Source organism: Neopelma chrysocephalum, unplaced genomic scaffold (assembly GCF_003984885.1).
Source record: "Neopelma chrysocephalum unplaced genomic scaffold, ASM398488v2 Primary Assembly neopelma1_24, whole genome shotgun sequence".
NCBI lineage: Eukaryota > Metazoa > Chordata > Aves > Passeriformes > Pipridae > Neopelma > Neopelma chrysocephalum.
In genome coordinates this window covers 31,987,135-32,059,223 of record NW_020897693.1, presented here as the reverse complement: position 1 = coordinate 32,059,223, position 72,089 = coordinate 31,987,135, and the positions used below count along the sequence as shown (strand labels likewise).

Genomic DNA, 72,089 nt, shown 5'->3' with positions numbered 1-72,089 from the left:
AAAGCAAGACTCCTTCATGCAGAGTCAGCAGCTCAGGTTTGAAAGTAGTCTGTTTGTGCTAGTACAACACAGTGATGCAGAGAAGCCAAAACCCATAATTTAATATTACCACAGAAGCCAAATCCTGCAAACTCAGCCTAGAGGTTTTTGCATCATGATAGTGGAAAAAGCACATGATATAAGTCTGTTTTAGACCCGTGCTGCTCCTTCCTTGAAGGGTGACATTATCCTTCCTGTATTCTAGGTGGGCAAGCAAAAGTCAGGGAAAGTGTATCCCATGGGTACAGCCTGATTGTCCAGAAAAGAGAATGTGGCAATGACTCTGCTTACTGAAGTTGCCTTTTGCACCAGATTTATGGGTTTATTTTGAATGAAACAATTTTAGGGAAAAGGGATTGATGCACACCCCTTCTTCATGCCCTTCTGCAAAGAGTTCTCCAGTAAAAAAACACTTTGAAATTCCACAATGCATATTTAGGCACTGCCATTAAAGCCCGAATTGATAGTGACAAGTAAATATGTGTATCTGATTTGAAGGAACAAGGACCTAATTTCATTGTATATTAACTTTTCAAGGCACTTCATTTTCACAGTCGAATTTCCAAGGGCTCTAAGATGCAGAGGTCAGAGCTTGGTACAACAGTGAAGCACAAACGTGATATTTGAAAAAGTGACAAAATAAAAATAGTGTCCTTCTGTGAAAATTATCAATTTCTTAGCATCACACAAGAACTCCATGGCAGAATTTGGGATAAGAAGCAATTCATTAGGACAACATTTCATTGCCTTAGTCATCAGGGCTCTAAGTTCCTTCCTACAACTCCCTTTCTCATTGAGGGCATGTGTTCTCAGGTTCCAGCAATAATGAGATAGAGTTACTGAGGCATATCCTAAAGCATATAATATGAATTTATCCTCAGAGTAGCCCCTATGTACAGTGAGTGAATTGAGATTAAAGTTTCTCATGCTGGGAAAGCTTACAAAAGCACTGAATTAAAGAGTATATTACTATACTCTGAATAATAAAGGCATTCTTAATTAATGTAATCCTTAATTTGAGTGTTTGATTATATGACTTTTATACAACTCTTTATATGTATATTTTTTTTTTTTAAATAATTTTCCAGGTTATAAAATCTTAGACTTTGGAAAAACAAGCTTTTCATGGTTTGTCATCACACGACCCCACAGGGGTTCTTTAGCTGGACTGAAATATTTAGGGTCACAGAACCTTTTGAAGCTGATTGAAAGGTGGATCAAAAGATCATCTGAAGTTCTGGTCCCTCAGGGTCCCATGTCATGCAGACAGCTTCTTCCATTGCTCTTTCTCATGTCCCCAAAGTCTTCCTCTTTTTGCTGTCCTCACTGTCTCATTTACACTGTTTGACCACCACTACTCCCATCCTTCCATCTCCAGTTTCTGTCCTGCTCCTAATTTTTTTCTGTCCTCCAGTTCCTCTCCCTTTACTCATCCTACTTCATTCTTCGCATCATACCTGCTCTGCAACATGCTGTTCCATCCCTGGGGTTTCCGGCCTTCACTGAAATGCCAACCATTGCAACAGACACCTCTCCCAGTCTCCACCAGCTCTGTCCCAGATTTACTGCAGAGAACATCTAGATCAGTACATCTTATAAAGGCTCCAAAAGTCACAGAGCACTATCACTATGAGGTAGAAGGTTACAGAAGTCCTAAGGCCAGATGCTCAACTCCATCTTTCAAAGTATAGAAGATTACTGTCAAAGGGTTGGTGTTCTAGACCCTGGGCATTTCTACTGGAGCCAGGACTCCAAGATCTCACCAGACAAGCCCTATTTCATTGGTTAGAGACACTGCAGAAGGGTTCCTTCTCCAGAAGAGAGCCTGGAAAACTGACACAGTTTGTCAAAATTGCTAAATGAATGCATAAAAGAAAAAAAAATCCCAACAAATTTGATTGCCTAAGATGCCTTCAGCTTTGTCTTCTGAACTATTTCATTTCCATGTACTCTGCCCCAGTCATATCATCATGGTGAGACCCACAGACTGCATCCCCACAAAGGATGAAAGACTGATGCAGAAACCAGGGTGCTATGAAACCATTCCAGTGGGAGCATTTCAGTGTGGTTATGGAAGAGCAGGAGATCAGGCCCGTTGTCTCAAGTATCATTAACTGGCTTTTCTTGAGGAGTGATTGTAGTCTGGAGTGAGTATCCATTTAGCTTGTCACTGACTTTTGTCTCCCCATATCTGTTTCTTTTCTTATTCCAAATGACTTATGGAAGAATCTATTTGGAGACAAGAGGTTCAGATAGGAAGGCATAAAACCCTTCAAAAATCACTTTCTCAACTGCTTGCCCCCTTCTTGGCTTTTTCAATAGATTTTTTTTCTCTTCTGCTCAATGAAGTAGTAGAGGATGAGGAATTATATTCATATTGGTTATTGGCATGTGTTTACCAACTGCTAGCATTCATTGAAAGGATTTCAGGCCCAATGACATGACTTTTACAATTATGTTATCTAGACATATTCCTGTTACAAATGTTGTAGCAACATGATTCACGCAGGATAAATCCTTACATGAGAAAACGGTTGCAGACTTTAGAGTGATTTGCTGAACTTTCACTTTTCATCCCACTAAAAATCACTATAAAGTCATAAGAATTTCCTTTAGGTATTGATTTATTTATTTATATTATCAAGTTTTATCCGTTTCCTGATTTTTGTATCTAATGCAAACTATTACATAAAGCAACACAATTATGCAACTTCTTTTCCTTATGAATAAAAGGGCTAAAAAGGCAAAGTTACTTTTTTCTCATATGCTAAGACTTCCTGGTAATTACTTTCTTGAATTGAGCTTACTCAATTATTATAAATAAACCCCCCAGAACTCCCACATAATAAACAGCAAGAGCAACAACAACAAAACTTTGCCATGAAAAGTGATGTTTTTCAGATATTTTAGGCAGCCTATTAGCGCTATAGATTTGCACAATACGCACAAGGTATTCCCAGCAGTGTGCATTGTACCAAAGTTGTGATTTCTATACTTGCATGCTTCACAATCAGTTGTTTTCCTTCTCTTTTGGAGACCACATAAACTGGATGATATGCTCTGCTCTGGTTCTCTTTACTCCTTACCCTATGACTCAGCAAAAAATCCTTCAGAATTGCTCAAATTTTCCTTTTGACATGAAACAAAAGTTGTGTCCGTTATTAATGCTGTGCATCCCACCCTCTTCTTCAGTAAAGACTACAGCAGAAGAAAACAATAGCTGCAATGGAGAATGCAAGCATGGCCTTCTGCTATTCATATCCTCCTTGACACAGCACCAAATAACGATCCTTCATTACTAGTGAAATTAGGACTACTAGAAAGCAAAGGGCAAATTCAGGACGAAGAACTGTCTTCATCTTCAGCATGGTGAGGAAGTCTTTGTTTCCTAGAAGAGGTTCAGTAACTGATTTGAAGCCACATTCCTTTCAACTTTTCTGCAAATACAGTGGAAGAGTTCAAGCTGAAATGCAAATTTCACTGTTATTTGGATTTTGTACTGACAAGTTCAGAAAAGACCAAAAAGTCAAACTTAGAATAATTTATTGTAAAGCCTGTGTTATGAGTTTAATTTTATAAAATAAAAATAGCGACCTCAAAAATCTGGAAGCATTTTTGATGAAAAAGCTTTTTCCTTCTGCACTTTTAGCCAGACTCTTTTTCTAATTTCTGCTCAGATTTAATACTGTATGTACTTAATTTCTTTCTCCATCTAAGATTAGTTTTAGAGTAATTTCTCTTCTGTATATGGCTTGATACTTTCTACTTTGGCAAATTTTGTAGCAATTTAATTGCATTAATATTAGTAGAATAACTCCTGCCTAGTGCTTGTCTCAGTAAAGAAGGTTCTGTCTTTATATTCCAGGACTTTTGTAAGTGACAACTTCTTGTGCTGTTTGCTTGAAACTCTAGCATGAATGATACAGAAGGAAAATTATGCTTTTACAGCCCTATATTAGAAAACAATGGCCTCTGTGAGTGGAATAAAGTTGCTCAGTAACTTCCACCTAGTGGCTTTCCAGAAAACTGCCACAATAGTGAATTTCTTGAGAAACTCAAATTTTTGTTTTTACATAACTTGGGGGTAATTCTGCCACCACAACCCATATTCAGTTTTCAGTGAACTCAAATACGTTACCTACACACATGGAGTGCTTAGTATGTAGTTAGCTCACAGTAATTTTAGCATCACCATGTTTGTGGATTATCATGTTATCATCAGTCTGCAAAACTTTGGTCTAAAACTTCATATGATTTCTCATGGCAAACTGATTTTATTACAGTTTTTCTATTTGATATTGATAACATATTTATACACCAACTATACTAATATCCCCGTATCCACTTCAGGAAAAGCTCTGTCTATTATCTCTGTACTGAACTACCAGCTCATCAAAATTGTATACATAACCATTTGGGTAGTGTGGCTTAGCAGAATATAAATGACTCACAAATCTGGTAAGATAAGAATCCACAGTTTAATTTAAAAAGGAATTATTCAAGAGTTTAGTAATATACATCTATCAGAGCTGAATAAGGAAAAACTCCTGGAAACAAAAACTCAATACATTTTTTTCTCATGCCATTGAAACAATAACTATTCTGAATCAGTGATTTTAATATTAATTTACATGAGCTGAAAATCTGCCATTAGACTACTCTGAACATTTTTCTTTCCCTCTGGAATACAAGTATTAAGAAATTATTTTTAAATTTAGGCAGACAGGTGAGTTTCTGTACTATGCAATTACTGTTATATAACATTCATGTTGAGTACCAAGGATATGTGTATTGGTTGAAAAAGAACTCTGATGAATGGCATTGCCTGATAAATAATTTTAATTCAACTCAATAAATTTCTAGCTTTGGGCTAAATTCCAAAACATAATCCAAACTTGTGATTTTGTAACAGTAAATTTTTCCAAACAAAATATTAAGTAGAAATAGTTAAAATAGCAAATGTATTTGCTAAAATCTAACTGAACAGAGAAGCTTATAATAAGTTGCAGTGAAATTAATATTATGATTCTTAAATGTCTAAACTGAGATAAATACAAAAACTAAACAAGCAGAGAAAAATCATAACAATTACAATTAATTTCATATTTTTTCCTTTCCAGTAATCTAAATTGGACTTAAATTAGTATTTAGTGATATAAACAAGGGAAGTAACCATTTTCCTGCTGCTGTTTTGTCCTTTATATAGCTTTGTGCATTTTATATCTTCACATATCTTTTTGTAAAATTATTAGAAGGTGAATGTGGCATATTATTTGCATACATATGGAAAATTATGCAAGATGTAGAAAAATGAGATTGTGGTTTCTAATTTAACAGCAGTTCTCTAAACTACTAATACTCATATTCAACCATAGTTGTCCTGACAAGTAAACACAGAAATGTTAATCCCTTAATATTATCAATATGGGCAATTATATTTGCAACATTATCTTTAGCTAACTGGTCACCCTTTATATATCTACTGTAAACTCTGATTACATACACTGTACCTTGGGGTTTGCCAAAAGAAGAAAGAAGGAGCAGAGGCAGAGCAGTCAAATTCAGTTAAAATTTTTCAACTGCCATATTAGATGTCCTATTGTATTCTGTGCTCACAATTATTATCCTAGATAGAAAAGTTAAGTTTACATTTGGTTTTGTGTGAAATGGTTAAAAAAAGAGTTCAGAATCAACCAGCTGTGTACAAACTTTGATTAACTAATCCAGTCTGTTGCTTGGGAGTCAGGGGGACAGAAATATTTTAAACCAGTAAATTATGCTACATGAACATTATTTTGAATCAGATGATTAGTATATTGCAATTTTCATTAGTATGGGACTTACCAATGGAGTTTTTAGTAATTTTCCTTGCATCATCCCTCATGATGTATAATATCTACCCTTATCTGTCAAGCTGTGCACAATGTGAACTAAGACAATTCTGTTACATGAAGTATAACAGTATGATGTGATGAGAAGAAGGCTTTCAGTGTATGATGGAAGATCCACAAAGCCAGGCACCTTCCTGAATCCTGACAGTGGCCTCTTAGAAGCTCAGTGACCTCTAAATGTAGTAGAAATTCTTCTTACTTTAAAGGATGGTGAGATCCTATTACTCTCTTTCAAACCAGCAAGAAACAGGAGGTTGTCCCAGTAGATCCAGGAGTCCTGGCAGAAGAGACGCAGGCCTCTAAATCAGTGTCCTTCTTGCCTTCTGGGTGTAAGCCTATGCAATAATACTTTCAAAATCTTCCTTTTTTGTGCTAATGTTGTGTAGTAGGTGTCGGGAACAATTTGAGGATTGCACTGCATCACTTTTTTGTCTAAGTTTTCATTATAGCTCAGAAGTAGAATGTCAGTACTTATTTACTATAATGGTTACATATTTATTCAGGCTAGCGAGTTGTAATTAATCTTGTTTATGAAAGGTAAAATTAAACAATTAAGCAATCAAACATACTGTACAAATTAATCAGAAAACATTACAAGAAAAAAAGGCGTATGACTCCTTGATTTTGTTCCCAAGACTTATATTTCTATTTTGGAATAAGGGAAATCCAAACAACCAGAGCACATAAAAGTTTTTAGACAAATAATTTTATAATTTCAGGAGATTTTTAACATCACAAGACAGAATTAAATATCTTTTATTTATAAGCAATTTTCAGTACTGTGAACTGACAGATTACACATCCCAATTCTGGAGGACTTCAGTGAAAATAAAACCTGCACCTTCCCACATCCTCCAAACTAGAGAAATAAAACACTATAATCCACAAAAGCTCTACTAAAGCTGCCAAAAAATGCATCTGAAAACATCTGGCTATAAAGCAGGAAATGACGAAGGTTGAATACAAACAATATCAGCAGTGAGAGAAATACAGAACTGTGACAGAGTCTGACATCCAGGTGAGTCCTGCTGCAAAGCACTAATTACTAATTCTTAGCCAAGTCCTGCATCTGGTCCAGGAAGACAGGCGATATATAAAGAGCCAGGAGGAGAATATTTTTAGATATTTCTCTGAGGGTTATTTGCACAATAGATATTTAAGGAAGATGATTTTTGCTCGCATGGGAAAAGTGCTGGAACTTAAAAGGTTTCTGTTGCTCTAAAAATGAATATATTTTGATAAGTTTTTGCATTTTATCAAGATCCAGATGCATCCATCACCTTTATTTCCTCTTTTCTGACAATAACATTTTTTGAGTTTGGGTAAAAAGAAATAATTTTATTACCAACTGCCTAAAAAGAATATTAAGAATTTTATTTCTTAAAATAAAAATCACTGCTACTAATATTTTTCAAAAAGGCTACATTCTGACAACAAGGAACCTGAAAAATAATTTCAATTGAAAAAAGTTGGTATGAGAACTGAAAATGCTTTTTTTACAACTTTTCCTATGATGTAAATAAATATCAACATCTCTGCCCACCCAAAGTCTGAACTTCGCTGGTCCAGTTTCTGAGTGTTTACTGGTGTAAAGGAGAAGGAAAAGAAGGTGACCACCTCAAAGGAGGGGGGGATGTGTGTGCATGTGTGGTGCATGAATGTGTGTATGTGTACATGTGCATGTGTGTGTGTGCATGTGCACGTGTGTGGTGGGACTGATCCATGCATATAGGGGTGAATAGAAAGGTTTTACAGTATATTTTACAAAGAGGAGATGAAGATGTTTACTAATTTATTACCAAAAATATTTAACAACCACTACAGCACTCCACTATGTTGCATCACCAGCCAGACTATAGGATGGATTTATAAATCCATTGGAGAAAGAACACCAATGGAGACAGATGGCCTTCAAGAACCATGTAATAGGAACGTCAACCATAATGTTTGCTCTTTTCTTCAAAACCTAGTTTCTCATGTTGTCACCAGTCAGGTTGAAGTACTTTGTATTTACAGCTTAAAGCTCTAAAATAGTTTATTTTATCACAGCATAATATCATGACACTGGGATATGAAGGCTAGAAGATTTATTCACTTTGATGCAAGTAAGGAAAGCTTTTATTTTCAAATTTCTATCACTCAGTGCAGTGCATCAAACAATCAGTTTTAATCTTTAGGGTTAAGTGCACTCTTGTAATTTAGAATTAAATTATTTTTATTAAGCACTTTTGCTGAATATCTACAAGCTTTACAGCTCTACTGATTAAGGATCTGGCAGTGACTGGTAAAGCAGCCACCTCCATGAATTAGGGAAGCATTAGAGAATGCATTCTCTCTATGTTCCTTAGCGCTTAGGGAGTATTTCAAAATAAGTGCCATTTCTGTAAAATGTAGCCATAAAACTGCAAGTGAACCAGTGCGTGTGAAACATACTGCTTGCATTGCACAGTGACATCTTTTAAGAGATTAAAGGCTTTTTTTTTCCTAGATTGAGGACAGACAAAATACCCCAGGAGTGAAACTTCAAGTACAGAGTTTCTGAAATATTCCCCTGTGACACTGAAACATCTAAATAAAAATCTAGCTGTGAATATCCAAGGTCTAATGGCCGGCGTGCCAGTGACAACCCAGATTTGCAGGAAGCCTGGCCCGATAGCTTGGGTCTGGGACCAAGGAATGCCCACTGCATTCTGATAGTAACCTCCTCTGCAAGCTTGCACAAGCTCCTTTATTTTCAGAGATGTTGTTCTCTCTGCACTCTCATTAACTTCAATGGGAACCAAGAATGTACAGCACCTTTGAAAAATCAAGCGGCTAAACTCACAGCTTCATTTTCCCCATCTATAAAATGAGGCTAAACCTTTCTTACTAGTCTCATAGAGCTCCTGTGAAGATTAATTAGATAATGACTGCAAAGCCTTTTGAACATGAAAAGTGCTAAGAATTGTTGTTACCAAATGATGGCAAAGATTGGGCTATTCTTCATTGCTGTCAAATAATAATAAAGAGACACGCTAGTCTAAGGAAAGGAGAGGTGGGAAATAAAGGGCAATAATGGCTGCTGTTGTTTGCGCATATGGTACTGAATAATCTTTGCAAGAAGAAGCCAATCTTGTGAAAAGCTATCTACTGTAATGGTGCTAGGGTTATTGACAGGTCTGGCTATAAGTGCAGGTTCCATTAGATACATCAGCCACAATGTATTCGCGGCAAATCTCACTGATGATTGCCCTCCTGCAGAGGGAGAGATAAGACAAACTATGATTGAAGTAAAAATGTAAACAGTTAAAAAAAGAAATAGAAGTCAACCACCGCTCTCCCACAGGGGCAAGGACCAAGAATTGTTGCACCTGTGAAGCAGTAATAACATCAAATGTTAATGTGATATATGATTGTAGCACAGATACTGCTTCAAGCTCTAGCTGAAGAATGTATGTTGTTTAGTATTTTTATATGTATATTAAGTGAAGTGCACTTTTCTAGTCTGGGGCAGTGCAGGGCACAATACTGGCAAACTGAAGGGGTTTCACATGAGTCAAGTTAACAAGAGCATTCTTCGGCAGCACAAGTTGTAGCTTGTGCTTTTTGCAGGTCTCCAGCTAAAGGCTCTGAACTAGTACTGACCCTCTTAATCTCAGGGTTGCATTATTAAGTAGATGTGCTATGTTTTTCTTTTTTTGTATTTGAAGATGATATTAGACCCATTACTGTAAAAATATATGATTAATTCATATCAATGCATGATATAAATTCTTCTCTTTGGCAACTGGAAAGAAATAGTGTGTAATACCTCAATGCTAAAAAAATACCTCCTATTTTCCCAATGATAGGGAATGTTTACAGTAAACACTGACATTAAATAATTTTCAGATCTGAAGAATGGCATAGTATGAACTCCAGAGTTTTAAAGCAATCGGCCAAAGAGGCACTCTAAGCTTGATTTATATATGCACTTAAGAAATAATGCAGTTTATGTGGCTGCCCCTTCAGCTGGCCAACAGTTTTCTTTTCCTTCCCCGTGTTTTTCCCCACCCCCAAATAATTTGTACCCTTTGGGTTAGTTGCTGTCACATTCAGTAGAGGCACAGAAGTAGCAAAGAGAATTAATTTCCTCTATATTTAATTAAAAAAATACTGTCTGGGTAAAAGAGAAAGCCTATTCATGGCACAGAGGAGAATTCATTGTCTGTTACACTTAGGAGCAGCCAGCTTATTCAGTGATCAGACATGTACTGGCCAGCCAGCCAGCCAGTCAGCCAGCATGTCTGTGCCAGATGTGCTGGCTTTTCCCCAGCTGGCAGGACAAAATACAGAGGTAGAGAACATGGAAAGAAGAATATAAAGAGCATGGAGTACATGGAGCTTTTTATAAGGACAACTGTATCAGAGATCAAAGACACAGGAAGGAGCACACAGCAGTGGTGTAGGATGTAGGGAGCTAGGTGATGTGATGGAGGATAGCTAGAAACGTGGAGGGGATGACATAGCAGAACTGTTGGGAAGGATTTAGAGGATGTGGAGACAGCTGGGATGACCACAGTGAGTGGTGGAAGATATAACTCCAAAGAAAATAAGGTTAAGTCTTTCTACTCCTTATGGAACAATCTTCTAAAAATACTGTAATGCTGTCAAAGTTTCAGTGGACTGGGAAACATCTAACACAGTAGCATTTTTTAAAAATGCCTACACAACATTACCAAAGTAAGTAAAAATCCAGCAACCTTTTTTCATTCCAGACAAAAATACTGAGATATAGAATAGAATGGGATCTAATCAGTAAATTTATAAAGACAGTAGCATAATCCATTTCAGTGAATGAGTTTTCATGGAAGATTAGTGATAGAACTGATTACATCTTTTGATGAAATGAAAAGGTTCTGTTGCTAAAGAAAGTTGCTCAATATAACTGAGCTATTTTACCTTGTAATCTGACCTTCTGCTTAAATGTGACACAACATAAAATCTGTGTAGCAAATTTTAACTCATGTGAAAAGGCTGATACAGCTAAAAAGTAATTGCACAGAGGGCATCATTATATAATGGGGTTCCACATAGATCTATTCTTAGTTCAGTGCTATTCAATATCTTTATCAATGAGATGGAAGAAAATAGAAACTTGTTGTTGGTAAAGGCTGCAGATGCCATATTCATATATAAGAAGTTAGTACGTGACCTGATTTTTAGAGGCACTAAACATATTTAGGCAATAAACAAGGAGGGTTTGGCTTAGAAGCTAAACCCACAAAATATGTGGCTATTGCAGTGTCAAGCTTTTAAACATACTTTGGGCTAAACTCATCTCAAAATGGGCTTTATAACGGAATGGTAAGAGAGAGAGGCCCAAACTAGCCGGTACAGAATGACTCTGTTTTTCAAAGCTTACCCACCTATTTCTGATCTGTCAGATCAGAAGAAAACTGCTTTATCTTAAGACCCTTACACAGAATGAAGCACTTAATTGCTATTTCATACAAACAAGCTGTTTAGCAGCGAGAGTGCTCACTGTGTCACGGGAGTAACCAGGGCTGAACATCTCCCTTTGATGTCAGCGAGTTGACAGATGCACTTCTCAAGTTCTGGGAAGTTGTCTTCGCCTACAAGTTAATTTGGATGGGGGCACTTTCCAAACCTTCTGTTTAAGCTTGGGCATTATATAGAAGTGCTGGAAAAATACCACATATGCTCAGACAAGCATTAGATAATGTAATAGCTACTGCCTCTTCTGCCCTTACCAGTTGATGATGAGAAACAGATGATTACAGTCTTAAAATCATCACACTTGTTTTTGAGAAAAAATCAGGTGCAAGAGCAAAAACATGAATAGATAAGCAGGTGCTGGAAGGTTCTATCTTTCTATGCATGTATAAATACAAAAAAATTAAAAGTATCAGGATTCCATACCCTTGTGGTCTGCGTAGGAACCTGACCAGAGTAAGCTACCAGCACTGTTGCTTTTCACATTAAGGTTCGTTTTCCATGGAGACCAACATAAAGCACAGGACAGAGATGTCATGTCTCCACCTCAGACACATCCCATACCTGGATCAGAAGATGAGAAGTATCCCCAGATCTTGCAGTTAAAACCTAGCCTCAGGGAACAGAAGTTCCTCCTCAACCTTCACTGCCTCTCACTGCTCTCACTATCTTATATATCTGTCCCCTTTTATATTTTCTCTCTCAGGTAATGAACCCCAGACTTTTCTATCTCGCTTCATAAAACTTTCTCTAAGTCTAGAAGTAAAGCAAAGGTCTGGCATAGCCATTGTTGCAGACAACAGATACAAATGTACTGGAGGAAGAGAGTTAAAAAAAAATCCTAGAGCATTTTTATTAATTCTGGTAATTAAGTTGGTGATCACAGAAAAGGACAAGATCCCCTTTGTCCAAACTACAGGTAGCTAGGGACAAAGGCTGTGCAGACCTTGAACCACAGATTTCTTATAGTGACTCTAGGCAGCTTGCTCTCCAGACACACTCCTTTTTCACACTGCTGGAAATACTAACAAGAGTGCCATATGTAGGTGTAGTTTCTATGAAGTAGACCATTAGCAGCAAAAAGTAAAGCAAAACTATCAATTCACTCAATGTTGAATACCCGTGAGCATTCCGATGCTGCCACTTCCGGGCATTGATGGCTACATTTGAGTATATGCAGATGCTTATGACCTGCATTCCAGGTTGTGACTACCTGAATAGCTGGACACCAAAGAGCTGGATGAGCTCCTCTGAGAGAGGTTGCTGCAGTGCAGAACAGGGTCCCACTGTGCTCTTAGAGTGAGCCACCCAAGAGCTGCATCTTATCTTGTCCCAAGGTGGCTTGTGTAGAAGTTTTGGGGTATCTAAAGTGATTTTGGCTGTTGTTTTCAGAACCATTTTACAGTCCTGTTGTACTGCAAGAGCAAAAAGACCCTGTCCATGTTCAGAGTATGTTCCTTTATTTATACTTGTCTTTATTTTTATTAACTTCTAAGCCCAACTGTCTTAATGTCCTTCTGCCAAAAGGCAGGAAATCTCAAAATAACTGTTTAGTTAAAATGTGCCTTTGCATTGGAGCTGCTCTATGCTGTGTCTGGGCTGCAGCACAGGGCGAGATACCCGAACTGGCCTTAAACGACTTAACTGCAGTCTAGCCATTCCAGCACAGCTGTCAGCTTGGATCAATTTTCCCTTCCAAAAAAATGCTGCCATCAGTTGCAATGCTTTATGGCTGAGCTATCTTGATCCCCTATTACATTTGCAGCAGGATTCTAGCCTATTTATGTTTTTCAGCAAACAGCGAGGAAAGCGTGCTCCTGAACTGGGAAGTAGTGTGCACTGCATTCCTGTTGTACCTCTAATGTCAGAAGGAGTCAGGTAGTCATCTGAAAAAGTTCCTCAGCTAGATGACTGGGGTGGATGTACTGTGGCAAATATCTATAGTCTGGTGACCTGTACAGCTCCAACAAATGTCAGATATTTTATTAGAAATTGTGGAGTTTGAAATAAAATTTAAAAAATTTTACCTAACCTGATTTTCTGCCAATTTATGTATTTAAATATTTCTTCAGCCTGGAGTTCTCCTCAGCAAAGATAATTAGTAGCTATCAGCAGTACAAAAATGTTTTTCTCATTTTTCTCCTACAAAGAGAGCACCACTGTGAATCGTATTAACACTGTCTGATAGCAACAGATGACAGCTATAAAAAATTCAACAAGAAAATATACGATAATGCTTAAAAAATCATCACTAAGGACCTGAACGTGCTAATTGACGTTTAAGATGAGTCATCCAATTAGTTCTTTGAAATAGGACTGGCTGCTGTTCTTACATTATTGAGATTGCCATGTTGTAGACCTGTGACAGTATCAAGCAGTCAATAAATGCAAATTAATGACTACTGACACACAGATGCAGAAACAATTAAATCTATGTTATCTTGCATCAGCATCCCAGGGAGTGTCCTTACTGTCTACACTGCCTAGTCACTATCCACCGCTGAGGGTGCACATTGAGCTTGTCAACAGATAGCAAGTGGGGAACCTCAGAACACTCAACCTTCAGAGTATTATAGATACCTGGATGGTCTAAAGAAGCTTAACTTTGCCCTGTCCTCACACTCTACCCCAGATGTCCTGTGCCAATACACAAAACAACACAGCAAAGTTTAATCTTAATAGTGTCAAATGGCTGAGATAGGGACAGGTAACTTCTCATCCCAGTAGGAGGCCCATATGCTTCTTTTCAAATGGAAAATGGATGGAAGAGACTATTCACTTGAAAACTGCCACATCAATGCAGACATCATTGCCTGTTCTGGCAAGGCAGTGTGCAGGTGAGCCAGGGAAAAAATGCTGAGACATGCTTCAAGAAAGGTTAAAGATGGACAGTTTGTAATTACGTACAAGAAGAAAGTACAGTGTTGCCCACTGACGAAAGAGAAAAGCATCAAAGACTGAACACAGGCATACTCTCAAAATGGCTTCAAATGAAATTCAACCTATTCAGCCAGTGCAGGCTTCATTACAAACGGACCCACAGAAAGAGTCACCACACAGCTACAGTAAGGCATGCCAGGGACAGAGTGTAAGACCACTGCCAGCAAGAGGTAACTATCCAGCACTGGACAGCCACAGGCCAAGAGCCTCTCTGTGCCTGAAAAAAGAGGGAAGAAGAATGTTGAGCAGGGCCACGAGACCAAATTTAGGGGAGAAAGATGGGACTAGACAGGAAACTAGAAATTGTTTTCTAGAGAGGTTCTGGAAGCTGGCAGGTGTGGGGGGCAGGTATGCTTCTGTACGTATTTTCGTTGTGCTCATGTGAAGTGAATGACTGTTGCTTTAAATCCTATTTGCTGTCTGTCTTCAAAAAAAGAATTGAGAAGAAATGTGTATAATTATACACAGAATATTAATCTTCTTCCTGGTGATCTACAACTCTAGCATATTCATCACACTGGAAATTATTAAAACTGCTGATTCATCGATGCATGTAATCCTTTGTTGATCGTATGTATATAAATGTCTCTTAAAAATTTTCACATCAATTATTACTCATTTTTCATTGTTATGTGATTTTTCTTAAACACTGAGTGTAATGCTGAACTTCTATGTTTTGATTGAGCTTGTTGGAGAAGTAAAGTGCAGTGACCTGGGCTACAGATGGAAGAAGCTAGAAAACCTAACATCTGATTTTAGCTCTGGTTCCAAATCCATTTTGTAGCTATGGATAATTTACTCATGCCTGTACTGGGATCAATTTTACAGTCACCTTCAATCTTGAACCCACAATTTTTCAGGAATTGTGAACATGTAAATATGATCACCAGCCGTCTACTACAGTACTGCAAACTCTGCCACACTTCAGCATACGAAGCTCACTCTGACAATACTCACTATGCCATGCCTTCCTACATTTCCTCAGAAATTCACATCAGAAGATACTTGTACACTCTCACCATGAATGTGTCCATTCTTTGCTTTTGACTCTTTCTGTACTTCCTTGCTTTCTTTACTATTTATAAATGGCAGCTTGCCTAGAAGAAAAAACAAGGCTGCCAAATGATTCACAGCACTGTCCCACAAGGAGACTTGGGGTAAATCTTACGTCTATGCTCATGAAATAAAAATGAATGCAAACAAGTTTGGTTTACACCAAACAGCCCATAGATATACGATGCAAACAAGAAATAATGGCTCATGGGACTCAAAATATTTGAGAATAACTATCACTATAGACATACCCTTAGGGTGTATAATTGTGACAGTCTCAACACCACTCTTGTCAAACTCTTCTAAGCTGGAACTCAGTTCCAAAGGCCAGAGATATTACCAGTTAAAATTCTCACTAGCTCAGTATTTCTTTCCATATGTGTTTGCAAATGCTCAGCAGCAGAACACCCACCTCATGCACACTTTCCCTTGTTCATAGCGAGAAACTGGGTGCGTCCCACCCATGCCTTTTGAGAATCCTGAAAGAGTAGCTGTGCTCAGAGCATGTGACGTGTGTATCTAGGACACTGCTTTGGTGTGAAACTCAGTGTCAGATATTTATTTTATTTAAAGTAAAGGCATGTACTGACCTGCTTTTTGTACCATACTCTGGTGATCACAGTATTTCTCCCAGGTTCAGTTTACTCCTCAGGATGAGAGAAAAAGCAAGGTCAAAACCAAAAGCAAGGTCAAAACCACAGCTCTCAACGGCTTCATTGTTAAGCTGAAATCTCTTCTTGGGACACAAATTCTACATTGGTTGTTGGAGCTGTTAAATAGCAGTCCTAAAATTTGCCTGGTCTTGTGAGGAAATAGATCATACAATCCCCAGTTCTCTCAATCTCCTTTTTCTTCAGAAATGACTTAAGCAGTTCATGCCGGAAAAGAATGCGGAGTTCTTCAGCCCACATGGAGGGAAGTTTGTAAAGGGTTATTTATACAGCTGGAATTGTGAGAATCTGGAAATCAGTCTTTCTTTTGTGTTAGTTTAGGCAGCTTCTTGCTCACCTGCTGTAAACATTCTGAGTTAATGAACTCCTCCCATATCTTGATCTTGAGTAGTTAAAAACTTGTAATGCTCAGTAATATGGTATCCAAGATTCTTTATGAATTTAGCTACTAGGACAAAAGTTTCCATTCTGAATATGCAAATGTCTTCAGTGCCTCTGAAAATTAGATCATGTCTCTATCTAGTCAGTGCCTAATTTTACAGTTGATGTTCTGAAATGTTTGCCCAACCTCTGTATTTTCTGGGTTTTGTTTGTAAAAATGGAACATTAATACTTAATTGCTTCTCAAAACTTTCTGGGAATTAATGCTTCTAAAGCATTTCAAGAATGAAAAGGACCACATAAACTGACAACTACTGTAATTAAGTATGAATTATTTAAAATGAAAAATTTGTATTGCAAATGAAGTGCTGGAGGAACGTATTGAACAAACCACCAAAAACTTCACAAAAATTACTAATCAAAACACAAGGCTTAAACAACTTGCAGTTCCACCTCTTACCAAAGTGCTGAGCATCAATTGAGCTGTAGCAATTGACCATATATGCACATAGCCTTATTTTGATGAAAAGCAGTTTTCACATAACATATTTTACCTTGCACTTGGTTCACACAGGAGGATGTATATGGTCAATCAGTTAGCACTGACTTAATGAGGAGCCCTCAAAAGTAGTTCCATAGCAACTGCTAGTGACTGACAACAGTGATTAACTCTTGTCTTGTGTCCTCTTTTTGCAATAACCAGATTTTTTTCCCTTCCGATATTTCAAATGTAGGTTCTGTGGGGCAGTAACCATTGTTTTGTTATATGGACATAGAACAGTTTGGCTTAAACTTCTGCACGATGACCATTCAGGGCCTGTGTTAGCAAGCTATTGGCTTTTGCCCTGTGTACATAGAGCATACAGGCCGTGACATCTACAAGTGTACTAGAAGCATTTCTAATATCCACCTTTTTAAGCAGTATTGTTGTACATGTCCTACATCTAATTTTTCTCCTGTTTATTTTGTATCTTAGTTTTGAAGTACTTAAAATGAAATTAATATATATTAAATAGCAAGGATATCTCTAACTTTCTGCTAGTTTTCCTTTCAAATCTGTTCCATGAACACTGTCTTTCAGTTTAAAAGACAATGCTTTAAACAAAGTGATTTAGCTCTTTTGCATTATTGTTAATTTTCTTGTTGGATTTTTTATAGCTCTTCTGCTATTTATAAAACAATACCTCATTTTAAGGACATGTACTACAGGCAAATTAAATACCTCAAATGAGTATTTTCTAGATTAAATGGTTTTGGGAAAGAAAAACAAATAATTCATCTATAATATGTTATAATAATATATTGACATTTAATAACAGCATTCCACTAATAAACAGCTAACAATATTTAATATTTCTTTTTAAAGAAGGCAAAAAAAGCAGAGGTGTTATTATTTCAAGTTTTGCAGACATTTTACAAAGTTGTTCTATTCAGAAAAAGACCTGATGGCTGGAAAATGGCCAACATAATGTCATTATTGAAGATGGACTCCAGGAACACTTCAGGAAATTACAGACCATTTAGTTTTGATGCTTTTTGGGAGGAGGGAATCTTAAAAAGCATTTTTGGACATTAAATGGGTACCATTTAGAAAAGCACAGCTTGATGAAGGATAGACAATATTGCCTCAGGAATGAAAGGTCATGCTTCACTACATTCTGAATTTCTTTCAGGTTATACATAATCAGGGAACAAATAGCATATATTTGGGTTTCATTTTCAGAAAGTATTCAGGAATACTTTAAATCAAGGACTAATATAATGTACTATGATGCTGGTAAGGGAATAAAATAAATGATTTTTCAAAGAGGAAAACTTTATTATTCTGAAACAAATAGGAGTAGAGCAACACAGATATTATTGATAGGGTTTTGTACTTTCACTTTATGTATATTTAGTGACACCAGAAATAACAATATTGGGCTATCCAAACCCACATCACTTAATTCCCAACAGAGTACTTAAGCATGTATATAAATCTAAGCAGATGCTGAAAAAGTATTGTTAATGTAAGTGGAATTACTCACGTGCTTCAATGATTTAGAGAGGTTCAGCCCTTCTAACATAAGCTCACAGAATCCAGATTTTTTGAAAAAAATAATTATATGCAAAAATAAAGTAATTTCTGCAACATATTCACCAGGAAGGTAATCTGATAATTACAGAACACAGTTTTTTAGCCTTTACCCTCTCAACACTTCCAAAATACTGAGAATTCACTTACAAGTTTCTGATCTATCCAGCTTCATGATGCCACTCTCTACAATTTGTTGTACGTCAGCTCAGAAAATTTTGTGTGCTTTAAAATATGAACATGTGGTATCATCAAGATTTTTCAAAAACAAGCGAAAATTTTGGGTGTCTCTCTGCTTGAACACCAGAAAAAGAAACTTTTGAAATATGTGTCCTACAGAAACCAGGTGAGTACTTCCACTTCTGAAAATCAATCCCATTTTAAAGAAGTCCCAAAATTAACACGAAAAAAACGGGACACACCCAGCACTGCAAGAAGTAACCCTTCTTGAAATTCTTAACTAAGATAAACTGTAGTCAAAGTATCTAAGATTAATTGTGCAACACACTTGATAGAAATATATTTTATTATGTGAAATTATGGAATTTAGACAGGGATATACAGATATCAATCAAATTCAGAGTACTGTAATATCTGTTCAGTAAAGTTCATTATCGTGTCAATTTGCATTAAACATATCAATACCACAAGATTCAAGTACATAATATAATCCAGAATAGATTTAGTGAAAAAATTCTCTGCTATTTCTTCTTCTAATCCTTTTCTGTTTCCTCTCCAATATCAGTAGCAGTTTGAGATTTCAATTTGAATGTCAAGCTTCATGTTGAAAATTTATAGCTGACTACAGTTCTGGAAATATTACGACAAAACAAAGAATTAGTTTGCACAGAACCATTTTGCTTTTTATTTCTTCCAAGACCTATGCAGACGTTTGTTTGAGGCCCAAATGCTATAGTTAATAGATTATAAATGTGTTAACACCACATTACCTTTCAATCTCTTACTTTTTTTTTTGAGTGTCAGATAAGAGAAATCCTAATCAGGATAAACATGGGGAAGACTGATGGGATTAAAAGAATGTCAATATGTAGGAACATTTTAAACAATTACTCTTGATATAGCCTTAATCTGAGAATTCAAACATTCTCCAAATCATGAAAATAAAGCAGCCAGGGTCAGCCCACTACAATCAGTTGCCCTTATCAGCTCTGCTCTTTAGCAACAGAATACAGATTTTCAATGTGGGACCATGAGCTCTGCTTATCTTGCATTCAGTCACAAGCCTGTCAGTGGTTCTACAGGCCAAATCCATAACTAGGCTACTAATTCTGTGTAACATGTCCCAGGAGACAAAATAATAGCAAGATTCCCTTGACATTCTGCTGTACCTGTATAGTGGTTTGAACCAGGTTTTCCCCCTGAAACTAGGAAAGTGGTAACCCCCAGGGGGTGGTGACCCTTGGGGTTTGACCCAATCAGTGCTCCTGCAAAATATAAACATATCTCTCTGGACCGGAAAAGAAGCAGTGGTACTTGTTGTTGAAGAAGAAGTGGTCATGTTGTAGAAGCCACAAGGAAGGGGCTCAGGGCCCCTTGGGGCCTCTGGCCCCCCCCAGCCCCAGTTGGGGGGCTGCAGGGACTCGGAACAGTGTTAGACTGGGCTGAGTGCCTGTGGCCAGGAGCTGGGGGAGTTTTCTCCCCGGTAGGCAGCAGTGGGAGACACTGGGAGCAGCAGCGGAGACAGCAGCATCCGAAGAGCAGTGGCAAAGAGCCAACAGATAAGGACTGAAAGAGCAGCAGAAGCCGGCATGCAGCCGAGGCAGGCACAGAGTTGTTTGAAGAAAGGAAAAGTTGCAGCAGGAAGAGAACCGAGACCACTGCAGAGACAGAGTTTCAGGGGGTAAGAACTGAATAACCAACACCCCCCAAACTCCCTGGAGACTCCTCTGAGAGAGAGGAGGATGATTGGACTCACTTGAAAGAGTCTTGGAGTGCAATATGCACTACAGAGAGGAGCTAAGAAGCTCCGGCCTCCTGAGAGATAAGCCAGGACAGCCAAAGGAATGTGTGTGTGTGGGGTGACCTTGGCCCCCTTGCTGCAGCTTCAGAGAAGCTGGCAGCCATCTTTGAGGCAGAGCATGGGAGCTCTGCACAGGGGCTTGATTTCCCCTGAGGATACCAGACCGTCACGAAGACCCCTGTGCTTCGTGATATGACCGTGGTGTAGCAACCTTGTCTGGGGTACCGCAGTCCACGGAAAGACCCCTTGTTTGGAGACGAGGGGCCGAGAGAGGCTTGGAGGCCTCCCTCGTGTGTGCTGGCAGAGAGCCAGCAACTGCTTCTGCTGATGGAAGAGAAGAAGAGAGCCTGCTGCCTAGAGAGAGACCTGTTGCTGAGAGACTGGAAGGGGCCTTTTCTTCTTCTTCTCTCCTGGACTTTTATTTGGAGGGAGAAGAGATTTGGCCCACTGTAAATATTATTGTCATGGTAGAGATAGATATAGAGTTAAGATTGTATGCAGTGTATTATACTATTTATTTATGTGTACAGTCTTGTAATATATTCCTTTCCCCCACATTGAGTCCTGTGTTTTTGTCTGGAAAACCCATCTCACATGGGGTTGAGATGTGGGAGGGGGGCTAGGAATCAGGAATTGGATTTTGAGATCTCAAACCATGACAACCTGTATCTCTTTAATCTTTTTCCAGCCTCTAATTGTGATTTTCTTGAAAGTGAGGATTCCATTGATGTCTTTCTATTAATAATGAACAGAAAAAGGTGTTGGCATCAACTGTTTTCCTTCCCTGACAACTTTTTTATCCACCGTAATTCATTTAAAGTCAATACAAGAGCATTAGGAACAATCCTAACTACAGCTATAACCTATGTGCAATGCAGACTGTAACTCAAATAATATAATTCTGCTCCCTTACCAGACCAGTAGAATAAAGCCTAAACATGCTGAATACCCCCAAGAATATAAAGTTTAGCCTGCCCTGATGCATATATGACAACTATAACTGCAGCCTCATGTGATCTGCATGCACATGTATGTAAGAGTATTGAATAAAAGGAGAGGGTTTTTTCCCTTGCTGGTGGCTCAACCTTTTTTAGAGGCAGTTTGTTTCATATCAATGTTAAATTTAAAAATCTCATGTATATTGCATTAAAACTGTCTTTAATGTGAAGTAGTTTGTGTCTTACCTACTTAGCATTGATCAGAGCTGATGAGCTCAAGCACTGTAAATTCATATGCTTTCTGCACACTACATTCTGTCAGTAGAGAAGCTCAGAAAGCAAGTTAAGTAATGATTTTTCCAAGTTCTATAAGGTTTTTTACTAAAGAAAGATGAAGTTTCATCAATGTCTCCATTTTGGACAAATCAATGTGTGACAAGACTCAGTGGGTTAAATTAAAGGTTACACAAATCTAAACTAGAGGACTCATTTTTTTTTTTCATTGTTATGATACTAATTGAAACATCATACTCAGCACTGTGGTAGATTTTTTTCTCTCTGTAAATGTCATAATCAAGACTAGTATGTTTTCTCAAACATACTCTAATTCCTGAAGGAATTAGTTCCAGGAAAATCTTAGATATATGTTATGTGGGAGGTCCAGTTAGAGATTTGAAATGGTTTCCACTGGCTTTATACTATACAAACAACCTAAGAACCTGTGACTGAATAGTTGTAGCTATACCACTCCTGTTTGGGGAACAACCATTATGGTCACAATGCTCTTTCAGAGGCAAAGCTCTTTTCAACTGCAGGCTAAAGTATCCGCCCTTAGAAAGAGACTTGTAATTTGTCAGTTCTGGCTCTTTGTATGTCTTTAATAATTTCACATTTCTTTCTACTTTTACTAAATCACTGTCACTGAATTCACAAAGAACTATCAATACTTTGGTAAATTAAATCATTTATTTATGATAGAACATACTGATCTGTCATGTATAAATCAACCACTAAGGTCTAGTAATTCAGTGACTAATGCATGACCCACATGTATGTTTGTTCCAGTAATGAAACTGTAAAATAAGCATTCCGTAATATATCTTGCCCAGTATTATAGTTTGAAATAATAGTGATTGAAGCCCACACATGTGAAGAAGATTGACTATTACCTAAGACATAAATCAGGTGTCTTCGGTGTCTTTGATCACAAAGAAATCAGCCAAATTTCAGTAGTTAAAAACTGGAAAATAAGGCAATTACAGCATTTTCTGGTTATACTATAAGAAAGAGTGCTCAAGCACATCGCTGTATGTAGTTTAAGTATCTGTCTTCTTCCACTTTTTATTCCAAGACTGGTGCAATTTCACCTTGGAGACAGCTTTAGTATAGGGTTTATGCATTAAATCAGCTTTTCCACTTTTCAAAAGCACAAATGTGTCAGGATCTGTCACCCTTTTATCTTTGTGAAGAATGCTAGGCTAAACTGAATCTGATTCTTGGGCAAATGTAAAAACTGATGAGGATGCAAAGGATCCCAACCTTTGTAAACACTGGCATAATCTGCAGAAGGACAAAGAGAGTGAGAAAGAGAATGTGAGACACTGGTGAAAGAATTCACAGTGCTTAGGAGCCCCAATTATGGGCCAAGATCCCATTTATATTGTTTAATAACAAAAGAAGGTTCTTGCCCCAAAGCACTTACAATAAATGTGTATTTGAAATTAATTTTCAAGGAATGCTAGGGTAATTGTGTGTGCACTGCGTTTAACATATAAGGCAACACACTTTTGCAAATAGCATGTATTAGTGGAATAAAGCCAGCCAGAGTCTGTGTATTGTTAAATTCCATTCAGAAGATAAAAATTATTGTATGATATTGGGCAAAGACATAATCTCTTCATTAATAAATTCCAATTTTTAAATGTGTTTCTATATTAGCTATAGAATTTATGCACCTGACAGTATCTGAATGAGAAAAAGAAAAGATTTTGCATTCTATCACTGAATGACCTTGATAACCATAATAGAAATTAGAAAATATGTTCTACATTTGTTATGGAAAATGTATTCTACAAAGTATTACAGTAATCATTTTTTAAGATCATAGTAATTTAACAGTTCCTCAGTTCTTCAAGTACTCTGGCCTTGGATGATTGCTTGAACCTTCACATACACATTACCTGCAAAGTCTTTTAAAATATTTTTAATACTACAAACTCTTTACTTTCCTTGATATATGTTTAAAGATAATGCAGTTTAATGAAAGGCCAGATGAAGATATTTCATGGTCTTTCATGGCACAGCCGAAGTAAAATGAAACTATATCCACAGACATATTGTCAGATGTTTACTCCTCATTTTTATGAAAATCTTTTTATTTTCTCCTTCAATGAAAGCAAAGAAGTGAGCTCTCAAAGAAGATACATCTTTCACATTGGGCAACGAGAACCATTTTTTCACTCTCAGAGGCTTGGATCTAGGAATTAAATTCTCCACCATTAGACTCCATAACTCAATTCTTCACAGTGCCAGTAATGGATGAACTTGTCCCTGTATAATGTACAGCATTGCTGGCACCCTTGGGATCTTGCCATTCCCTTATGCAAAAACAATCTTCCTGATAGCTATACTGTTTGGTGAAATGCTCTGGGAATTTTCAGTTCTTGTTTCTCATGTGTTTTTTTTTCCTCCCACTCCCCATCCCTTTCTGTAAGCTGATCTTGTGAAGTTACTCTAGAGAACAACATTCCTCCCCAAATCTCCCCAGTTTGTTGAACCTACAGCATTGTAATCAGTTCTAATGTTTCATGAAGACAATGAAATAATGTTACCTAGAAAACTATTTGAGAAGCACAAGGCCTTCTCAGACATAAGGCTTTGGCTCCATTTGTGGTCCCTGAAAGTGTCAGTCACAGTAGGCACCATGCCCAGAACTTCCTCTCTCTCATTCCTATCTTCCTTTGTTCCCTGACCTATTTCAAGGTCTTGGTCCTATGAGGTGCAAACCTCTTCCTTCCCAACCTGCTTCCTATGTAAGCCATCACCTGGTTTCTTTCTTCCTCAGATTTCTTTCCCCCTTCAGTCAAAGGTTCCCTGTCTCCCACCTCTTGCATTTTTTGCACATGGGGACCAGCAGCATTAGGCTGGAATAACTTGTAATCTGCATTGTCTACTGGTGTGTAACTGCAGTATTTACAGTAAAGTTCATCTATCTCCCTGTGGTACCATCACATCTCCTCTCCTCGGGAGACCCAATGTGTGAAGCTCAACTTTCAGAAAGGAGGTGTTGGATGCTTTTGAGCCCTATCAAGTGGAAGACAGTTCCACAGAGATCAGAATGACACAATCCTGCACTCCCAAACTACAAAAATCAGTTATTCGTTCCTAGTTATTATAGGACTACATGACTTCCTTGTTGGCTTTAAAGATTCATCTTCCTCTACTGGAGTCTGTCAGCAAACCCAAGTGATCTCCCACCACCTTTCTTTGAGTATAGGTGATTATTTATATATGTTTATATTTATAGGTCATATATTTATATAGGGCCTATACTTTCCCAATGTTTTACATCATTAAGCCCATCCTTTGCAACCACAGCAGCAAATGCAGGAAGTACTTCTTTTTTCTGAGCATTCACAATGAATTCAGAGCAAGAATTCCTCTGACTTCTGCCTGCCAAAGTATTGTGTTTTGAGTATATTCTAGAATTTCCCAGAGGTACTTCCAAAGGTTATGCAAGGCTATGATTCAGAGAAATGGTGCTGAACACCTATGTGAGAAAGTGAGCTGTGCTCAGCTGCATACATCGGCTCAGCTCTTATGCAGACACCTGGCAGATACAGACCTTCAGCTGACATCTGTGCTGCTTGTACTGTGAAATCACATCTCTGTAATCCAAAAGCAAAAATGGAGGGGAAGAAGTAGCAGTAATCGTGGAGAAAGGAGAGTGCAGTAAGTTTCATGTAAGCCCTAATATCAAGAAGCGTAGGACACGGAGTAGGGGATTTTGCTTGCCACCAAAACAATTTTCACAGTAGGTGACATACAAAATTATCCTAGACACATTTATTTTTTTAGAATAATCAAGGAAAATTACACACACATAAACCTCTTGTCATATATAGGGTAGTAACGGTCATTACCACAGGAACTGTTAGATGCCTTCTTCCAAAGAATCCGTCGGAGACATCACAAGGGGAAGTTATTAGGTTTTTGTAGTCTGCAGAGGGTAATGCATTTTGAGTGACACTACTGGTAGTTACTTTTTACAACAGCACCTCTACTTGCAGATAAACATTTTGAGTGATACTACTGGTGGTTACTTTTTACAGCAGCACCTCTACTTGCTGATAACTGTCCCTTACATTCTCCCCTAAAATGAAAAAAATTAGAATGTCTACCAGCAAGAGGAGGTTTTATTCTTTAATACCTAGCTCTGTATCACATGGACAGGAGCACATCCCAAGATCAGAAATTTAAGACATGGGAAAACAATATTGCAGAAGCAGTGTAGTACAGTGGTGGTCTTCTCATGCCTCTTGTGCTAAAAGAGAGACAACTAAAGGATGTCTTGCAGTTAACTTAACCTTTTGTTTACCTTCCCAGCCTTTCACAGAACTCCTAAGAGCTTTCCAAGTTGAGCTGGGCTGCTTTCATATTAAAAGGTTTCAGAAAGAGGCTATGTGGAATAAATGGGGTAAATTAGTAAATTCATTTATACAATGGCAATCATGCCTTCAGCTTTTGTAATTGGGCTTTTGTTATCAGGCCTTTTCATAGGTCTTTTCCTTAGAGGTAACCTGATGTGTGAGAGCTAAAGCAGTTCTCTCATAGACAGCCCTCTGCTCCCCAGATGCCAGGCACAGATTAGCCAAGAAATTTTTTCTCCTTCAATTTTATCTCTGTACCTCTGTTTGGTTTCTGTATCTGTTTTTGACCAGGTTTAGAGGCTAATATGGATTATATATGCTTAGCATTGTATTTAGAAATTTCTTCTTGAACAATATGTGTATGTTAAACCAGAAATGCATGTATTCTTAATGTGAATATATTACTCTAATTTACTTACATTTATTTTTTACAAGTCACTTACTGCATCTAGACTTCAGACCAAAATCAGGCTCCTCCTACCTGTTCGTATATTCAGTATGTATTATCATAAGATTATACTTTATTCTGCAGTTCTACAAAACATTAAATAATACTTCATAATCTGTGATTGCTTTTTTCTTACAGAGTTGCTAAGGTAACATGCTGGAACTTGTGGTTCAGTTTTATTCAGCTGACTGGTTTTTACATTGTAAAAATAAAATATTTATAACATTAAGTTGTGTTTATTATTTTTATAACCTCTGAAATTCTCCTTAGACTTCTGCGTAAAAGACAAAGGCAGCCTGGTGTTTAGGACTACCTTTTCTCAGGGGAGACGATGTGAGGGAAAGGTATATGGCACCAGACAGTTGTTCATTAAGTAGCTTGTTGCTCTTGCAGGAGACTCAGATGTTGGAAGATTTGATCATCTGTCAAATTTCTTTTGTTTTGCTAGTACATGCTTGTCTCTCCTGCATGATTAGCCTAACGTTTGGCATCATTCATTGTTGAAGCCCTTCTCCGCGTTTGGACCAGGTACCTCCTATCCCCTTCAGGAGAAGCAGCAGGCCTCCCATGACCTGACCCTGCTATTCTGAACTGAAGCATCTCCTATCTTACTGCTTCTCAGGGTGCATGGCAATCTTGGGAAACATCTCTGTTTCATGTTAGGCCAAGCACAATCAGCTGGGCAGGTTTTCCTGCCTCTGCTTTTCACCCTGCCCATTGTGTCTGCAACTCCAATGTCATCACAATTCCTTGTATTCAAGGGCTTCTGTGCATGCTTCCCACTTCAGCATTTATTTTAATGATTCATCAATATTTTAAAACACAATCCTCTTGGAATCATAGAATTCCATCTTTTATTTAGGAAGTCAGATGACCATCAAATGTCTATAGATTGTAGTTTCACCACATGCAGGCTATTCTGAAGATATAATCTTTAGGGAACCTCAGTTTCAAGGCTTAGGAAACACCTTTCTCATCAATCATTTCAGTAACTCAAACTTGCTGCTTCCATTGAATTGGGAAAATAGTATGAACGCATGAAGTGCTTATCAAGTTTAAAGTTTTTATTCACCTAGTTTACTGCCTTCCCATATGCCCTTTACTTGCAGAGGACTTAAGACAGAAGTTAAAGGAAGTGCAGTTATTCTGCTGTTGTCTATTCAGCTTCATTAAGTAAGTCGATGCATGGCTCACACTCATTCTCAAAACCAGCCCATCATCTAAAAGTATTTACATAAGACTCTTTGCATTATATACCAACCTCTGCAACACTGGTATTAACTACTGACATCTGCCAAGGCTGACTAGTAAGTGCTTTACAGTATCAATTCATCCTAAGCAAAAAGCATGTTTGAGTGCTGCAGTGCTCTTGTTAACGCCAATAAGAAGTATCAGAGCTCATATGACACCTAGCAGAAATTAGTACCCACATTCAAAGAAAAGCTTTTGTTATTTTTCAGAGTATTATGTGGACTTTATTGAGATGACTGCATCTGACACCTGCTGTAATATAAAATGCAGCTATAATTAGCCAACTGATGCTCTCCACAGTTTAGGTCGAATCCCTTCTGTGGGAATTATGCTTTAAAATATTCAGAACTCCAAGTGGCTCTCATTACATTTAATTTTTACTTAGAATTAGGTGGTCTAGAAAAAAAATTTAGGATTGTAATAGCCCCCCGCTGAATGCCACACAGCAACGTGAAAACCCATAGATTTTTTTCCAAATAAAAAATGAGAACAAGCAGACTACACTACAGCCTTCAATTGAAGTCTGGCTTTGCTTAATTGTACTTTTTGCACTCATCAGTCTCTCCTCTTCAGAGCAAGCTACAAAAATTGCCTGAATAGCCAAAGAAAAGTTTCCCACAGTCACTGGTCACAGAAAAACACCATTGTCCTTCCTCACAGTTTGATGGACAACATTTCTATAAATGGGTAGCCAGTCTGTCAATGGTACCCTTGCTGAAAAGGCAAAAGAAGAGAACAGATTCTGCCAATATCTGACAAAGCATGTTAACACATAATCAGGCATTCACTAGTCAGGCAGCTGCCCCTGGGACCTTCATAACACAGGTGCCTTTAAGCCATTTCCTATTCACAGATAAAGGAAACAAGCAGGAGATACCTGGGAAAGGAGCAGTCTATTGTGGCCTGTCAAATGTCCATCTTCTAGGCTGCCTGTATAAAGCCAGAAAGAACATAAAGGAAACTTCAGCCTGAAATGCTAAATTATAAAACAGCAAAACAGTCTCCAACTCCATAACTTCAATCTTCACTTAAACAATAATTTGAAAGGTTAGTAAAGGAGAACCATGCCTTATAAGATGTACCTTGTTCCTTCTTTTTGCTGCATCAAACAGCAAAAGATCTGTCATGTCCCCAAGGCCAACAACTAGAATAAAGTCAGCAGTGGTGGTCTCCGGGATATCACCTTCATCTACTGCAGCTTTGGTATGATTTGTCTATGCCTAATCTGCTCTCTTCTTCACCCAGCTGAGCTATTAAATTCATCCTTTAACTGAGGAAACTGGAATTTTTTTGATATTTAATGTGAATAAAATTGATTAAGCTGCAGGACAAAGACACTTTCCCTCTTTTTTTATCAAGTTTAACTTAGTGAGCCTAACAAACAAGTGTCATTTCATAGCCAACGTTACCTAAAGGCCACTGAGTAGAGTGACTATTTTACCAGTGAACAGATGGTGTTAAGACAACAGTTAGCTTTATGCAAAGGAAAACATTTCTTTTTTGTGATTGTGCATAAAGATGCCTATTTCATACACTCACCATATCAAATGCCAAACACCATAGGCCCAAGCAGGAACTCAGTTTATATTTAAGTAATTTCATTTATTTTTCATGGTAGTTTCAGTAGCACTGCCTGTGTGTTTAATATTAAACACATGAAAAGTCTTTACCAAATTCTATGGAAGTTCCTGATGGAAGCAACTCATGGAAGCAATATCTAGAAAGTGGTTTCAGGAGCTGCGTCACAACGACTGGAATTCCCCTGATGTTGTTCGGAGGCTCCTGCAGGTGATGTGCTGTCTCTGAGAACATAAACTGCTGCAGTGCAGCACAAAATACAGCAGAAGGCAGAATATTGCATGGTACAAACAAATAAGTGCACAAAGCTCTTCTGTACACTTCTTTCTGAAACAGTGTTGATGTTGTGACTTCTCCTTAAGCGAAAATTTCCTGAAGAGCCTAGTTATGATTTCTCACAACTACCATTCTGTAAGTGGATCTACTCTTCCACACAGGCTATGTATATACATATATATATGCATGAAATTAAAACAGGAAAGTTTCTAAGCTCCTGAAATAAAGTTATTCAAATGGAATTCATAGCCATAATGAAAATAAAATGCAGCCAAGAATTAATAAGATTAAGGTAAAATGCAGTATTATAAAATATAAATAAAAAAAAGATTTATATCTCTTGCCATTTTTTCTTGATCAGTGTTTAGAGTTTTGTCTTTTAGCAATGCCCATACCTGTTCAGCTGAGCTGGAGTTACACTCCTCAACTTTTTAAAAGGACTGTTTTTTTTCTGCTGAATCAGTCTCAGGTCATTATCAAACTTACAACCTAGGCCCAGTCTTGCAAAGGCTTTTACACACGGGCTTAGCTTTATGCACATGAATAGTCCTTTAGAATTCATTAGAATGATTTGTGCACAAATAAGCAGGTGCATGACTAGCTTCACTGAAGGATTGGGACCCAAAATGTCAAAGACTCCATATTCCCTATTAACAAATGCCTCTTCTGCATTAGAAAAATACTGACAGTGTAAAGATGAGTGTAATCCTTTGTTCATTTACTATAATACAAATGAGATCATTCAAATAACTTTGCAGTTACTTTATATCCAAAAAGGGCATTATTTGTACATTACTTGTACGGATTCATAAGTTTAAGCTTAAAGGATTCAGCTATCTGTCTTACTTTGCCATATGGATATATGAACTCCTTATGGCTATTTTGAGAGGCTCAACTCAACTACGTAATACAGGTCCCTAATTTCAACTGTCAGTCCATGAATCTCACATCTAAAGCAGATACAGATCTGGTTCCTCAAGTCAATGGGGGTGCCTACTAGGATACGGAAGGACTGATCAGACCAATAATGACAGATGTGATCTATTAGATGATAACTGTCCAGCTATGGGGTACAGAAATTTATAAGCTGAACTGTTGAAGCAGGAGTTAAATTTAAATTTGAGCAGTGCAACTGTTCCACAGAAAAGGGTAGGAAAACCATAATATTTAGAAAAAGACCTGGCTTGTACCTATGTGAAAAGCTTGTACATAGCACAGTTGAAGAACCCTTTTTAAAATATTCCAAAGCAACTATTACTATTATTTATTTTAAAATAATAGTCAAGTTATACTAATAAAGATGCAAGCTACATCTTTTAAAATCAAGTACTCAGTAATCAAGGAATCCCAAAAGTTAAATTTTCTCTGAAATAAATATGCTATATTCCTGTTTCCCTGTTAAATATAGATTTTCAAGTGTCCCGCTAAACCTGAGTTAAATATATAATATGTGAAGCATGTACATATTAATGCAACGGAAAATTATTACATTTTAGACTGTCTTCAGGTGTGAGTGCTTAATTTCACATTGCATCTGTCAAATTATTGACAGTTTACAGATGGGAAACACTGTGAGCATAGACACCTACTCTGCAAGATACCTTCTACATTTTCATGTGATAGTCTCACAAGGAATGATAGGAAGGAGATTTATATTCAAATATTTCAAAGTAGCTATAGAAGTCTGGAATTTGTGAACACAGAATAATTATAATAATAGTTTGCTGACTTCTAAGAAGAGCTGTTGAGCTGGGACTTGCAGGGGTCAGTTCTCGATCCCAAATTATATAACTGAACTGAAGAATTTTGTGCAGAGAGTATCAATCTTATTTGCATATAGCAGCAAAAAAGGGGGGGCAGGCACGTAGATAAAATTTAAATATGGTGTAAAATTACTAAACAAAGACATGAAAAATAAAGACCAAAGTATGGCAAAGCATGGAACAGTATTAGAAAATCTGGAGGGTAAAAGAATTCAGAAAGGAAGGGCCATGGGTCTATGTTCGTGCCAGGATAAGGACACTAAACAGAATTTGGGCAACAGCAACATGGATGTTAGGAAGAAATAAATTACTGAATTTTGTGTATATATATATATATATATATATATATATGTATATATATGACACTTACGGGTTCAGGGTTTTTTTCCTTTAACATCATAGCTGTATTTCCCACAGGACATTTCATACAAATCCCATTCCAATCCCGTCTGAGCAGGGCTTTCTAAATTTTGACAGAGTGAGAGAAACACCAAAATTCAGCGAAGATATTTGCCTTGAAAAAATGCAGCTCCTATTGGAGAATTAGTTTTGCAATGCAGAGCCTTATTTGATGAAGTTAATAAGCATGAGTACATTTTAAGGAAGCAGGTTGAGTTTTTTACAGCTGGCTAGTACTTAAAATTAGGCACCAGCTTAATTATTGTGCTGAACCAGGATCCATAAATTCGGTGGGAGCAATGCCTTCTCCTGGGTATCTGGGAAGCAACAGAAGTGCTCTTAATTCTGAAATTAATGCGTGGAAAAATAAATAAAAGCTTTTGTTTTGGAGGGACCTGGTCATGTCCCATTTTAATCCAACGAGTAGGATACTACCAATTTTCTGTTTATAAACTGAGATAATTTAAAGCAGCATTGATAATCTGAATATTAAGGACAACTACATTTACAGCAGTTGGTGTCAAGCTGCACCACTTGCCTGGGGCTCTGGGCAGAATTCAGGGTATTGTCTTTAACTTTGAAGCTCCAAATTATTTGAGTTAAAGTATTTTTTCTGAAGTATTACCTCTTTTACCTTTCTCTGTGCTACAGCTGACGTAAGCAGAAGTACACAGCACAAGTTTTGCAATTCAGGAGAAAAATCTGCTTATACCTTACACGGTCTCCTTAGCTTAACACTTCGCTCTTGAGCACAACAAGCTTCAACCACTGATACATTCTGCAAAGCACCTGCCTTTATTTGGGTGTTAGGGACAAAATTAAAGTATGAGTTCAGAAATTATAGTAATGCAATATTCAGCAGAAGAAATACTGCTAGCAGTTATGACAGTGGTGACCAGCAAACAGAACTTGTTTCAATTTACTGAAGTTTACTGTGATTTTAAAGTGTTTAAAGGCACCTAGAGTTGGAAAGAGGTGTATGTATTTATCATTTTACAAATCAAATAAAAAGAAGCAATAGTCCAACATCAAAAGAAAAGCATTTCAATCCAACAACAATATTTGCTATTTAAGAACTTAATGGTTTTGTGCTTATATTTTTCACGGTGGTTTTAATGGGAGAAGCTTTTATAGCCCTCACAGATCCATTTCAGGGATCAAAACTGCAGATAACTTAATATTATCATGATAACTCTATCCTTGAATGTTGAAAGCAATTGCAGATTATTCCCTCCTTTGGTAGTCACATTATTAAAATAGCTGGACATTACTGCCAAGTTAGACATATTTAAATCTTCTGATTCCTTCTAAACAAGTATGTCTATCTCCGGCAATCCACTTCTTGCCAGTTTCCTATAAATTAATTCCAAATTACCAGTATCTTTCCAGCAATGAGAGCTTCCAATGTTTTATTGTTTCACCAGCTTTAGTAAGCATGCCATATAATTTCCTCTGCCTTTATGGGAGGCCTGGATTTACTGTGGCCAGTTTTACTGCCAGAAGCAATTGCAAGTGCATTCATTTTTACCGTGCACTACATGCAGTGAGCATACAATCATCTTTTGGAACCATTCTGCTCTGGCCTGTCTCTTCCATTAGACATGGACATTTAACATATTCTGTCTTAGCTGTATTTCCACGTTTTTTCCCTATTCTCATTTTCTCACATGCTCTCATTTTCCTAATCTCTTATATTACTTTGGATTACTTCTGTTCATGTTTGCATAACGCATTGCATAATTTAATCTGTGACATTTCAGAGGATACTGAATTTATCCAGTCAGCAGCCGCAACACAGATCAAGGTCTTCTGAGACAGTGAAAGTAGGAAGGAAATCTTTACCCATGGGAATTGTTACTCTTTCTTTAGGAGAAGATATTTGTAATCAACAGGAAGAAGACTGAGATCCAGTTTTCGCTTGGTAAATAATAGGTGGACATCAACAACTCTACAGACTACTTCACGGTCTTTTGCTTACTCTTATAATTATCACTGAATAAATAACCATGTATTGCCTCCATGATCTCTTGATATCGTCCACATTCACTCAGTCTCCCTTGTAATTCTGAGTATATGGCAACGTAACCTCCAGTATCTTTCTGACATTTATATACTTACCTATGTATTTTTCACTTGAAACGTTTTGTACCCCAAAACAACCTCTTGCTAGAGGTAAAGATTACGTGCTCAAAAGCAAAGGAAAGATGTTAGGTCACTCAACTAAGAAAGCTACACGCACTTGCTGCTAAAGTAGGCACACACCTGCTTATCACTCCAGGAAAGGTGCATTTTCCCAAAGTGGAATTTATCCGGTAGCTGAGCGTTCATGACTTGAAGTTAAAATTCGATTCAAATGCCTGGACTTGCTCCATCTTTGCAGATCATGGGGAATTCAGCCAGGGCAAACTGTCTCCTCTGACACAGAAGCAACAAACAATGCCAGGTTGTTACATCTATGCTCCATATTCTGTTCTAACCAGAAAATTACTTACACCTTTATTCAATGTTGTAGTGTTGGTGGGGGAAGGACAATGTACTTTCCCTTTTTCTGAAAGCTTCATGATTTGATCCAAATGAGATTATTACATTTTGCAGAGTTGCTTCAGCTGCCCGTCCGGAGACAAAACTGCAAGAGGTAGGGCAGACTGAAGCAGTCACAGCTTGACTATGAGCTGGAATTAACACTGTTGCACAGAAATGTGAAACAAAATTTCACAATTTATCTTAATTGACTAACATATTCTGTGTATGTTTTCAAGATGTTGTCATTTGACAAAAACAGTATCTTTTCAGGAATTAAGTAAATTGCTATATATTTCACAGCTTCCAACTCATGACCACATTCTGCTGTAAGCATTTCTGAATCCAAAGAATGGTTCTCATCAACTGAATCCAGCTAAATGCCATCTAGCTCACCTTAGCTAAAATATCCTTGCTAACTGCAGCTCTCCATGAAATATATTTGTAATCATTAATACTCAAGTCCTCTTTGGAACTTATTTTCCTCTGGAATTGAGCAGAGCTGTATCTACTCAAGTCTTCTGACATATTGTTGGCTGCTGTTGCTGAATGCCTTCAGTTTAGTGGGATTTATTTTCACTAAATTAGGTAAGTCTTATCTGGATACTTTATAGGGAAATGCCTTTAAAGTAACCCCTAAAATAACTGTCAAAAAATTATCTGCCTTTCTAACATTTTTATTTAAGAATGTTTTCACACTTGTATATACAACAGCACTTACCATTTTCCAATAGAATAAAAAATATTGGAGGCGGGGGGGTGTCAGAGAACAGGAATTAGTATGAAGGCTAAAGGAGCAAAATCAGGGTATCAAAGGAAGCATCAGGTAGAAAATCTTTGTCAGCACTTACACTGTTTTAGGAAAGAATTAAGACCATCTTACAGGGAACACAATTTTGCAATCCCAATAATCAGAGTACTCTGACAAACCTTGTAGACTGATTTCAAAACAACCCTGCTGTAACCTGAAGAGCCAGGTCTTTGAAGAGCAAAAAAAAGAGCGAAGGTGTAACCAGAAAAACACAGCTGAAGCAAGGGCAACAATCTGACGCGCTTAAATAAACACTTGTTGTCCTCCTATGAGCGTGCCTGACAAGGGCTCGTGCTGACTGCTCCGGGGAGCCTGCTGCAGGGCAGGATGAAGCCCGGGGGCAGAGAGAAGCATGCGGGAGCAAGGTGCGCTGGCAGGGTCGGGCACTGCGCAGCCGCGATTCCAGCCCGCGCCCTGAGCCGATCCGCCGGAGAGCCCTCCCGATTGGCTGCCGCGCCTGTCTATCAGCGCTCGGGGCGGGGCCAGCGGCAGGGTTCGTCATCGCGGCGCGACGGCGACCAAGCCAGGCTCGGTGTTATGGCGGCGGCAGCACCCGCCTCGTTCCCGCTCGGCGGCAGCGCTCCGGACATGAACCCCGCGGCCTCCGAGGTAGCGAGCAGCGCCCTGCGCTGCCTGGCCGGGCTGGCGGGGCAGGTGAGTGCGGAACGGGCGGAGGGGGAGGCCCGAGGCGGGGCTGGCGCCGCGCCCAGCTCACCTCACCTCGTTTCGGGGCCCCGCGTTCCTGCTTGTGTCCGGCCTGCGGGGCCTTCCCCGGCTCCAGGAACAGACTACGGCGCTGTAGAGTACACAAGTCTGCTACAAACCGCTCCTGGCGGTTGTTCGTGCCCGCCCGCAGGAGCGTGGCTGCCGGGGAGGCGGTGCCGGCGGCCTCTCCCTCTCCCTCCGTCCCGGCCCGGGCAGCCTAGGGCGGAAGGGTACTGCTGCTGCTCTCTCACAGCCGGGGCCGTGCCTTTCCCTCGTAGTGACGGGACGTCTCGTGTCACTTCGTAGTTTGGCGGATGATCTCTCCCGTGGGAAACTGCAATCTGCCTAATTGTTTTATCTTCACATTCAGCGATTCTGAATTGAAACGCTACTGAAAGCTTACTGTGTGTAACGGATCAGGAGGTTGAAGTTAGCCCTGCCGTGGTAATAACATACTGTGAAACAAACAGTGCATCTCAGTGGGTCAGAATTTTTAAAGGACCTTTGCTCTATGGTACTTAAGTTGAAACACCTACTTTAGGTTGAGTAATGGCTATGAATTATTTAACAGATGTTACAGTAGTGGTGGGAGGCCCTTATCAGGAGAAGATTTTAGTAACAACTATTACTGTAAATAATTTACAGATTAATTTATTTTCCACTGTGGAAACATATATGTAGTTCTCTGAAGGCAGTAGAAGTACACTCTTGCTTCAAAAATTAGCACTCCAGAGGTTTGGGACCAGATGATGAGCTATATCTGCAGGAGCTAGTGTGACTTAATGTATGTTTATGTAAGAGAACTACTCAGAAATGGACTCTCAGATACAGAGGCAGTTTAGTAGTAGCTGCTGGCTGATCTGAAATTATTTTTTAGATTATTTCACCTCTTATCTGTTTAGAACTCTGTATTATATTTGCTTCTCACCTCCAAATCTGCTAGTAATTGTCTCAGTTTTCAACAAACAGCCTCCCAAATTAAGGGCTTAAAAACTCAGGCACTGAGTAGTAAGAGTCTCAGTTTTCCTATCTCTGAAGTGGTTAAAAACTACCCTAGCTTTTGAATAGGAGTGCAGTGCTGAACAACCTCATAATCATACACAGAGACATGAAAACTAGTTAGGTAGTGAGGATGAAATGCCCCATAATTCTTCCTGGTGAAAATTCTAAATGTGACCAGTGAAGAACTAGTGAATATCAGTTTATCTAGATGTAATACTGTTATTCATAGTATTGTTCTTAGAACATTAATGTCAGTGAAAAGATGGAACTCTTGTATTTATGAAAACCGCAAAGAAGACTAATGAGAAAGTTTCCTAAGCTCTTAACCAGGGTACTCATCACAAGTTTAAGTGATTGTTTTCAAAACTACATTAAATGCTCTTACTTTCTCTCTTTTCTTCAGTAGCTTACTTGTTCTCCAAAATTTGCTGTACAGGTAGCATGTCACTGGAGAGAGCTTAGTGATTTTTAAAAATAACTGGGTGTGCATGGACACTTGTGAGAGACCAGTTTAGAGTTGTTGCATCCCCTCAGTAGAGTTCCAGTAGTTACAGTGCAGAGTTTTATTGTCTTTGTTGGTGTTTGGAGTGTCTTATTTCCATGACAGCAGACCCATTTTACTGTCCATTGCACTGAACTATAAGGGTCTGGTTGCTCCATCTTAGCTGGGAAAGTCATTTTAATTGCTCAGTCAAGATCCTTTCCAGCTGTTGAGTTAAACGCTTTCTCCCAGCACCTGAGTTAGATTTAACTGTGGTGTTTTACCCACTTACTGACTCTAGCAATCTGTCTTGCGTTTTTGACTGAAAGTACGGACTCCCCATTTTCCTTTTATAGAGATGAGTGAGCATGTGCCAGATTCTTAGCAGTCACAGTTTGTGGGCTGTCATAGTAGTTTAAGTTGGATTTATGCTAGCAGGTTGGGTTGTAAACAGGAATATTTCTGGTGCAGTAATTTTTTTACTAGGGCAGTCAATTGCAGCACAGTGACTGGGAGGACTTCTGAGAATAACAACTCATAAAACTGATATGGTTGATCCTGAAAAGTTCTTTAAAACTCTAGTGACAGTGGTTTTTCTTAAAACAGATTTCAAAGAGCTGGAATGACTTACAATCCTGTAAATGGCTGTAGAATAGGCTGTGGAGTTATAAACAAAGGCCTTGAAGTTATCAAAACACTGAATTTATAAACCTGTTTGTGACAGTTCTAATAGGTATAAGGATGTGAAACACCAAGAACTTACTCTGTTGTACTAGAAACTTGTTTGGATGGAGGAGGGGTTTATTCTTTAATTGTATTTAAAAACTGTGTCTGTGAGTTGAAAATGTTACTGGCCTCTAAATTATTTTAAGTCAGAAGTTCTGATGGTTTTGTACATTGAACCACCTGGACAGTAGTGACACACTATGATATGAAGGCACACATCAGCTGATTCTTTTCGAAAAAGGAGGCCTATTAGGAAATTGCAGTAGAACTTCTGTTTTGTTTCATTAGGACAGCTTACAGCTGCACCTTTTTTACCCTGACAGTGGTCTGTAATAGAGCATATAGGAGATGTTACTGTAGAAACTCTGTGGAGAAATACATGTTTCAGATGATGGCATACACACAATGGCTTAATTCTTAAAGTAAATTTTGTTTCTCCTGAATTCTAAATATATTCTTGATTTTGAAAGGTATTCAAAACTATTATTTCCTAAAACATTACTTTTTTTACATCCTATGTAGCTTAAGTACTAAACGGGAATAATAATTTGTGTGAAAATTGTCTAAAATACATTATATATCTAGTCAGACTGTCTTGTTTGCTATGAGAACTACTGCTGGATTTAAAAAGGCTGATCTTTGACTAAAGAAGGAAGGCTCAGGCTTATAGTTCTTTATATACAAAATTGTGATAACTCATGTGGAACAACTTATCATCCACAGCTTTGCCTTCAGAATGATGGAGGCAGTCTTGTATTCATTTCCCATTGTTTCCTTGTACTCTGTGCAGTGGATTCAGGAAACAAGTGCATATGCATTCTATGTTCTCATCTGTAATATTTGATGCTGTTAGAAGGTAGATGTCTTTAGACCATAAGTTCAAGGTCACTTTTGTCATCTTCCTGAGGTACCTTTTTCTATTTCACCCGCTCCCCCTTTTTTAATGGAAGGAGGAGTGAGGGATAGACATACAAATATGCATATAAATTGGAAATTCAGTGTGGCAAGCAGAGTACCTGTAGGTCCTCTTGGTTTTTAAACAAGAATTTTATCTGTATTTAGAATTTGGGGATCACTTGCAGAATGTTTGTTTGAAGAAAAACCTTCTTTAAGAAGTGAAAGTGCTCATTACTTCAAGATCTTGAAGAGTTTTAGTATAACAAAAATGGCAAAGGTGGGTGTGAATGAATGTGTGTAGTTAACTAGTGATCATTGGCAATTGGCTTTGTATTAGAAAGCGAAAGTTTATTTTTAGCTTATAGAAGATATGTAGTTCTTTTAAATAAAACTTCAGATTCACTTTATGTGTTTGTTGCTTTGGGTGTTAAACATTGCAATTCCTTGGCAAAGAGAATAGACTGTGGCAATTGTTATTTTGATCCAAATGCATATACAGGAAAATAGTGTGGTTTGGAAATGGATTTGACAGTGGTGCTGTGTAGTCTAGAGTTTGTTTAACCTTGAGATTTTTTAAATATTTATTTTTATACACTTATTTTTAATGCAAAGCTTCCTTTGGATTTGCAGCAAGTAAAACATTCAAGAATGTGGCATGGTGCCACATCAAGACATTGGTCATGCAGGCATAGATAGTCTTACAAATCTCAGAATAAAATACATGAACATACAGGAGATTGTCATCCTGGATGCATGTTTCTTCCTACTGGTGGTTCTAGCATCTGTTAAAAGTTGGTACAAGTGATCAACATATATGGTATGTTTTTGTACAATAATTAATTGAATAAAGCTAAGGACCAGATTAATACAATGACAATATGATGACTTAGTAAGGAATTTTTAATTTTTGAATATACTCTACAAATACCACGACAGCTGCTTGGACTATAATTAATATCAAACCTTTCCAATGTCCTCATAAAAAGGGTGTGGGTCTGTATGAGACTGAGCATAATTGTTATCTTGTAGAAGTCTTGTATAGTTCTGTGATGCTGATACAGATAACATAATTTTCTATTGTGTTTATTTTGCTCTGTTGAAGCTTAACCTCGGAGACGATATCGTGAAAGTTGTAATCAATTGGAGCAAGCTTCAGAGCACATCAGCACTTCAGCCAGCATTGCTCTTTAGTGCACTTCAGCAGCATATTTTATGTTTACAGGTAAATATTTCATGGGACACATTTGACTTGACAAAAGTGATCAACAACTGGAAGTAGTTATATATGTAAACTGTAAAATTTTAGTAATTTTGATCTTACATTGCTCTGTTCAACAAAAAAGGAATGCAAAAGTATTAAATGCTTGGGATTCCACGATACTCCATAGGTACTCACACTTACGTTTTTTTCAGATTAGTGTTGGGAATAGCCACTGTAGGTGAGCAGGCTGAATAAATGCAGCCTCATTGATTTCTAGACTTGCATTGTAAATGTGATACATTTCCATCTATGGTGGGTTATAATTAAGCAATAAGACACGGCAGGTGTGTGTCATGCTATGATAATGATTCCATGCGTTGGCTGAGTTTTGAGGCTCATAGAGTGCTTTCAGTGGTTCAAGAAGTGGCATTATCCCAGCATGACACATCCTGGAGTGTCTTACTGCAATTAAATATATTTTCAGTGTAGGTTTTTTTTTTTTAAAGAGTAATTTCTTTGACATTAATGTCCCATCTTGCCAAGTAGCCAGTCACCATTACTGTAATTTCTTTTAACTATTTGAAACTTTCCTACCCTGCTAAAAGTATGTGTAATTTAGTTGCATGGCAGGGAGGGTTAGCAGTTTGTCAGCTAGTAACTAAATAGTGTTTTGACTTTGATAGTTCATATGTAAAAGATGGGGATTTGAATACCAGTATTTTGCTTCAGCTAGTCAATAAATTATTTCAGGTGAGTAGTACTGGGAGGATGAAAAAGGAAGTTTCTGTATTTGCTTGTCTGTAGGTAAAAGAAAGACCCTTTGTTTTCCAGACATCCACCAAATCTTTGGTGTGATGAACAGAAAGAGAAAATATGCAAGATAAAAGCAAGTAAAATTTACATCCAGCTGTAAGAACACTGCAAGTAGGAATTTGATTCCATGTAAGGAAACATGACTGGTAAAAATCATGTTGTCTTTAAAAAAGTAAAATAATTACTGGAGAGAAAATAAAGCTATGGTATTCAGATTAGGTGAAACTGATAAAAATTAAAAAAGAGGCAGTGACATATATATGTACTGAGGTTTTGTTATTACATCGTGTGTAAGAGTTAGTGCAGTAGAATAAGCATTTTTGCCACTACAAATGTCAGTGCATTCTCTCATTTAATTTCATGACCTAAGTAGATAATCAACCGTGTCAAGCAAAGCATGTGTTCGGGGTAATGCCTACATATTTCATGTCTGTGTTCTCTCATTCAGTTGGGCAACTGTGGTTTCAAGTGGAGAACCTAGTGCTGTGGTGATAAGGTAAAGGCTTTACAGTGTAAAAGCACTGGCTTTCATGTTAAGGAGGAAAAAATACTAAGCCTTACTGTTCTGAGTAAGCATTTGAATGACATGTTAATTAAGTGGCAATGATGCCAGCACTGAAGCTTTGATTCAGCTAGTAACAAGGGAGTACAGACAGATTGTCACAGAAATTTGGGAGTTTTCCTCTACAAATCTCTAAAAGACACAGGTCAAAAAGGTCAGAGTCATGGTGTGCACAGTACTTGGAAGGCTTTTTTCTAATCTTATTACTGTGCTCCATTAGAGGAAGATGTTGTAATTCCCAAAAATTATTTCTGTTGGTCTGGTTTGGAAATTGTGGTAGTATTTGGCTTTTTGTTTTTAGGATTTTTTGCCTTTTATTTTTTTTAACCCTAACATACAGTTTTCTTTGTTCAGCCTCTTTTAGAAAAACTCCAGGCTTTGATTAAAGAGGAAAATATAGGCCATGTTGAACCTGCAGGTAAACCAGAAAGCCAAACCTGTGAAACAAGTTCAGATATTTATGATAGTAACTGTCAGACTGAAGAAAAGTATCCAAGTTATGACTTGGGAGATCTGAGGGATGCTCGTATTCATTTTGATCCAGAGGTGGTCCAAATAAAAGCTGGAAAAGCAGAAGTAAGTTATTTACCTAAATTTAAAAACAAACAAGCAAAAAAAAAATTTTCTAAATTTTAAATTTAAAGAATGAAGTAGATATATGCCATCATGTTTATTACCTGCAGATTGACAGGCGGATATCAGCCTTCATCGAGAGGAAACAAGCTGAGATCAATGAAAATAATGTCAGGGAATTTTGCAATGTTATTGATTGTAATCAAGGTAACTGGCTAGCCAGACTTTAATCTTCATAGCAATTTAAGTTGTGTGGGTTTTTTTATTTAATAATTTTTTTATTTTCAAAAGCACTAATCTATATTTAAAACTGAACTTTCTTTTATGAGTAACTTTGTTTTAAAATTAGGAACTTGCATGTGCACTGCAGTTGTCAGAAAAACAAAGAAAGTAGTCACTGAATGACAATATTTAATGCATCTCATACAGAAAGATTATAGCTATTACTATGTTCATTTTAAGAATTTCTATCTTAGATCAGATGATTTTGTAGCAATTGTTCCTGGTGCTTAACTAAGTGTTCCTCCAAAGTAAATGGAATTGCAATTCAGAAATGTCTTGTGAATTGCATATTCCAACTGAAGTTAATTTAATGCTAGTTAAATTACAAAAAACTATTTTTACGATTAGTTTGAATTACTAACTACTTAAAAAAACTTTTTCCTTTTAACATTGCTCATGCTGTTGGTGTTTTACATACACCAGCTGGTACAATTGGCTGTATCTGTAACCAAACAATCTTAAATCCATCTAGTAGGCTGGATTCCATTTACACAATCAGTAACCGTGTAGGCAAGTGCATCTTAAAAGTGAAGACACTTTTAGATACATAAGTGGTATGGAGACATTTTCTAAGTACCTGTGAACCCAGATGTGCATTGTCTCTATAATGTACTTATGCTCTTGGAGATCAATGTGTATTGTTCCATAAGCTTCTAGGAGAGTGTAATTCCTTGAATGTTAGTTGGAATTCAAATGACATCTGAAGTCTAGTAGAATATGCTAGATAGTAAAATACTGATTCCTGAAATTGTTAATTACATACAGAAGAAATTATCTTTCTTGGTATCTTCAGACATAATAAAATACATAAACATGTATATGAACAGAGTTTAAAATGTAAACATTAGAATAAACTGAGATGGTCTCTACTGTAGGTTTTTATGGCTAAACAAATGCAATAAATCACAGGCATCAGAATAAATGCAGGAAGACTTAGAAAAGAATGCTGATGAGTACACTATATCAGCCTAAAAATACGAGGACAGTTTCAGAAAAGGGCATAAAACCAAAATAACACTGGTAAGCAGGAAAAAGGCTTCTACAGGAAGAAAGAAATAAGTTACAGAGAAACACAGTGAGAAGTAAGAACCAATTAAATTTAGTCCTGATCCAATAAACTTCTATGTACATGTGTGCATACATTTATATGAGAGACTTATCCAATTAAAACCAGTAGGTCCATGCAAGTGTATGAAACTATTAATGGGCAGGTGTTTATAGAATGAATGAAGTATTTCTGATGGTTTTTATTGTCTGAAACGTTTTAATTAGATTTGTAAAAGCATCAAAGCTGATGGTGGTTAGAATATTTTCAATTATAAATACATAATTAAGACCTCATTTTCTATATTATTATTTATTTAGAAAATAGCTGTGCCAGAACAGATGCAATTTTCACACCCTACCCTGGATTTAAAAGCCATATAAAGGGTAAGTAACTCTTCTAATACCCATTTTATTAATTGTCCAGATATAATAGCATTGATGAATTTTTGACTTCAGAACTTTTTGTATAATGCTCAAAAATGCAAACGTGTTGATTTTTGACTCTAGTGAATAATTTTCCATCTTCAGTTATGTCTCCAAGGTTTTCAATCCCGTATCTGCTTCACTAAACTAATGCTTAGGCGCTAAAGACCAAAACAAAATTGCCTGTTTTCATTGTCTGAAAGGAAATGTGCAAAAGATAAAGCAGGACAGAGAAGCTGAACAATTCTTAGCTTTTCTTCAAAGATGAAGCCAGCAGTTCAGTTAAGGAATGGAAATGAAATAGAATTATCTTCTATTCTTCATTAGTTGATGTAATGTATTGAAATAGAAAATAGTTTTGGGACACAGTGAAAGTTCCAAGACATAGGTTTATGGGAAGTGACAGGCTGGGGAACAAGTTTACCACTGCACTAACTTTCAGAAAGGAGTAAATAGTATAGAAATGGTTGTCCAACAGAAGTTATGTATAAAATATTGCTTGTCCATCTGCTCCTCTCTAGGTGTACACAAGTTATCCTGTCTAAAAACAAAAAAAAAATACCCAAAATGAGAATGAAAGTAACCCTTGTCTCTCTCTTGAGAGAGGTAGTATTCAGTTATCCACTTCATATTGGTTCTAAAAACCAATTAATTATTCTGAATTATATAATTCAGAATAATACTGTGAAGCACAATGATAGATATTGAAAGGTCTGGTGAGCTAAGAGGGAGATGGGAAAGTGAGTTTGATTTTTAGGATCTTTCACTAAGAACCTCTTTCACTTAGTCAGTTTTTTAAACTGTGTGCTAGTTTGCATTTCAAGAAACAGTTCATAACTGAAACATGAATAGACATAGAATAGAAAGGAATTGGAAGTAAAACCAGCATCAACTAAAGCAAGAATGTAGCATGTGGCCTTCATGAAATACTGAGTAAGAAGGTGTGTGTGTGTGTGTGTGTGCGCGCTTCAGTGTCTGGAGCTGCCAACAAAGTCTTTAAGTCTACAGTACACTGCAGTAGTTGTATCAGGAAGGACTTAATAAATGACTGTGACTTAAAGAGAAGTGATCAAAATCATCTGATGAAGACATGGCTCAGCATGGGTAAAAGAATCAGCTGTAGAGTCACTAAAGCTTTTACCCAAATAACAAAGATTAGAAGTGAACTTTCTTGTTGAGGTTCATACTGGTTCTTCTGGTTGTTTACCTCCCTGTGTCTTCATGTATTTATGATGCTTCCTGTAATATTTGGTCTGGCCTCTTCTTTGCATTCATAACAGCTCACATGTAAAACTGCTGACATAGATATCAAGGTTTCTGCTATTTATCAGCAACTGATGACAAATTCTTGATACTGCTGTTCTACATGAACGTATGAGTAAATCTTTTAGTTTGCATATGTGAAGTCCTAGATTTTTGTTTGGTTTAGTTGCTCATGCAAAAAATAGGAAAATACTTTTACTTCAACTTTTAGTCTTAATGCATGTGGAACCTTTCATATGAGAAACTTGTGTGAAATTGATTTAACACAGGTTTTTATATTTGAATATTTTGATTCTTTCAGTTATATATATGTTTCATATGTGAAATTTGTGTTCTCTTGACCTAGTTTCTAGGGTAGTAAATACATACGGACCTCAGACTAGGTCTGAAGGAGCACTTGGGTCTAGTCACAAAGCCAGCCTACCCATGCATGACTGTGGAAACCAAGCTGTTGAGGAGAGATTGCAAAACATTGAAGCACACTTACGGTTACAAACAGGTTTGTATCTTGTTTTAATTTTGACATTGGTGTGCTAGTTTATACTACAGGTATCATTACTATGGTAAAACTGGGCAAGTCTATAAAAATTGTTACTGTAAAACAGTGGGTAGATCCACTGAAGGGTTTAGTGACCCCAAGTGCAATAATCCTATGCCCAAAATGGAACCCAGGTTTAAGCCCAAATTGGGATGCTGAGGTAGTAAATGTACACTGTATGTGGTGGCAAGTGAGAGAGGCACTTCAGAACAGGATTTAAAACAATGTGGAATAATTGGTGGTAGGGGTTCTTCATAGTAAGTAGAGTTGTCCTGACTGGACCCACTGAACAAGAAAAGCTGAGGTTAGGACTCAGTGCTGCTTCGTAGACAACATGTCCTGGGGACAGAATCAACCCAGAGGACAATTGAAAACCTTTCCTAACGATGGATGATTCTTGAAATAATTAAGTGTAAAGCTTATTTCCCAGAATCTGGGAAGTCAGTACTTCCCTTTAGCCATGCAAACATGAGTCCACACCTTTCACTAAAATAAATGCCATAGCCACCAGGCTACTGACATGTTTTAGGTAGTTGCTTTCCTCACCACAGCCCCAGTTTTTTATATTATAAATCAATGAGGCACTTATCAAGGAGGAATTTGTATTTTTCTTGAAAATTGTTTACTAGATGAAGATATGGGCTTCTGTCCTGTTTTGTAAAGTGAAATTTCTACACATCACACTGCAGGCACACTTGACTTTTTTTTGTCTTTTGAATACTGAATAGATGCCAATCCATTCTCTAGGAATATGGTGAACATTCACTAGATTACTAGATACCTCTGAATATGTACTCTATTAAAGTCCTCTGGCAGCAAGGAGAGTAGGATATGCCTAGATACAGTTGAGGTGGCAGTGAGAGCTTCATGCTTAGCTGTATAGCTGTCTGAAAAATAAGCTGGCTTTTGTGAATGGAAATAGAATTTGAAAGTGGCTGACCAGTATTAGGGTGACAATTAGGTGTAGTAGCTTTGCAGTTCATGTGCATTGGGGATAATGATTGGAGGTAGTTAAGGAGCGATCATTGCTTCCACATTGTGCCTATAACAGATGATAGATAATTTTGTTTGAAGGAACAGGTCAGCTTAACTACAGTATAGGGTAAGAAGGTGAAAGCGTGCAATACCAACTCAACTCCTGTACAAATCAGCGTTCATGGGGAAGATCTCAAGATTATTTGATGCTTATCCAAGCAGCTGTGGAAAAAGTATTAATCTGAGCAGGTAACATGCCTCACCTACCTGCTCACCAATTTTTGTTTCTGGTGACAGAAGAGTTAATCTTGACTCATCTGCTGTTTTTCAGAACAGCTTCTTCTATTGCTAGCAGTGCTCTTTTCCCTTTACATTAAGAGAAAGCAATATTAAGAGTGAGAGGTTAGCCAATTTAATTAGTAGCTGCTGAGTGTTGAGTAGAGAGCAGAACTGAAGGAGGGGAAGCTACCTGAAAAATTGTTTCTCTGAATGGACAAAATAGGTGAATGGCTAAAACCCCACAAACATTAGTGCTTATTTCAGTAGTTTGTGGAATAGAATTGTCTTGTCTAAAAGACCCAGAAATAGAGGAAATGGGTGACAAGAAGTAAAAGTTTGCTAAGGCTTTGGTTGTCAGTGTTCAGAACCAGACTGTCATTTTAATTGGAATAGCCAGTACTTGTAATAAACAGTTATTTCAGTTTATAGAATACTGTGTAGTGTAAGTAAGATGCTTCCTTAGACTGATCTTTTGATAAGTTCTGTTTTTGCATGAGGAAACAAGCCCGAGCTGCTGTAGTATAGATGAAAACAGCAAATGGGTTGAGGTGGGTTTTTTGTTGCTGTTGTCTTTGTGGTGGTTGTGGGTTTTGTTGTGGGTTGGGGTTTTTTGTTTGGTTTGTTTTTTGGGGGGGGAGTTGGGGGTTTTTGTGGTTTTGTTTTTTTTTTTTGGTCCCCCAAAGCTCTTTTATTCCATTTGACACACACGTTCCCCACCCCTGTTCTCCCACCTATAGCCAGGCAAATGTTGTTTTTTGTCAAGCACAACTCATACCTGTCCTCTAACCTCTGATGCCCAGTGGATATAGGTTTCTTTCAGAACAATCCTAGATATCAATGCTAAATTCATGTGTGCTCTGCCATCCCATCTGCCCTCTCTAATGCTGCTGTCAGTTTTGAAGTGGTAACATTTCATGTATGACCAATGCATTGTAAAATTGATTGTTAGTTGTTCAAGGGATCTTTTCAGACATACTTCAGCCAAATGCTGAAGTTGTCTTATTGCCTTCACTGACTGCCACTGACTTATCAATTAGGTTTTACCCTGAATTATACTAATTATCCTTCCTTTTTATTATCCCATCCATTTATTTTGTTTCAGCTACTGATTGACAGCTGGTCTTGAAGAATTCATGTCAAATTTGCAGTTTTTAGTTTAAAAAGTTACTCAAGAGCTTTTCCTGATTTCTTTGCATTTGTACTGATGTATTTAGGTGGTCCGGTACCAAGAGACATTTATCAGAGAATTAAGAAGCTTGAAGATAAAATCCTTGAGCTGGAAGGACTGTCTCCTGAATATTTTCAATCTGTAGTAAGAAATTCTCTCACCTTTTGGCATACCTAGATGCATTTGGGCCTTTTTTGCTTAAATCTTTGATGTACAGAGAAAAACTTAAGGAGTCGGAGGGCAGGCACTTTTGATAGACAACTCTGGTCCACACGTAATATAACAATGGTTACATTACATGTGGACCATCTAGTCAAGTTCATATTCATGTCTACCTAATTTCTCATTCCAAAGAAAATATTATCTGTTGGAGGAAAAAATTACAGCCACTCAAGCTGAAATAATTTGTGAGAAATATATCTCAGAGGTTGGATTTCTCCCCTCTGCCCTAAAATCTGAAGTGTTTCTTATGTCAAGAAAATTGACTGAAGTTTTGATTTTGATACAAATCATTAATGGCTTAAATCAGCTGAAATCTTTTGGGCTTCTGTACGTGATCTAATTATTAACAATCAGCTATGTGAATAACTTCCAAAAGGATTAATGTGATTCTATGATTTAGGTTTCTTTGTTTCTGGTTAGAGTTCTGTCTCCTTCTGAATAGTACACCTTAACCTTCACTCACTGAAGTATATTAGGACAAAGAAAACATTAGTCATTACTATGTTGGGCTCTACTTGACTGTAGAAATTTCTTGTCAGTTGTCTTGCTCTTCTTTCCACATGTAACAGTAGGAATGTCTTTCTTACTGTTGATCATATTTTAATTTATATCTTCTCCCTTGAGACCAGCCAAAGAAGAGTCAGCAATAAAAATAAATGGCAATATTATAAATTTGTTTCATTTTTTTAATCTGTATTGGAGATCAATGAAGTTCTTTCTTTGTGATGCTATTCCTTCAAGTTGTTGAAAACCATAAGTTAAAACGTACACTTTCATAAGCTGAAATTTCTATGGAAAGTGCTTTGGGTCTTTTCTAGAATGAGGTTTGTAGAAAAATTTGTGATGATGTCAATTGTAGTGTTGCACAGTAATTAGTATATTTTATCTAAAGTTTTGCATAAATATTTCAAAAGCTCAATTCTGTCTGAAGGAAGCTTCAGCTAAATTGATAGCTGTTGACTGCCAAGCATGGAGAAGCTTGAACAGGTTCTGACTTTTCTCCAGTAGTATGTCTCATGATCCAAAGTACTTAATTATAAAAAGGATTTCTTTAATCCATGGAATGGCAGTCAGTGTTTTTTCTTTACTTTAAAGACTCTTGTCAATGTCGTTACAGAATTATTTGTGGTCCTCTGTTAGTGCAACATTAAGTATGTTTTGATTATGTCTTTTCTTCAGAGCTGTTCTGGCAAGAGGAGAAAGGTTCAACCTCCCCATGTAAGTGCCATTAACTTTTGTTTATCTTAAGTTTAGAATGTTTTGAGCGAAAAGTAAGCAGAAGTTCTACCAAGCAAATATCTGAGTTCTCAGAAATAGCTGCATCAGTATTGGAGAGTTTGCTGGCAAAGAAAGAGGGACAGAATCAGAAAGGTAATAGGTGTTAAAATGAAATGAGTCTTCTAAGAATCCATATTAGAGTAAGTTGGTGTTTTCACCAGTTAGAAGGATGACAGAATAAAACAAATCTGTAATGATGTGAATCAAGCTGGGAGTAACAAGCAATTTCTGTATTCTGATCAGTAATGCCTTCTGGTTTTGTTTTGTGGCTTAATGGTTTATATTGATTTTAAAAATTATTTTTCAATTTGCTTTATTGGTTTATGAAGAGACAAAAGTAGAAATGGCTGGCTCAGCAAAAGTATTGCAGAAGGACCCAGCATTGTAGCAGATACTAAGCTAAGTCAGTAAGACTTGCCATTTTCACACCACCATCACATAAGAGAATGCATTAACTGTGTACCTTAGACCACAAGAGAGAAGTTATCCTTGGTGCAAGTGGGACCGTGGCTGGAACACTGTCTGCTACTAGCCATCATACTTGGAGACAGAGGAACTAGGGACAATGCTTAGAATGGGATGTGGGCCATCTGAGACTTGAGGAAGTAGGCTTGTTTACATGAGGAAAAAAATCCTGCATAAGGTGAAATATTTTTATAAAAAGGATGATGACCAGTTTGTGTAAGAAGACATCAAAAGATTGTCAGGTTAAGTGGGCGCAGAGGAGCTTGATGTTGGACAATAGGAAAAAACCCTTCAGCTGAAAAACCCAAGTTCCACAAGATCTATATAGTCTGATCCAGTGCTTTAACATCAAAGGATTTCTTGGTTTTTTTATGAGCAGATTAAAGAAACATCTAACAGAAGTAACATGGCTATATCAATCAATCTCTGATTAGGACTGTCTGTTTCTTCTAAGTTTACATTCTTTTTTTTTCAAGTTTTAAATAGCTAAAGACTAGATTCAGACAATTCTGCAAAAGTATTTCTGTCACTTAGTGCAATATGCAGTGACCTCAAGTATCAAGTGCTAGGCCACTTCTCTAGCAAGTACAAGATGTAAATGATTGTGATTTTTATTTTGTTCTTTTAGCAGAACTATTCATTGGCTGAACTTGATGAAAAGATTAATGCTATAAAACAGGCATTACTGAGGAAAACAAAAGAAAGCAAGTCCAAGGAGGCTGAGCAGCTTCTTCGATAAAAAAAGTCTTTTCAGAATCTTCACCATGCTTTACACATAAACCATAGACCTGGGTAGTGTGCATTGGGGATGATTTTAGCAATGAAGACAAAGTATGCATATAAGCTCCTTTTGGATGATCTTGAAAGCTTTCTTTCATAATAACTCATTTAAAAGCATTCTTATTAATGAAATAGTTACTTTAAAATGAAGAATGTTTCAGGAATATCATTCTAATAATCCATTCCCTTCTTTTATAAAGGAGGATTGCAGCATTGTGTGTGTGTGGAAAGTCTTAACCTGCATACAAAAGCTATATCTCTCATGTAATTCTTTATGACTAAGTATTTAAAAGGGCTGTCTTTTGAGTACTTTTCACCTAAGTAGTTTGCATAGACTTGTGAAATAAAATTAAATATTTCCTCAGAAATAAACTGTCTTCGGGGAAAAAAAATTTACAAAAAATCTTGCAGTATGCATGCTTACCTGCATTTTTTCCCCCGTATTTGTCACCATTTTCACAGCTGTTAGAAATGCAGCAAATTGTATTTGTTTGACAGGTGGTTATGAAAATCCTATATGTGTAAATAAAAACAACTGTTCTTCACCTCCTCAGTGTTCTGTGTGAATTCAAACTTCATACCCTGCTAACAAATTCAGTATGTTCTAAAGACAGGAGATTTTGAGGAGCATGCCGGCAAGGCACCAACTTCCCTTCCATTTGCATGCCTACATGACTTTTGAAGCATGGATGCTGGCTATGTAGTTTAAATTAAAGTCAGACCTTTGCCCACACGCTGAAGTGTGATTTTGTTGTGACACTTTATTTTTGTTTGTTTGTTTTAATAAACCATTTTTTATTTATACAAGTTCTTTATTTACTGTCTTCATTCCAGTTTAGAAGAGAAGTAGCTGTTGCAAAGGAAGTTTTATGTTAACTACTCTGCTTACAGCAGTCGTACCATTGATGTCCTTGTATCACCTTGTGACAGGTGTTATGAACAGTACTGACTGAACACAGTTTTTGAAGAATAGTAGGCGGTTTATGTGACTCCATGTTCTTATCTAGACTAACATTTGTTGTAGCAACTGCAGCTAATGCTTCTCTGAAGGTGATTTCCTCAAGAGAGACTGGTTACAAAGACTGCATTAGCAGTTTCAAAGTGGCTTTTTCCGTAGTGAATTGCCTGCTACTTGAAAGATCTCTTGCCATGAAACTCTCCTTCTCCTCTATTGACATGGCAGCAACATAGCAGTTAAGGGTTAAAAGCATAATAAAGATACATTGTAGCATGACAATAGCTAAGGAGATGATGATGGATGTACTCTGGATTGTAATTTATTAACCCTATATAATTTATCAAATAACTTGGTATGAATAAGCTTGAAAAATGTCATGGTATTTGTGTTGCTTTCTTACTAGTCCTTTGCCATTCTTTGGTTTCAAGTTCTTAATTTCTTGAATGCTTAATGCCAATGTTCCTGTACTATAAAAATTCATTGGAAAGATATTTTCTGCTCAAGACCCAAATGTTAAAAGTACTTGGATATTTCATAGGGCTGCCAAGCTGTTGGAAGTTTTCCTTCCTCTGCTAGGTGACCTGTATGCACAAAGGGACAGGGGAACAAGACTTTTCTGGTGTTCAGTACTAATGATCTTACTAGTTTATCCTTGCTTGCTTTTTGTCTCTTTGGGCTTGACCTCCTACAGTTAACTTCTACTGTAAGGACTGTTTCTTCAGAAAGAAGTGAAATACTCAATCCACCACAGCCCCATAATAAAGTGGATGCAGGATAGACCTCTTACACCATCCGGTTTTAAGATCTACCAATTATGCTGTTCTTCCTCTGCACCTGAAGCACTACAGTGCTTGCTGAGAAGTGGGGCTGCAGTAGCTGAAGTAGTCTGAAAGGTAGCTGCAGATGAAGTAAAAGCAGAGGAAGTGTTTACTATCTTGTTGACATGTCTCAACAGCTTGACCAATACCTTTTTACTGAAGTTGGGCTGATCTACACTCTTGCCTTCAAAAGGATGCATGGAAGTGTTCTTAAGGGAACTTTATATCTTTGTTACACATCATCTTTTCCTTCTCCGTTTCCATCTAGAGCTATGTAACACTGAGGATAACTTCCCTTACATAATGTTTTCTTCTCAGGCTGCTCCTGGCATCCAGAGGCCTGTCTTCTGAGAAGCACTGCTGTGGCTGCCGCTTGCTACAGCAACATCTTTTACTTGGCAAAAGGCCAGGTTTGAATCTGAACTGCGTGAAGAAGTGGTTTAGATGTACATAGATAAAACTGTACAGATGCATTTTTGTGTATCACTCATGAGGTCCATTTCACCATCCTCCAGCATACATAATCCCAGTAATGGTAAAGGCCTAGAATCATTAAGGTCAGAAAAGATTTCCAAGGTTATCGAGTCCAACCTTTGACTAAACACCACCATGCCAAGTAAACTGTTTCTTGAACACTTCCAGGGATGGTGACTCCACCACCTCCCTGGGCAGCCCATTCCAATGCTTAAGTACCCTTTCAGTGAAAAAATTCTTCTGTATTCAACCTGACCCTCCCCTGGAGCAGCTTAAGCCATTTCCTCTGTTGTGTTGCTAGTTGCCTGGGAGAAGAGGCTGAGACCCATCTTGCTCCAGCCTCCTTTCAGGTAGTGGTAGAGAGCAATAAGGTCTCCCCTGAGCCTCCTCCAGGCTAAGTGATCCCAGCTCCCTCAGCTGCTCCTCATATGACTTACTCTTTAGACCCTTCACCAGCTCCATTGCTCTTCTCTGGACACTCCAGCGCCTCAATGTCTTTCTTGTAGTGAAGGGCCCAGAACTGAACACAGTACTCAAGGTATGGCCTCACCAGTGCCGAGTACAGAGGGACAATCACTTCCCTGGTGTGCTGGTTTAAAGGTAAACTGGCAGGAGCAATGAACCCAACTGAAAAGAGATTATTAGTCAGAACTACAATTTAATAAAAACAATACAATAAATACAATTATACAGATGAACAATTGGTTTTAGCCCACAAAAACTCAGATATATAACCTGGCACCTTGGGGCATGAACAGAATGGTGTTCATTGGCCCCCATGCTGAGCCCCACGTGGTCCCCTGAGTCCAAAAGTAAAAGGAGAGGAAAAACCTGTTGGTGCAAGTGATGGTCTCAGGCTGGTTGAGAGTGGTGGTCGCAGTCCAGTCGAGGTTCTGGTCCTCCTCTGGATCCCATGAGTGGTACCAGAAGTCCCAAGACCACAAGATTATATACCCTCAGGTTCAGGTAGGAATGTCCAGTACCTCCCCCGGGGGGGGAGTACCACAATTGTTGGTAGTGGGTGTGAGAACAGGAATATTCTCCTATCTCACAGGCCTCTTAACACCCAGCTTATAGCCTGAGGGGTCAGGTGTGCTCTGGGCAGCTGCTGCAAATAGTCTATTGTTAACAGTTCCTGGGAAATTACATGGAGGGTGTAGAATACACAGTTTGCATTACACCCACACAGTGATGAACTGATCCCATGTGTTCTAACTAGGACACCCGGTCCTGCTGGTCATACTATTTTTGATAGTGTGCCATTGATAGGATGCCATTGACCCTGTTGGCCACCTGAGCACACTGCTTGCTCACATTCAGCCACTGTTGACCAGCACCCCCAGGTCCCTTTTTGCTGGGCTACTTTCCAGCTACTCTTCTCCAAGACTAGCACTGCCTGAGGCTGTTGTGACCCAAGTGCAGGACTTGACACTTAACTTATTGAGCCTCATACAGTTGGCCTTGGCCCATGAATCTAGCCTTTCCAAATACCTCTGCAGCACCCTCCTACCTTCCAGCCCATCAGCACTTCCACTCAGTGTTGTCTGCAAACTTGCTGAGGGTGCACTTGCTCCCCTCATCCAGATCATCAATGAAGGTATTAAATAGGACTGGCCCCAATACTGAGCCCTGGGGAACCCCAATAGTGACTGGTCACCAACTGGATGTAGCACCATTTACCACCACTCTCTGAGCCTGGCCATTCAGATGGTTTTTTACCCAGCAAACAATGCACCTGTCCAAGCTTCTCCAGGAAAATGCTGTGGGAGACAGTATCAAAGGCTTTGCTGAAGACCAGGTAGACCATATCCACAGCCTTTGCCTCATCCACTATGTGGGTCATCTGGTATTAAAAGGAGATCAGGCAGGTCAAGCAGGACCTGCCTTTCATAAACTTCTACTGGCTGGGCCTGATCCCCTGGTTGTCCTGTACATGTCACATGATGGCACTCAGGACAATCTGGTCCATAACCTTCCCCGGCACCAAGGTCAGGTTGACAGGCTTGTAGTTCCCCAGACCCTCCTTCCAGTCCTTCTTGTGGATGTACGTCACATTGGCCAACCTCCGGTCATCTAGTACCTCCCTGGTTAACTGGGACTGATGAAATGATGGATTGGCTTGGAGAGCTCTTCCACCAGCTCCTTTAGCACCATCAGGTAAATCCCATTGGGCCTCATAGACTTGAGTGTGTCCGAGTGGAACAGCACATCAGTAACTACTTCCTCCTGGATACCATGGCATCTGCTCTGCTCCCAGTCCCTGTCTACCAGCTCAGGGGGCCAGGTCAGCTGAGGATAACTGGTCTTTCTGTTAAAGACGAAGGGAAAGGTGGCATTAAGTACTTCAGACTCTTCTTCATCGTTGGTTACAATGTTCCCCTCTGCATCCAATAAAGGATGGAAATTTTCCTTGGCCCTCTTTTTGTTGTTAATGTATTTATAAAAACACTTTCGGTTATCTTTCACACCAGTGGCTGTTCTAGCCACTCAGATTGAGTTCTAGCTGAGCTTTCGCCTTTCTAATTTTTACTCTATATGACCTAACAACATTCTTGTATTCTTCCTGAGTTGCCTATCCCTTCTTCCAGAGGTTATAAACTCTCTTTTGTCCCTGTATTCCAGCAAAGCTCCCTGTTCATCTGGGCTGGTGGTCTTCCCTGCCAATTCACCTGTCAGCACATAGGGATGGTCTGCCCCTGCACCCTTTAGATTTCCTTTTTAAAGTATGTCCAGCCTTCCTGGACCCTTTTGTTTTTAAGGGCTATTTCCCAAAGGACTCTCTGAACCAGTGTCCTGGACAGGCCGAAGTCCCCCCTCCAGAAATCCAAGACAGAAGTTTTGTTGGCCCCCTTCCATACTTCATTGAGGATTGAAAAACCTTATCATTTCATTCTTGCTACCCAGGACAGCCTGCAACCACCACATCTACCACCAGCCCTTCTCTGTTCAGAAACAGCAGGTCTGTCGGGGCACTGCCAACATTTAAGAGGAGGTCCCAGCATCACTATCCACCCCCACCTCCTCCACTCAGTAGTGGAAATCCTATTGACATCAATCAACGCACAAATACCATTTGTTCCCGAAGTCACACAGGAGTAAGAAAAGCAATTCTCTTAGGACAATGTGAACCCCTAACTTGGCAATAAATAAAACCCACCCAGATTTGGGTTACACAATATTAGTTCTGTATAGAAGGTTTCCCCATTGAGGAACTCTTGCACTGAACACAACTGAAACCCATTGCAGGATCATATATCGCAAGGTTCAGAGGAAATTTTGTGAACCTTTCCCACACATTTCCAATCTATACATATTAAAATTCCAGGCAATCAGGAATTGCACTGCTTAATTACCCAGCACAGGTTTACCATTGTCCTAGTGTACAGCTATTCCACGCTATCAACAACAGCAAGCTTACTGTGCTGTAAACTAGCTGGGAAAGAGAGATTGACCATGTTATGTCCTGCTCTACAGAGATTGCAAAGCATTCCAGGCTGCCAAAGCACTTACCTGAGCTGCACCTCTTCTGCTCTTTAAGGTGCATGCTTTAAAGGAAATGCTAAAATCCCTGTAGCTAACCAAGAACTGAAAGGTTAGCTTTGTTTCCACTGCAAGAACTCAAGACAGACTTTAATCCCAGCTTCAATATGTAAAATTCACAGATAAAATGAAACATTCCATCTCCTTATTTATGCTTACCTGAAAGCTGATCTAGTGATCTTTCCAGGTTTTGTCAGAGTCCAATAGCCTGTGTTTCACACTTCACCTCAGTTATTAAGGGCTTCCAGTTACAAGGTAAAAAGGATAATAGTACAGCACTATAAATTTGGCATTAATTATTTGAGGAAAATATCTAAGAGCATCACTTTTAAGCCAAGAACATTTGTCTCCCTCTAGGAACACTTCACATTGCTGTTTAGTACCCTGTGTGAGAGATGTAATAAAACATTGGAGCTTGTGTTACTGTGCAGTTCTGCAGTGTGTGCATGATTGGTTTTGTTGCTTCAGGCTCCTCTGAATAGGGAGCGATTCATCTCTAGGAGGCTAATTTCTTACAGTTGAGTGCAGGATTTTAATAAATAAACCCAAAAGTGAAGTGCCCTTTTGAACAGCCCTCATATCAGCAGGTAATATCAGTAATTTAGGAAACTCAAACCATTCGCCATTCCATCCAATGTATTGTGATCTGTACTGGATTATTTCTTTATTTTTAATACATCATAAGTTATCTCTTTTGTTGTAATTAAGATCTTACAACACCACTGAGAAATTTTAACCCCAGAATGCTGAAGATTAATTATTTGAAGGACAAGTAGTTAAAATACTGAATAAAAATATATTTTTGATTGACCAGTTTACAAACCATTTGCACTGGTGAGAACAAAGAATGTGTTTTCTACAGTAACAGATGCTGAGCCATCCTCTCCTGAATGAAGACCTGGAGAAAGAGCTTTGAAGAGGTAAAAAAAAGTCTTCAGAAAGATTCCCTTACAGATAACTTTTTCCCTTCCCCCATAAAAGCAACTGTTTCCCCTAACCCTTCCTGTTGAAGACTTACTGAGTACTCCAGGCTTCTGTAGCAGTAGGGACCTCTCTTCAGTCATGAAGAGAGGTCATGAAGCCATATAATCCTCTCACAATTCCTTGCTACCTCAAAGTATGGCAAAAAGTGTATGAAACTATCCCCAGCCCTGTGGGTTGCTAAGGATGCAGGCAACCTGTCCAGAAGTGTTGGGCTACACGTTGCTTTTGCTGCCAGCATTGCCCTAACCCAGATAAGATGCTCCTATGGCTAGGAACAGGATTCGATGACCTGTCAGATAATCTATCCCACCCAAGAGCAGTGAGACCCAACTCAAGTGGTCTCTAGGAGACAAGTTTTCTTGACATTGCTTCCTAGGATATATGAATTTGATTTCTTCTGACTTCAAGTGCTATCTGATGGGGGCGAGGTGGGACTATGTACTGTAGAAAGTCTAATGATTGAGAAATAAGAAAAAAGAAAGCACAACTACAAAACAACTACCTCTGTAGATCTTGTAGTGAAACTGCCTTGTCATGGGCAAAACACTTAAAATTAACAATGAAAAGAATAGGCATTGTTTGAAGATATTATTTGGAAATCATCTAAATTTTTAAAGGTTAATTACTGTAATTTACCCATCTTGATTATTAAAAAGGGTTCTACATGAACAATAAACATAAGAGTTCAATCTATTTTATTTCCACAGTTGATTCATCCACATCTGATTAGCTTTTTATGACCATCTAATTGATTTATAGAATTCTGTCCAGTACAGATGGGCTACTGTTCATGACTACTTTCATACCATTTATATTATTGTTGCTCTGATTTTTATTCAAGGCCAAACAGAGGGGAATATAAGAGCGTGATGTTCACCTAAACATAACAATGACATTAAATTTCTATTTGGCTCTGAGACAAGAATAGATTTGTGGAGACAATCTACTATGAATACAAATAAGTTGTTTATACATAAATATAATAAAATTTCTTACTTAATTATGACCCAGTTTACAGGTTCTACAATATGCTCTGTTATGCAGTTTTGTAGCAACAGCCAGGATAAATCAATTGTCACAAACTCATTTGGCTCAAAACTCAAATTATACACCTACTAACACTTGTGAGAGAATAAAAGCTATGCCTCCATAGCCTGTTCTATGATAATTCTAGTAAGTCTATAATACGTAGTCTTTTATGCGCATGTACATGCATATGCTACATTATTTTATAGTCAGTTTATACATACAGAATTTTGCATTTGGTGGAAACCATCACTCCCTTTTGAGTTGTCAAGACCAATGGAGTCTGGCTAGCTGCTTCCCAGAAAAGACACATAGCACGACGAAGTCTTTACCAAGCGCTGGTCTGCAAACCTAGCTCTTGCTCTCTTTTATTTCTGAGTTTTCTGGGTATATGGGGAGTAGTTTGAAGAACCTGCATTGTAGTTGTGTTTATACAGAAGAATTAATGTCAACACCAGACGCTGAATCATCCAAATCATTCAAAGAATGAAGAAAGTGCCATCAATTACCTAGTACTCCAGACTCTGCTTTATGTAGCTGGAGCTTCATGAATGTAACCTGTATGTATATTAGCAAGAAAGCAAGATGTCAGCAATTATTACAGTAACGAGAGGTACAATTTCATGCCAGCAATTCTGTACACATCGTACTATAGATGTTTGCTTAAGTGTGCCAACTGTTTTGCTTGACCATCTTGCAAGGGATTAATTTTGTGATCAGTCACAGCAGCCACCACTAATAAATCTGAAGAAAACTAACAAGGAGTTTCACTAACCAGACACTTCTCAGGCCAAGAAGGTGTGTAGTATCAAACAAGCTCAAATCCTGAACAATAGCCTTTGCACAAAACTCATGAAAGAAAGAAAATATATGGATTGTTGCCTTCATGTACACATGAATTTTTCAGAATTTGTTGCCACCAAGTATAGCATCATAAAATGGGACAGGAGGGCAGAAAGAGCCTTCTGTTTAATACAGACTAAACTACCATTGTGGGAAAGCAGCCTGTTCAGATTACACAGCTAAGCAGATTGTACTGCTTGTAACTTCAGCTGCAGGGCACATCATCACACTTGCTGAATTATTGTAACGGGTTTGTTACCCTCCCTGGGAGGGAAAAGGAGCTAGATAGATAGATCACCTGATTCATATCGTGCCAATAAGGTATTCCATACCATGCTACGTCAGCTCAGATATAAAAGAGACGAGAAGGAAGCAAAGGCTCTCTCTTCTCTTCCGGGTAGCTGCGCAGAATAGTTGAGCCGTTTCTTCGGAGGAGAAGAGCGTTCTCATGGGGAAGGAGTCTTTATTGTTAGTTCTTCTCTGTGTGTATAGTTTTTATAATTTTTTTTCCTCTCTATGTAAATATTAAACTACCTTTCTTAGCAGGTTTGGTTTCCCGGTTTTTCTTTTCCTTTTCCCTCTTTTCTCCTCCCCTCTCCCCAGGGGGTAGGCCAGGTGCAGGCCCGGTGGATACCTGGCATTCAGCCAAGGTAAACAATAAAAATTATCTACCACAGTTTAACATGAGACAGGACAGGAATTCTCCAGTGCAGTGGAAAACCTTCACTGACGTTGCAATGGCTTATGATATACACATTTCTTACGTTGTGGGGATGAGAAACATTGTCCTCTCACACTCACAATTCTTTATTAATGCATGTCCCAAACAGCAAAGGAGGAAAAACACTGCAAAATGGAGAGCATTTAAAAATCAGTATGTTAAAAGTTGATGATGCTAATTGCAACATGGAGAAATAGTTTTGATATGCTCTCCAGCACAGGTTGAGGAAAGCATCAGTTCTGAACTCACACTTACAGGGAGTGCTTCATCTCTGCTTTCCTTTTACAATACCATGTATCGAGTAACAAACTGTTCTGGCCTGTGAATTCCAGTTTAATACAGAACATGTGTATATGGACTTGTATTTTAGCTGTGCCAAAGTGCTTCACTGAGTGCCTCTAACAAGTCCAACAAGCAGCAAAGAGGAAAAATAGATATAGCAAAGGTGAAAAGCTATTTCAAATGCAATTTGAAACAAGACAGAGGGTCAACAGGAGACAAAGTAAGGTTGTTCCAGGTGTTGGAGCCGCAGAAAAGACACTTACCCAGCACAGATAGCTGTACAGGTAGAGAAGAGACCAGGATGACACAAGATGTGCCAAAGGAGAATGCCAGAGGTTGACCTTGCAGGATGCTACACAGAAGGGTTGTTAGCACAGAGGAGATGAAAACAAAGAAGCAGCAGTCTGACAGGAGAGGAAGGAACCAGTTTTGGTTACATGACTCTGACAGGCTGCTGCTGCTGCAGGTTGCACAGACACCAAGAAGTCTAAGGGTTATCAGGTCATTAAATGCATAGAGAAGAGCTGTTTCTGTGCAGAAGAAAACCAGACTATTAGTCCCTCAGAATGTCTCAGAAAAAGGTGTTTCTGACTCCTAGCAACACAGAGCTCCATGATTCTGCCTGCAATGACTACAGGCTTCAGGAACCAATTTTCTCTCAAGTAATATCAATGTTGCGGCTTATAATGAGGGTTCAGGGCTCTTGTAGGATTAACTGAGAAAGGAATCAGCTTCAGAATCTAGTTTTTTTATGGAAATTGTTATATATAGGCATTTTTGTAACTCCACAGATTTTATTACTTACAAAATATTTGTTATATCTTTTCACTTTGTCAGTCATTCAAAGACTGCTGTGTGGCAACAGCGAATGTTGCCTGTTTGCGTCCTTCTGAGGGAAAAAAATTTACTACAGCAAGATTTAGAAAAAGAGGTTTAGCAGGTACTAATCATCAAGAACATGGCATACCTTTATGGCAACAAAGAAACCCTGCCTTCCTTCTCACCCTATCCTAGAATGTTCCCTGTGACTCCAGCTGCTTTGTATTTATTTTAGTCACTCCCATTCTCGACAATTTAGTTATGCAAACATTCCTCCCTTTCTCACCTGCTCTCCCTTTCTCAGATTACTGCCTTCATCCTCCCTTTTTCTGCCATGCTTTTGGTGATCTTCTTATTACAGGAACATAAGAAAAAGCCCACTGGCATAAGGGAAGTCCTTGGACTTTGGAAGTGGGTCTATATGGGGATGACATGCTAGTCTATGTTTTAAAGCAACACTCTCTGGCTTCATGTGGGGTTCTACAGCTGAACCAAAGTCAGCAAAGGTCTGAAATGCAAGCAGGCAGAAACACTGAAAAGCAAAGAATTCAATTAGACTAAATACAAACTTCTGTGTTCAGGGAGAAAAGCAGTGCTTTCCACATCCACAAGTTATTGGTGAAGCTTTGTGCAAACCATTTGATTTTTCCATGCTTTATCCATCAGTTCCCTGTAAGTAAGTCATAAAGACTGTCTTTCAAGGTTGCTGTCATGATAGATCAAGAAATACTAGGGATTTGTCTGGGTCCTGCACTTAAAATGATGTTTTCACATAACGTATCTGGCACAAGAATAAGCAGACTGTTTAATACGATCTTTTCTTAGTAATCCTACAGAATAGATGCCTGAATTATACTGTAATCTGCTGCTGCAAGACTTTAGGTAAACTGGTGCTGCAGCTGAATCCAAACAAGCACTGTTTTACAGCTGCTGGAACTGAAGAAGTGCAGGCAGATCTATGCTGCAGGCAGTTTCACCATGAAATGTCACGAGCTCCTTGAACCATCAGTGCGCTCTGCTTTCCGTTGCAGGTCACTGCCTGTCACAGGCTTCTTGTCCTGCTTGGCTCCGCTCCTGGGCTAATCCTACCACTTGGCATCACTGTTTGCTCACTGCCCTTCATCCAGGTGAGTCCAAAAGCGGGAGCCAGACTTCAAATGGGAAATCCTCTCAAGCAGCATAGCAAAAGTTTTGTTGTGATTTGAACCATTCTGTGTGGCTGCTTAAGAATTTATAGTTATTCTGTTCCCTTTTTTCCCCTCAGGAAAATCAGTAAAAAATTTAAAAAAACCTCATTCCCCAAGGAAGACATAATTTCTGGAAGCATATTTTTAAAGGAAAATGAACTACTATGCCAGTATCTCATCTTAATACTTTAATGTCTCAAAGAAAGAAATAAAAACAAAACCCAGAAACATATGCTGTTTCTATCTGTGCTTGTTTCACTGAAAGAGTGTTTTCAAACTGAAAGTGATGAAGTAGTGTGGGAAATATTGAAAAGTAATGAATTAATTTCAATCAATTTTAATTCCAGTATAAGAGGAAGTAATGCCACTTGTTGAAAACAAAGCAATCATTTCTGACAGCTAAATTTGCAAGAGACTTATTGCTATCTGGAGGGAGGTAAAGCTGGATGCTTCCCTGCTTCTACCTCCCCATTACTTGACTTTCAGTGCTGTTATATTCTAGTGAAGTTTCTCTGTATCCTGTGACTCTTACTTTTCTTCCCTTAAATCAGCACTCCCACACAAACAAAATTATTTTTTTCCTAGTTTTAACTTGGAACTTGGACTTTAGTATGGAAAAATGTATGTATCTGTTTTATAAAAATACTTTTCTCAATGAAAGATATCTTAATTTAAAATAGTTGTTAGGGAAATTTGGAATGATAGTATTGCTAGAATAAAATTAAAAATAAAGATAAGAATGGAAAGAGCATCGAGTCCCTCTTTTGTGTCATTTTACTGTGGTTTTTTACAAGCTAACTTTTCTGGTCTGTGTGTACTTTGTGGTTGAAATAAGCCAAAATCCTCTTACAGTGCTTATTCACCATTTAGCGCCCAGTAATCATTTTGACTGGTTGTTGCCTAAACATTTTACTAACTGGTTTCACCTGAAGTCTGTGAAGGTTATGGATTTTACATGGCTTTATTAAAAAGTTGAAAAATTTTGCTTCTGTACTACAAAGAAAGGCGGGAGCCTCCTCCTTTGGAAGAACACCATGAGGACTCACAGCCCTCCATGAAGGTTTGCAAGGAAAACACCCCGGTGGATGTTTTTCCTGGAAGGGGAGACTCGCAGTGAAGAGGTTTGCCCAAGCATTTTCAGGTTGTCAACAGCAGTCTTGGCTTTCACCCTTTCATTCATTTATAAACTGGTTTCTCCACATACAATGGGCTCAGGTAAACCATGAAAAAATATCCGGATGACAAACAGCACTGAACATTGGCTTCATTCATTAACCTATTTAACACTGAGTTTTTCCATTGCTAATTTCAGGCTTTTGAACTGAAGAGCAAAAATTCACTGCTTAGCATAGCTGCTACCTTACTAACATAGGCAAGACTGTGTCTTTACCTGCAGGTTTTTTTCTTCTAGACTGTGCTGTTCCCTTTGGCAGCAGTAGGGCTTGAAAGACACGTTTCCTTGCACCTGTGCTGGAATTGTTATCAGCAGTGATCCATTATAATTTTAAACTTTTATAAACAATTCTTCATGTAGATGTTTTAAAATTAAAATGCAATAATCTTTTATTTATGTCTGCATCGTAGCTTTTCATAAGACAGTTCGAAGCAAGTCACATTTTCCACCAAAAATTTAATGCTGAAAGTAAGATATTAACAGGGTCTAATTTCAATCTAACAGGTTAACAAGGGTCTAGTATCAAACCTTCATCCCACACACTAGAGCTATTACAAACATGGGTCTCATCCACATCCCAGCAGGGATCAGAAACCCTGGACTTGGATGAGCATTGGAAAATCTCCAAGGTAATAGCAATGGGAGGTCCTGGAATTTTTGAACTTGTCAGGAGATGTCAAAAAATTTAAAAAACAGACAAAAACAAAAAACAAAACTAAAAATAAACAAACCACTGTGTGCACTCCATTTAAAATACACAGTAGCAGAAGAGGATCAGACTTGACAATTTAAAAATTAGAAGATAAATTCATTTACTATTCTTGAACAGTTAGGCACCATTACAGATAGCTCTGCTTTTTTTACAAGATGTGTTTTATGCACTTATTCATACACATGAAGGAAAAAGCTTGATCTGTGCTTCTACACCCATTATTTGTGAGAGTAATTCCTTGCAGCACAGTGAAGGCAGCTGTAAGGGCTGCTTGCATCATTAAAGAACCACAGGACTGGGCCTATCTTTTGTTATGGATGTTGAGACTGAGATCACTGTAATAAGAAACCTTCTCAACTTTTAAGATACAGAGAAACAAGTATTTCAACTTAGATTTCACCCCTGAAGTCTGTCATTACCAGTTAGCTAACAGTTCCCTCTGAAGAGGGCCCACAATGCAAAAGTATATTTTCAGAGTTTCAAGAGGCTGTCAATGTCACCCAGTCTTCCAGGCAAATTCATTAGGCCAGAATTAAATACTTACTGTGGAGGAAAATATAGGAAGAGAAACTTCAGCCTTTGTCACTCATACTTTTGTTAACCTAGACTTTGCCAGATTTGCCACATGTCACAACCGGTGCTTGCCGGGGCCATTGAGTCACCAAGAATGCATTCGCTTTGTGAAGTAGTTTCCGCTTGCATGTGACAAAGCAGCTAGCTGGCTAGTCAGCCCCAGTCAGTGTCTATTTATGGCAAAATGTCAAAAAAGAATGTCCTGCATTTGTGGCTCAACAATAATGAACATGGCTAAATCTGAAAATGAACAAAGGGAAGTGAACAGCTTTTTAAATCCTGAAGAACATTCGATTCTTGGTGTCCTTTTTGTCCCGATTGTTTGGGCTGAAGGCTATGAAAGGACCACCTGTTGGGCTGCCATTTTGGGATTGTGCTAAATGCAGGGATTGCATGAAAGAACACTTTCCAAAACAACCTGGTATTATTATTCATTTATGTTATAGTAAATCTGCATTCAGAACCTGCAGGAAAGTGTAAGGCTTTTTTTCTAAGTGAAATTTAAAGCTGTAAGTTCTCTGTAAACACACTTACTGTGGATGCATGATTTTATAGTGACAATCATGATTTTTTAAAAGGAGCTCAATTAAGCCTTTGATACAGCAATAAGTTCCTCTGTAATAGAAAACTAACCATTTGAAGTAATAAATACAAGATGAAGGAGTGATTAAGTTATAAAGGACTGAGTATCTTTGAGGATTAAATGAGCAAGGACTACTTGCACAAAATGTAACTTAAATATTTATTTTGCTTCTGGCACGAACTTGAAATTTTTAGTGAAGGCAATAATTTTTATTATCTGTGAGAATGTTCTTGAGTGTAATTTGTTTTTGCTTAAAAGACTGCATTGAATTGTGCTAAAATCTTACTGAATTTTGAAAAAGTTTACCGTAAACCAGTATAAATATTTCATTTAAAAATATGAAAGAGGTATTCATTTACTATGGATTTTTCTTTTTATATTTTGTACAGTCAAGTGATAATGATTAGTTACACAATAAAATCAGGAGAAATGTTGCCTAAATTAAAAAAAAAAGTCATTTGTGTTTTATAAACATCAAATCATCCAACTTTAAGTTTTGAAGTTGAGACATTCACGCATGGAAACTTCCACCTGATTCCAATAAATATACCCATTAACGTATTAACACAGCATTGTATTAACTTTCTATGGTTCTTGAATAACCTCTATTTAGAGGCAATGCTAATAACATATAGAATAGCAGGAACAAATGTGTTTTCCAAAGAGGTTTTCTTTATGCAACCATGATGAATTCTGAAGTTATTTATATAGTCTCCTTGTATTTACATATCTCCCTTAATTTTTCTTAAATATAGATGCCTATGTAAGCTTACTGACACAGTTATTTTATTTACCAGTATGAGCAATGAGCTTTCTCTATGTGCATCTGAACTTACACGCTCACCTCATGCTACACAACACACATATCCAAAAACTTTACATGAATTTTATCTGACTTCATGATTGGAGATGGGTTACACAATTAAGTGGAGGGATAGCAGATAGGGATGTCTACATGAATGTACTGGATGTACTTCCAGCTGCTTTCACCTGTTTCAATCACAAAAGTTACAGCTAAAATTCAAGTGGTAAATCTTTTGGGTTTTGCTTATTTTTCATCCTCAGAAAAGTAAAGGTAGTTATACATCTGAAAACAAGCCATAAATACACTAGTGTAGGTAAAAGAGTGCTTATTTCCTAGAAATCTCCTGTATGTCTTATAGCAGCAGAAACCGAGCTTAATGTATCACAACCACTACTTCTGAAAGTTAAAACATGATTTTAAATATACTGCAATGGGTTAAAGTGACTCCTAGAAAAATATTAATTTTTTTGGTCAAACAAAACTGCTAGTCAAGCAGATTTTACATGTGGATAGAACTATATTTCTTACATTAAAAAGAATTAGATTTTCTCTGACTATCGGTTCAGAGGGGGAAAAGGTGAAGTGGAACAGTGTACAATGTACAAATTAATGTCTTGGTTTATTGTTCACTGTACCATAAAGAATATGTACTACACACAGCTATTTTATTAGGGAATTATGGAAACTGAAGCTAGCAAGCAAAAATGACTTATGTCTGAATAAAAATATGTATCTTTGAGAGAGTTACAATATGTTTGGAACCCTGAGGGTTAATGAGAGGTAAGCTGGTGAAGGGGGGAGGTGAGATAAGGGAAATAACAGAAGCTGAATAGATGAAAGAAGTGATTCAGTGGAGAAGCATTGTTGATCACAGCTAGGTGTCAGAAACAAACTAGAAAAATGGGAACTGCTTTAACACTGGCAGGAAAATAATATTTTAAAAAAGAACTTATACCACATACTAAAAAGTAGAAGAAAATAAGAAATAATAAAAAGCTTTCAAGCTTTCTTTGGTATGCATCAATGAAAAATAGTGCAAGCAAGCAGGTAAGAAAGAACTGAAATGGAATCCCTTCCAAAAGTATCTTGGGGAGAGGGGCTCATTGTCCCATTCTTTTCACATCAAGAATTTAATTTTGCATTCTCTTTGTCTGTCTTGAGATATACTTGCAGATATTCTACAGTGGGTACTTTTTCGTTCTTTTTATCTACTTAGGTAGTCTGCACTGGCAGAGAGAGAGCCAGAATGGGAGAAATCTAGCTGTGAATTAAATCATTTGGCTGTCCATTGCCAATGTGATTCATGAATAAAGTTTGAACTGTACTCAAATGCAGAGTGGCATCCTCTTTTCCAAATACTAGAGAGAACTGCAGTTCTTCAATTTCCCTAATTTTCTGTTCCCATTTTTAACATCTGTTTTTACAGAGAAATTATATCTATCTGTAGCATCCAGATTTCGTTATGCTTCTGCTACACAGGATGTAGATGTACCTTACAGAACTCGATCATCTATTTACCTATATTTCACTTCAAGCATCTTGAAAAAAAGGTATCAACTTATATTGTTCCTCTGGAAAGACCTACCCTAAAATGTTATTAGCAGAACATTAAACACCCAAAAATGCTATTTGCTTTTTAGTGCCAGAGACATTCCGGTTCCTATGTACACACACTGTTTACACCCATCCCCCATGAATTCCTAAGACAGTTTCTCTTATATTAAGCTTCCCTTTGGTGCCCATAGCAACACCATCTACTACTGAAATGTTTCTGCAGGGTTTGCAGGAGTCCTTTCAAAACAAGATGCTGATTCTGCAGTTATGGCACACCCAGCTACTTATATCAGATTCATAGTCTGAGCCCTCGGTAGCGCGCAGAAGGTTATTCATCTGACCACTGACTGTCGTCATCATCGTTAGGGATGAAACACCTTGTGTATGTTTTGGTTTGAGTTTTCTTCCTACCAAAACCAACTTGAGTATTTTGCAGTTTACTTAACTGTTTGAAAAAATGAAAGAAGGTGGTGGGGTTTGCAATTTGAGATTCTGCTGTTTTATTTTAATTTCTCTATCTCCAAATGCATTGATGGGCAAATTAACCTTTGCCCTCTTGTAGGCAGCTTGGGAGCCACTTTTTGATCTTGAGGGCAATGGTGTGAAGGCAGAAAAGGTACATTTAGTTAAAAACCAAACTGAGAGAAGTTTATGGGAAGTCCCAATGGCTGTCTACCGCAGCTCAGGAACTTTTACCAGAGTTTGTTGTACTGGGAGGCCAGAACTCTCAGGGTACCTGGTGGTAGGGGTCAGAGTCACCCACACTGAGCTGGAGCCACAGATGCACATGTTAAGGCAAAAGAGAAAGGCCCATGCCATTGCCACTGCCCCTGTCTACCTGTGTGCATTGGGATTGAGGAAGCTCTAAAACAGCTATGTGAGCCTGTTGCCTCCATGTCTCGTCACTGCTTTCTGGAGATGCCAGCAGGTCTCCAGTGGAGTGGAAAAGGCTGAGGAGGTGCCCCAAGGCATGCTCAGAGCCTCTTAGCACCCTATTCCAGATTTTCAGGCCGAAAAAAATGATGTTTCTTCCAACCATCAGGGCCATGCCCATTGTCAGTCCCAGTCATTTACATGATTTTGGCTCTACAAGGAAGGAAAGGATGAGAGTAGTGACAATATACACTTTGTTAATTCATTTTGAATACAGTATTTCATTTAAATTCTGTGCTGTGCCATGCTGCGTGCTAGAAAATGTACCCTAGGATATTTTTAAAGCTATAAAAGTTCAGTAAATGGAGACTTCTCCGCAGGACTCAGCTATTAAATCTTTGCTGGAAAGTGGGAGCCATGTCCATTAAAAAATCTAATCACATCTTTGTACTACTAAAGTATGCTTGAATTCAGATGTTAATCGTGTAAATATTTGCTAGTTATACATCATGCAGAACAAATGCCACAATTTGGCAGAGTCAAATAACCCCTTATCTCTGAAGTTATCTTGAGAACATGGAAATATTTGAGACATGTGTTCAGAGTGAAGGCAGAACATTTGCCACAGTGAGGCAAAAATAATCCCTTCCCTTGCCATCATTTAGAAAGAGAAAAGTTCACCTGGAGTGCAGCTGCACAGACTGTGTGCTGAGCACCGTGATGCAGGCTGAGCTCTGCTCCCTGCTCTGAGCACAGTGTGCCTGTCCGGGCGCAGCCCCTGCCTGGGGACCATGCCAGCAGTGCTCAGAGAAGGAGATGGATGCTGCTGGTGTATATAATATAAACAAAATACTTGGGGTTTTGTACAGAAGGTGGGCAAAGGTTCATAAGAGCCCCCTCAGCCCTGCTGGTGCTCTGAGAGATGCCTTATGTGGTGGTGGCAAGGAGTCAGATGCAGGTGTGCAGTAGTCTCTGCTCTGAACAGAAAAACAAGGCCTGGTAAAAAGGAGAGCTTGAAACTCCTTTGGAGAAGATGGGCCACAAATCACCCTCCTCTGTGTTGGCTTTAGCAGAGTCATTCCAGAGCAGGAATACAGCTGTACCAACGGTGTGTGGGAGTGCAGCATGCACATATTTCTTCCTTGCAACCTTCACATATACTGCGAAAAAGATGTAATTCAGAATACCTAAGAATTTAATTCCAACTTTAATTCTGAACTTGCTGCTTGTTAAAAAAAATAAGAAGTTTTTTGTAACTCAAATATCCTTTTCAACTTGCAAGGAGATATGAATGATTTCTAACATTACTACTGGACAATCGTATTTTTATCTGATGTCATTCTTCTTACCCAGAGTTAAATTCCCCATTATCAACAATTAACTCTTTATATGGTCATTGCTATGCTGACTTGAGAAAGATCAAATCTCAGGAAATTTCTTTTGTTTCAAGACTGCCCACCTGCTGAGCATATCTAGCCCATAGGACAGTTTCTTGCACCCATCTGGTAATATAGTTTGAGCAGAGGAAAATAAAATTGAGGGTAATATCATATTTGTTGCAGGAATGGAGGGTTATAGCAGGGAGGGAAGGATGAATTTGCAGCCCAGCTTGGATCTGGAAGGATTTATTTGATAATTTATCAAGAAGTGCTCCATTACCATTTCTATACTGGACAGGCTCAGAGCACCAGGCTGGAGTTAGAAGTGGCATCCAAACACACCAAATTGGTTGATCCCAACTGGCACAGACAGGACTAGATAGGAGTTCTAGAAGATACAGAACAAGAATCTGGACCAGTGCATTTTTTTATGAACACAAGAGCTAGAAATATGATTTTTACAATTGATTTATGCTGAATCTTAGATTTTCATCCTGTGTGGGGTTTTTTGTTTGTTTATTTGTTTTTTATACTCTCCTTTCTATCTTATTATTAGGGAGTTTTTCTTTTTTGCAAAGGAATCCTGATGCTACACAAACCTTCCAGGATAAAAAAACCACCTGTTTTTGTTGTGATGGGTTTCAAGTAGAAACTGCAATCTGTAAGAATTGTTTATCCTCCATCTCTTAAGAAAACTTTTCTTGTGAAGATCCATTAATCCTGTAAAGATAAAAAAATATCCAGTTCATAACAAACCACATCTTCCTTGTATTTGTTTGTTATTTAGATTTCAGAAAAGTCCAAGATGTGGGCCCCAATTCATCATTGCATTAATTTTGGTTTATGTTTGCATAAGGCTGTTGGTTTTGGATTAATTTAAGTTAGTATAAAAAATTTTTAAGACACACGTTGCCCCTTTCTGAAGGTCTAGAAAGTTCCTGGAAAAACTCATAATGAAATTTTTCTCAATATAGTTTCTAATGATAATAATAAATCACATCAAAGCTATCTCTGTGCATGTGAGGTAATGCATATTTTATTTAAAAAAAAAAAAAGAAGATAAGAAAAATTACCAAATGCAAGAATTACTGTGTAACTCGGGGCTATCAGGTTGCTCTCACTGCTAAATCTTGTCCCAGTTCTTAATCCAAACTGGTAATCTGTGTTTCTTGCAATGGAGATCCTAGAATCCCCTCTGAGAAACTGTTTTGCTACCTGTAGGTGCTACTGAGAGGAAGTCTGGGCCTGTGCCCAGCTATCGTTAGCTTTAAAAAATTCTCTTTCCTGATAGTCAGAATCAATATTTACCAAGTCAAGCAATGCCATTCCTCATCTGAACACTCCGTATGCTTGTCCCCAGTTATAACCCACCCCTTTGTTATCATTTTGCTCCTCTGAAAAAAGTTTCTTTTCTTACAATTATGAAAAATCAATATTGTTGATAGTAGAAGTTATTCTTTAATAAGTAAAGCAGTAATCAGATATCTGATACGCAAGCTTGAAGAATGAAGCATAGTTAATTTAAGAGGAATTATGGGTTTCATCCCCTGAAACTATAAAAGCCATGCAGATTAGTTGCTTTTAATCCCATTTAACTAAAGCTCCCCATTTCATTCTCCTAATCTTTCCTCCTAAAAAAATCCTTCCAACTTCTCAGTCATGTTTTCTATCCTCCTTGGAATTTCTCTCTATTAGTCTACATATTTTGAGCATAAAGAGAGGCCCAGGGTGAATGCGGGATTCTAGGAGGGACTCAGTCACCATTGTGCTAAATCCTTAATTAAAAAGGGTTAAAGTTAATATATTTAAGCTACAACAGCGAAACCACTTGATCACACATGACAACAGAAGTATTTATAATTATAGTGATTGTCTTACCTCTCAAATGGTCAGACTCAGAGTGTTTAATCTGTACAGATTTCTTCTCTATAATGAAGATTTTAAGGACATTTCCAAGACAGCACAA

The 72,089-nt window shown here is 38.1% G+C and overlaps 1 protein-coding gene and 2 long non-coding RNA genes across 7 annotated transcripts; 2 read left to right on the top strand and 1 right to left on the bottom strand.

Moving 5' to 3' along the window:
* Nucleotides 1–21,159: 21,159 nt before the first annotated feature.
* Nucleotides 21,160–36,063, bottom strand: LOC113961004. Of its 3 annotated transcripts, XR_003532168.1 has the most exons (5): nt 35,859–36,063; nt 29,331–34,491; nt 28,669–28,721; nt 25,586–25,662; nt 21,160–21,240 (listed from the first exon to the last, which is right to left on the bottom strand). It is a non-coding gene; the product is annotated as an uncharacterized LOC113961004 (long non-coding RNA). The 3 variants fall into 3 exon arrangements; XR_003532170.1 differs by lacking the exon at nt 25,586–25,662 and having other exon boundaries at nt 21,169–21,240; XR_003532172.1 differs by lacking the exon at nt 25,586–25,662 and having other exon boundaries at nt 21,169–21,240; nt 29,462–34,491.
* On the top strand, nt 35,655–51,625 carry MBIP (MAP3K12 binding inhibitory protein 1). Of its 3 annotated transcripts, none has more exons than XM_027670966.1 (9): nt 35,655–35,792; nt 40,052–40,171; nt 41,880–42,101; nt 42,209–42,305; nt 43,746–43,811; nt 45,460–45,612; nt 48,120–48,217; nt 49,475–49,513; nt 50,670–51,625. In XM_027670966.1, the coding sequence occupies exons 1-9, from the start codon at nt 35,676–35,678 to the stop codon at nt 50,775–50,777; spliced, it is 1,020 nt and encodes a 339-aa protein (XP_027526767.1). In that variant the 5' UTR covers nt 35,655–35,675; the 3' UTR covers nt 50,778–51,625. The 3 variants fall into 3 exon arrangements, with proteins under 3 accessions (XP_027526767.1, XP_027526760.1, XP_027526777.1); XM_027670959.1 differs by having other exon boundaries at nt 50,667–51,625; XM_027670976.1 differs by lacking the exon at nt 48,120–48,217 and having other exon boundaries at nt 50,667–50,804.
* Nucleotides 51,626–61,877: 10,252 nt separating this feature from the next.
* Nucleotides 61,878–62,566, top strand: LOC113960983. The gene is made up of 2 exons (XR_003532164.1): nt 61,878–62,410; nt 62,548–62,566. It is a non-coding gene; the product is annotated as an uncharacterized LOC113960983 (long non-coding RNA).
* The last annotated feature ends 9,523 nt before the right edge of the window (nt 62,567–72,089 follow it).

Coding starts and splice junctions, on each gene's coding strand:
- MBIP (XM_027670959.1), top strand. CDS start 35,676: ATGGCGGCGGCAGCACCCGCCTCGTTCCCGCTCGGCGGCAGCGCTCCG. Junction 48,218..49,474: donor CTGAATATTTTCAATCTGTA/GTAAGAAATTCT, acceptor TCTTTTCTTCAG/AGCTGTTCTGGCAAGAGGAG. Junction 49,514..50,666: donor GAAAGGTTCAACCTCCCCAT/GTAAGTGCCATT, acceptor TTGTTCTTTTAG/CAGAACTATTCATTGGCTGA.